Genomic DNA, 60948 nt, shown 5'->3' with positions numbered 1-60948 from the left:
GTGTGAGCTTTTAATTTCACTGGTTTTTGTTAGTTTGGGTAAAAAAAAGGTTTTAATGTCATTTTTGCATAGGTTTTTAAAAATAATACTGGTTTCCTTATTTTTAAAAGGAGGAAAAAAGGTCTCAGAAGTTGTGAAAGAGTTATTCATTATAATACTTAACACTTATTAGTGCTTTATGGGACATAATCTGGTCTCAGTTGCAGCAGTGTAAACGAATGTAAAAATAATTTGAAACAGGCAGAAATGTTGATATTGACTTTGTATTTGTACAGGGTCATAGTTTTATGAGATGATAACCCCCTTTCTGGTGAAATCTGTCCTTGCACAGAGGACCAGCAAAAAGGTTTAAATCACTTAAATTGCACTCCAGTATCTTAAGTGGGACTTAAATGATCCAGACACCTTTTTTTTTTCAAGTCTTCAGCACTAGTTTGCCACTCTGAGAGCAGAATTTGTTCCCCTCTACCAGACTGTCTGCAAAAATCATGAAAGTATTTTTAACTGATAGACTGGGGCTTCCTCTCTCATTAGATGATGCTAAAAGCTATTTTAGAAGGTTTCCCAAGAAACCATGCACTTCGAAGTCCAGAAAGACACAGGAGATGGGGAAAGTCATATCTGTCAGGTAAATGCACACCTAGACATTTTTTGAATCAGGCTATCTAATCTTAAATGAGATAACATTTAGTCTTGTATTTTCTGTAGTATGGGCTTTCACAAAGTATTATATTGACAATACTGTAAGTGTATTATTTAAAAAAATCAAAAAGTATATTTTGCATGAATGGCTAGTAGCGAATTTTCAGGCATTAATAAATTAGAACTTTTGAGATAAAGATGTTGAATAACTGCCTCTAGCTGGAGACTTTTTGACGTTCCAGTCCAGAGCAAGAAGGTGTCTGGATCTATTTTTATTATTATCACTTTTTTGTTGTTGTTGAGGCTTTCTCTGAGCTTACTTTCAGATTCTGTTGTTTTCCTGGCTGTCTGACAGTGCTCTTCAATGTGAGTTGGTGGATCTCAGTCCAGCGCCTCATGGGAAAATGTCAACATCACCAAAACCACCAATATTGCACAGAGGAGACCAGGTCCTCAGCTAAATTAAAATCAGTACAGAAAACTGTTGTAAATGTTTGAACAAAGCCACTTCACTTTGGCTTAAGATTTGGCCTGAGTACATTATTGTTACTGTTATTTTCTGGTGGGTTCAGCCAAGGACTGAATAGTCATGAAAATTTGGGCTTACCTCTTAAATTCCTAGAGCAAACGATCAGGAACCAGACAAACTGGAGGGCAGAGGAGGGGAAATTTCTGACGTTACAGTCCCTGTGTTTCTTTTTCAGTGGATAAAATGAACTCTTCAGTACCTTTCACCAGCACCGAACTTACTAAAAGAGATGGAATCTCTTGGCATATTTAATATACGATATATTATACAATCAACCCCTGTCTATTATGTTTTTTTTTTTTAATGGTGGTGTTGATGCACTTGCAAATGTGACTTTCCTGAGTCACTCGAACTTTCTCAGTGTTACTGGAAAGATCATACTTCAGGTTTATATAGTTATTTAAACCAGACTCTGATGTCATCGCACAAATTAGCTCTCAAGAAATCTTTATGTTGAATGTAAACTGAAGATGCTGGATGTGCGCGGCCACCACACACAGTGGTTGTCATTTCTATTTGTTTCAGGCTGGAAGAAACCGAGAGGTGGTTTGCTTCTAAGTGTGTGTAAATATCAATTGAGTGTAACAGTGCTTTGTTTGATTTTTCACTGTGAAATATATTTTGGACCTAGAAAAGCTATGTTATTAAAAACAATACATAATTAAAAGAAAAACAAGAGTGCAGTGCTCCTTGAGCCGTTTTTTCTACTGTGTCCATAATGTATTTCTTGTCTAATTTTCTTATTTTGCTTTTGTAAATGTACAGAATGTTTCTGTGCTGCAGCTTTTGTGACTATTTACTGTATCTAACCACTGTTTGATTATTGACTTTTTGACGTGGAGTGCTGGTACTACAGGACAATTAACATCCCAAAATGAAAACTACAACCTATATTTCAAAGGACAAGGCTTCTCTCATTGCTGCATGGTGACCTCACCTCCTTTTACCTTTACTTACATTTAGTATATCTGGAACTCAGAGCCCAGGTAATGAAACTTAAATGCTTAGTTGTTGGATTTTTTTATTTCGTAGAGGAAAAATATCCAAGTTCCTCTGCCTCATTTAAGCATTTGTAGTTGAAAACCAGGTGTTAAAATAGGGTGGAGAAGGAAGAGAGATGAAGGCAGGTGAGTCTAGAGTGAAATGCAAAAAACATGCATTTTGGAAGATAAATTCAGACAGTGTATTTGGTGTCTAACTCCTCCTTTTCAGCAGCTGTCCATCATTGCCATTAAAGAACTGTGTCTTGCAACTACAAGGCTAAATAACAACCAGAAGTGGACAGAAACTAACTGCGCTGATAATTTGAGATTGCATTTGCAAAGATGGCTTCCCCTAGACTGTCTCCATCATCAACAACAACTGTGAGATACCTTCCAGAAGGGAACGCAGAGCTGTTCATTGAAACACAGAATCGTAGAATCAACAGCCCATGATGGAAGGGACCTCAAACAACCATCTGGTCCAACGTTTCATGAGAAAGGGAGTCCAGATGAGAATATTTAGCAGCCTGTCCAATCACATCTTGAAAACCTCCAGTGACGAGGACTCTACCACGTCCCTGGTGACATTCCAGTGAATTGTGGCTTTACATTTTACAGTGTTCTCACTGTAATTTTTTTTTCTTATATTGAGGTGAAACTACTCCCAGTGCAACGTGTGCCTGTTCCCATTGTCTTCTCTATGTAGATCCTTGTGAAGAAACAGCCTCCATCCTCTTTGTAGCTACCCTTTTAGTACTAGAATACTGTGATGACGTCCTCCCTGAGCCTTCTCTTGTCTGGGGAGAAAAGACCTAATTCCTTCAGTCTTTCGCCATTTAGCAGGTTGTCCACCCCTTTGATCATCTTCATGGCCCTTCTTCTGACCTTGTCCATTTTGGCCACATCCTTCTTGAATTGTGAGCACCAGAACTGGACATAGTGTTTGTTAGACTCCCACTCAAAACCTGACCTGGGAGAATCTGATCCTCATCAGCAGTGATGAATGGATTAGTTGCCATAATTTGCCTTGCCTGTGTCATTTTGTAAAACTATGGTTTTCATAATATTGTCATATCAATTATAGATGAAATTCTGCTTCTGCATAGAATAATAGCTTCTGTACTTGCTTATAAAAGGCTACATGGGACCTCTGGTCAGTTCAAAGATTTTTTTTTCATAAATTCCATGGATATAAGAAACAAGTAACTAAAAGTATGTAAAGCCAAAATGATCAAGAATAAACCATATTTAGCAGAGTTAGAGCTGTTGGTCTCTGATTCTCAAGTGTTCCAGAGCATTACAGACCCATAAGGATGCTTAATCTGAAAGAAATTCTGTAATTGCCATTAATTTCACAGCATATTACTGCCACTCCTAAACTGATTAAATCCCCTTTTAAAATTCAGTAGGCTTCTATTTTTCTCACCTTCTCTTCCCACTGGAAAGTTATTGTAAAATTTCACTCTTCCAGCAGCTAGAAACTTTTTTCTGAGTTTCAAACTAAAGTAACTCTTGGCTCATTTGTGCTCCTTGTCACACTAATCTTGCCTCCAGTTCCTTTCTCCCTTCCTGAAATATGAACAGCTTTGATTCAGATAAAGTCTACAGCTTATCTATGATTATGCAGCTGAAAGATAAGGCTAAAAATAATCATACTATTAAGCTCCATTTGTTTCAGGTCTCATCTCAATTTGGTCAGCAAAAACAATGCCAAGAAGCAAATACAGACATATGCAAATCCATTGAGAACAGCAAGAAAATTAACTGGAAGTAGTATGTGAAGCACCAAAATAAAAAAAAATAATAAAAAATTCTAGTCTTAAAAGTGTATAAATGAGATTTGGGTTTTGAGTGGTTTTCATTCAGTCATATTTAAAGGCAGAAACTATTCTGATCTTCTCCTTTTCTGGTTTCAGTTATGATCTTGTAAGAAAATCTGTATTGCTGCTATTTTCAAATCAAAGGAATAGGACACTCATTCAGTAAACACACTGGAGGAAATCAACATTCAAATGGGCAAAAATATATGGATCGTGTCAGCTTGCGAGGTTTCAGTGCTCATGTATTTGACACTATTACTAAATCCCTACTAAATCTAGCCTGTGAACCATGCAGATACCTAACTTCACATTATTTTTTCATCCCAGCCCTGCCAGAAATCAGATATGAAACTTTCAGAGGGTATAGCAAAAAAAAAACGAAAAAATGCCTAGAGTGACTTTAGAAAACAGTGGCAGTAAGAGAGATGCAAAACACCATTTGCTTTATTTGCCTTGTTATTTAAATTGTTTTTCAATAGTATTTCAGGAAAAATTGCCTATGGCAGACATTTTCAGTCGGTGGTCTGTAAAGATTTCAGAGCCCATAGACTATTTCTGAAGTGTCCATGGAAGATGATTAAGGAAAATAAGTTCATTCTTTGTTTATAGCAATATATGTTTGTAAGGCTGCTGAAGGGCTTTCGTCTTACCTATAATGATGTGAAGGATCTCACAGATCAAAAAAAGGTTGAAAAGCTGCAAACAGCTGAGGATGAGTTACTACAGGCTATTTTCCGAGGACAATTAGTGAACTATCTGTTTTTTCAGCTTTCTGCACATAGCGTCATCCAGTCTTTGATGAACCTCTCAATGCCTCCCATCCAACATCCACTTCGACAAATAATGATAGAGAGGAGATGGTGAGGAAAGCATGACCACTGTTAGCAAGCTATAATCACAAGGAGTATCTTTATCCCAATGTCGCAGAAGGGCTAGGATGAAAGATCAGTGTAACCAGGTCTCTTTGCAGCCTTTCCACCGTGAGTGATTGGTTTGAGAAGATACAGGTAGAACAGATGCTACACCCTGGATGATGCTACTGTATGTACTCCTCTGTGCCCTCAACATCTACAGAAACAGGCAAACTGTGATTTCACAGCTGCCCTGAAGTCCTATGAAGCCTTCTTGCACCACAAAGGACTGGATCTCAATGCCGAAGGTAATCCTCATAGTTTCCACATTCGGTGGATGTATCCAGAAAGTCCAACAAATTAAGGTTTTCCTCTTTTTTTTCATTAAATGATTTCATGATAGTAACACTTTATTTTCTGTTCTGAGATTTTCTCTTGTGGGCAAGGCTTCCAGAGAAATGTAGGATGCTTAAAATCATCTGCTACGTGACACTGTAGAGCAATAAATATGACCTCAGAAGAGCTATTATAGAGTGAAAGGTCTAAAGGGACACAGGACAAGGTAATAAAAACAGATAGAGCAGGATATATGGGCTACTACATGAGATCCTGCTTGGCTCCCAGCTGCCGGAGAAGACAAGTTTCTCTTACAGTGCCTCTGTAAAATCTATGAGCTCTGTGTGGATGCCTAGGAAACCGAGATAAACTCACTGGGTGGAATTCAACTCCAAAGTCAGATAGCAAGACTTTAATATCTATGTGAAGGCAGTGTCTGTTGGACTCCTGAGTCTACAACTAGAAACATACATAATGCAAAGATGCAGCCAAATACCTGGTTTTACCTGGTTTTCTTTCTTAGAAAGTTAGAGATCAAGGGCTATATTAAATATGTATCCCTTTCAACATCTGACACTTTCAGCATTAAGCATTCTGGCTCATAGGCAAAGCCCTGGAAAAGATCCTGTGTCACTAAACAGGCAGCTAAGGACATATTCACATCACTTGACTTTAGACAACAATAGTGAAGATCTCTTTCATCCAGTTCCTCCTCTTTGCCTTTGTGGTGACAAGAGCAATGAGCAAATTTAGAGTACAGGCATCAAACATATTTTTGATGTCTACTCAAGGATAAGATAATTCACACTTTGCAAGTATCTGTTTCTTTCCACCAGGAAGTCTAGCTGACCAGATCAGAGACAGATGCTGACACTGTGGAAGTCTACATGTAGATGACTTTTCCCCTGACAACTTTGCCCAGTCACTATTGTTCTCTTTCATGCATGCTGAGAAATAATGGTCTTGAAAAGCTTGAGGGTGGCTTCTATTGGGTATTATAAACCAGATTTGGGGGAGGTACATGCCTGCTAAAGGCTTAGTAGTTTAGTAATTTTCAGGAAGTGTTGTTCTCTCTGTCAGATTGTGTCCATAGGACCAGAACTTCTGTGTCCAGAAACAAACCATGGTATATAGTACACATGCAGTGAAAAAAGGGATCTTACCCTCTGCTTTTAGCAGTCAGGAACATGCAACCAGTTCAGAATTGCGTTTAAGAGTAACATTAGGAAGATACGGAGATACTCTGATGTTAAGCTCCATGCATATCCATACTGAAGAACTAAGTTCAGCTAAATACACATTGTACTTTGTGTATGAAAACACACCAGCAGAGCTTGAAAAATGTCTTGAACCTCGTGGTCCTTCACCTTCTTATGATTAAAATTGCAATTTCCCATTGGCTTTCTTCTGGGGAATTCATCCATGTAAAGAATTACTGTGTGATATGAAACTGTGTGATATGACACTCTTCAGTGTCCGAAATGACTTAGGCTTCTGGATATGCCTTTTTCAATGGACTTTATGCTTGCAGAGCAGTCTCAAGAGGCCTTTGTGTACTGGTATAATCTGTAAAAACAAATACTTGATGTGTTCATTCTCCTTTCCTTCTTCTTGTCAATTTAGTGGCAATGTAACATGCTATAGCTCTGAGAAGTACCAAGTTATTGAATGGAAAGTTGTATTTTGGCTTTTGACTGTGTCAAGGTACAAATTTACCGGCCTGTTGAGTCTAATACTGACCTTTTTTGGTCAAAATTGGTTTAATAGGTAATGGGATCTGGGGTTATTCAGCTTTGTTATGAGGTGGAAACACAGATATCAATTGCTGCTTTCTAACCTTTTTTGTGTTTTGAGAAATTGTTTTTAACATGTATACCGCTGTAGATGACACAATAAATGTATTATCATTTTGTAAAAGTCTGTTCTGATATAAAATTTCACCAAAGAGAATTTTTTTGTCTATGAAGTTACAGGGTAGAGTATTTCTTCCTGAAGCAAAAGGATGGAGTTCTTTGGGCTGAAAGGATTAGCCTTCCTTCCTCATGGGAAGGAGTTCCTGGATTCTGCTGGGCAAAGTCAGTCCTGGACCAACCAGGTGTGAAGTCTTTGCCGTTAGCAGACCATGCACACTCTTCTTTCACTATCAATCAGTAGTGTCACATGAGGAAGGCGTTCAGCACACTGCATCCGTATCAAGCATGACTATGGTCTAATACTCTCAGTACAAATGCAACACACTCTCCATCGCTACTAATAACCCCTGTGGCTCTGAGCTTAGATCCACAGGGCCTTTGGGCCCTACATATTATTTCTAAGAGGTCTGCACAGGAAAAGAAAGTCTCGTCGACGGCAAGTTGAACATGATACTGCAGTGTGCCCTGGCAGCCAAGAGAGACAACCGTGTCCTGGTGCATCAAGCACAGCATCGCCAGCCGGGCAGGGAGGGGATTGTCCCGCTCTGCTCTGCACTGGTGCAGCCTCATCTGGAGCGTAGTGTACAGTTCTGGGTGCCACAGGATAAAAAAGGTATTAAGCTACTAGAGAGTGTCCAGAGAAGCGCTAGGAAGTTGGTGAAGGTTTTGGAGAGGAAACCGTATGAGGAGCAGCTGAAGTCACTTGGTTTGTACAGCCTGTAGAAGAGGAGACTGAGGTGAGACCTCATCACAGTTACAGCTTCCTCACAAGGGGAGCAGGAGGGGCAGGCGCCAAACTCTTCTCTTTAGTGACCAACGACAGAACTCAAGGGAATGGCAGGAAGATGTGCCAGGGGAGGGTCAGGTTGGACATGAGGAAAAGGTTCTTCACCCAGAGGGTGCTGGACACTGGAACAGGCTCCCCAGGGAGGTGTCACGGCCCCAGCCTGACAACGTTCAAGAAGAGCCTGGACAACGTCCTCAGACACACGGTGTGAACTGTGGGGTTGTCCTGTGCAGGGACGGGAGTTGGACTCGATGATCCTTGTGGGTCCCTTCCAGCTCAGGACTTTCCTCAAACAAAGCCACTGCCGGCTGGCAAAGGTGGAAAAAGATGGGTCTCCAAAACATCTGATATGCTTCAAGGATTTGTTTCTTTTCTAGTCAAAGCAAACCTCAAGAATTTTATCGTCAGGTTCATTTTTGAAAGATCAGGTACATCTACCCTACTGAAACAGAGGACTCCACAGTAGATGTAGTGTTTCTGACATTTCTCTCATCTTTTTCCTCAGCTTCAGCTAGTCTAAGTCTTTGTCTGGCCCTCATGGATCTGTGAATCATCCACAAGGCTATAACTTTCAGTTGCTATTCTCCTTCATTGTTTAGGCAAAGTACAGATACCTGGAGCCCTACAGCACTGCTGAGGCAGGGCCTGGGCTGAAATGGGGTCTTGGGCCCATGGGCAGGCTGGGAGTTGAGGGGGACATGGCAGATATATGGATTTTCTTTTTTGCTATATTTCAAATCATTGTAAATAGCCTACGGTAATCCATTTACAGGGATTTACCAGGTGATCTGAGGCAGCCTCAGCCCCTTGTAGCGCTGAATGACAGAGCATAGACATGTCTCCCCTTTACATCATTTGCAGAAGGGTTTCATCAGCTGTTATCTTACTAAACAGGGAGATTAGCAAATATGGAACACAGAACCTGGAAAAGGCCTTATTTCTAAAGGGTACATCTAGTCTAAGTGATTTTTTTAGGCTCATTTTAGTTAAGAGGGAGAAAAAGAAAAGGCACCTCCAAAAGTATTTCAGCCCACTCTCAAAGTCCTATGTTAAATATACACAATATTTAAAGAAACAATCCCCACTATAGCACATTTGCTCCAAGAATCAAACACCAGGAAACCTCATTTACTAGGTCTATCAACACACTGAAGAGAGTACTGCCTCAAATACAGATGTATTTTCTGAAACTGAAAAGTTATTGTTCAGAAACTAAAAAAAATCTTCATTTTTTTTTAATCTCTCTATGCCTTTTTAAAATTTATTTTAAAGCACTTTTTAATCCGACAACATCAAGACTTGTAGGTCAGATCTCTGACTTCACCAAAGGACTATTTTTGACAACTTCTGTCTAGTGGGGTACAGCCATCAAACTGTATCTGGCAGTTTCTCTAGTGTATTCCAGTAGCTGAGAAACCTGTGACCACTGGATTTCCAAAAAAGTTGGACCCATCTCTGCATTTCATTATTTAATCCCTCATCCTTTGTTGGTTTAGGCTCTTCTAGAGTCTATTTTTAACCTTGGGTGTGGACTCAATCAACTTTGCCCACTCAACACAACTTGATTTGAGTTTGCTGGAGAGGAGTCATTTTTGTACAGCAGTTTAGTAGATGACAAGAAAGTCATAATGTGCTTGTGATGCAACCACACAAGTAGCCTGAATACAAATAAATCAAACTATGACCGTCCTTTAATATGCTTTAGCTATGGTGGAATTTAATTCAGGGAGTAGAACTGAGGGAATAGGAAGGCACGTACACATGGACTAGGTGCCCATTATAGATAATAAGACACCAAAAGCAGGAATTGGGTGCTTAAATACAAGTAGCTAGTGTGATTTTGGGAGCTGTGTGGTGTCCTGCCTGGCCTCCAGCTGCTCTTCCAGAAAAGTATAAGTATTGAAAAATCAGAATTGTATCTCAAGGACAGCGCAGATTTCTTGGATGCCCCAGGACATCTCAAATGCCATTTGGTAGCTATGTTTATGCAACAGAATCCAACTCCAGAACAATAGCCAGTGATGTCTAGACAGCTATACATTTGGCCAAATCTAGGTGCTTACTTTAGGGAGTTCTTAATTGTTAATACTTCTACTGGCTTAGACATCCAAATCATATACAGTCTGCCACATACAGATGCATACAAATTTAGCTATCATAACCTGTGAGCTGAACACCACTTTTGCTTTAAAAAAAGAGTATTGCATTGGGTATTTCTTATCACAGCATTTATTTTTTTCCTGAAGATCATTCTCTGTCACACAATGCACTTTCAAATTGATCAATTACTTCTTCCCTTAGTTTGAGATGCGCTGAAATGTTTCATGTTTTTCAGGCCCGTGTTGTGTTTTTTTTTTTTTCCAACAGCTTCTATCCCTCTGCACTGCTCTGAAAATCCAGCTCTGGGTGGTTTAGGTAACCTTGGGGAAGCTCAGCATTGGAAAAGCAGGTAATGCCACCTGCTGGAAGGATTTATTTTAATCTGGAGTCCACACAATCAAGCTTTCTGAAAAAATGTACGCTGACACTTTAAGAGTTAAAAATCTACTCTTAATGAGAAATTGCAGTTACCTTAACAACTTGTCTTTCCTGCAACACCAATAAAAAAGAGGTGAAACCATTGTTTTTAATCTTTCCAGGTTGCCATATAGTTTTTAAAGGGATTTAAAAATAATACTTGAAGAGTTAAACTGTGCAAAAGATGCTAGGACATTAGAAGAAGAGCAAGCATCTTTTCCTAGCTGATATAACATAATTATATATTGCAGTTGTCCTTTTGTAATTACGTAAATCTCGCTTGGGAGAGGGTACATCTCAGGTTTGTACTGGCTGTGAGCAGGGGACAATGTTTTGATGCACTGCACGCGTCCGGACAGGCCAGCACCGCACACCACGAGATGGCAGTGCCTCCATGCAGGCCGCGCAGCATTTCTAGACACCATTTGTGACAGTCCCTTTGCTGCTTTTGCAGGCCAGCTGTGAAGCAATGTATCCCTGAAATGCTCCTTACACCTACACACACCATCATGTCCTCAAAAGTGCCACCAAGGACAGACCAGCAGTCTTTTCACAGCCCGGACAAAACCTTTATCCAAGAGACTTTTGCACCCTTCGGGGTTATTAATGTCATCACCAGGTTGCTCCATGTGTGCCCTTTGCAGAAATTATATAAATAATTGCTTTGTATATACGCAGAATAACTTCATATAACCCTCCATTCCGGCTTATGGCATACACATCCTGATCCAAAATGTTTGAAAAGTAAAAGGCTTGGAAATGTTAACAGCATTGGGAAGGATGCAGGGACATTTTGAACAAAGGACAGGCAGAGCAGATGGCTGGTGTTTTGCTGAGGTTGCTGGAGAAAGAACTTCAGAGGCACTGGGTTGGATCTCTGTGAGTTGTGAGGGTGACTGGAAAGAGCTTGAGGCAAAAGGGTGTATCTGGGGACTCAATGCAAGTTGAATGTGTATGGTGATGGTATATGGGTACAAACTAGATTGTGGGATCTGTTAGGAATGGTGGGGTTGCTAGAGGTGTTGAAATTTTATGAGGAGACTGAACACTGAATAAATAATGGAAAGACTTTTCATGGTGTACTGAGACCTATTACTTTTATTGTCATCATTTACTTTCTTCTTGGTCCAGTAAAGAAGCTTTCCAGTGATAAAGGAAGAGGACATATAGTGAGATGGGTGGTCCCTAAGTCCAATGCAGGCCATGCTGGGAGCTCAGCTGGGAAGGGGGCATTGCTGTGAAACACAAGACAGCCGATATATGCACCAAATAAACAATGAGGTTAGGTGGAAAAGAAAGTAAAGAGGAGGTTGTACTGGCAGAATAAGTCTCCAGAACATAAAGCCTTAGGCCATTTTTTTTTTCTGGAAGAAATGTTCCCAGGTCAGACAAAAGCAGAAGCATAATTCACTCCAACATTGTTCCTCACCAAAGGCAGATGAAGAGATATGGGTCAGTTCCTTCACATAGACAACTCAGTAATATTTACCACAAAAATTTCCTGAAGAAACTATTCAGTAGTCAGATGCCTGAAATAATGGTTTTCTCTCAGAGATGGCTAAAAGCAAAGTACCACAGATCTGTGTCTTAGTGATGGTGTCTTGGAAGGGGAGTGGGACATTAACTCAGGCTGCAGGATCATGTAGTGTAAATCTTTTCTCGTATGAGAAGATCAAAATTGTACATATTCATTGGCTTCAAAACTGTATCCATAGTAAACATAATTATAAGACTATCTCTTTTCTATAAAGTCTTAAATTAAATATCCGAATGGAGATAATTAAAATTTACAAAGTCACAACAACTTTAATTATCACTTGCATTTTATAGATGTGCATCATACAAATGTTTTAACATCACTATGCTGGACAACAAATTTAAACAACACAGGAGCAAAGGTTACTTTTATAAGGAAAACTGATAAGGAGGTTACAATATACAAAATTACACCTTGGAGAGGATAACTGGTTCATTTGGACAGGTGGGTTTAATGCCTAATTAATAAAGGGCTGATCTGAATCATATTTATAGAAATCTGGACAATTAATCTGGCCTATAATAATGGAACTAGAGATGAAGCACCTAAAATCAACCAAGACATTTCCATAAAGTCAAATGTCTCCTGTCCTAAGTAATTAACCAAGAGTAGAGCTAAATGTGGGACTGGAGCACTGCTATTTAAAGCTAAACTGATATTGCAGTTCACAGAAAGCCAACACATACTTGAATGGTCATGGTCTCTAGCAGTGCTTTCAAGTCTGTATGTAGTTTCTCCTGGAAATGGTTGTACCTCGAAAGGATCTATAGCTGTGTCTTGTGTACCTTGTGTGCCCTTTCTTTACTTTTGAAGAGTTTGAGGTAGAGTCCAGCTCAGTCCTGAAGAAAGAGGAAAGCCATCCAAAGAAGTGATGCAAACACAACATTGCTTTACTCTGTTTTACTAGACCATACTTTTCTTCACTAGACCACACTGATGTGTTGGTAATTCTGACTCCAGAAACAAGTGAGTGGAGTGATATGAGCTGACAAATGATGGGCAGGACTGAGATAATCACAGCAATCAGAGCAGATTAGTCCTCAAAAGGAGGTCCCAAAAAGAGCACAAAAGCACAGATGTATGTATTTCATAGATCTATGTATTTCATAGACGGATTCAGTCACCCTTCAAGGTTATGATGGCAGAAGGTCTGTTCCAGCTACACAAGGACCAGCATGTGGACACCCAGACTAGGTCTGAAAGTTATTCTGAGCTCAAGTTAACTCAGCTGGCATACTGCATTGGATTTGCTTTATGTTCTTCCTTCATACACATGTAATCTGCCTAATGTTCAGCTACTCCATGTTTTCCCATGGCCAAAAATGGGGTTAGAGTCCTCTGGCATAGTTTAATCTCTCTATTCAACAAGCATGGAAGAAAAAACCCCAAGCAGATAATGTTACTCATTCTTTTTTTGTGTCACTCTTGAGACACCTTGACATTCCTTTTAAAGGTGTTGCTGCACCATGGGTAGGCACTTAGCAAGTTTCTGTGTGTAATTCCCACTAAGTTGGCCCCCATTGACTCAAAACACCAGTAAAACATCAGAAAACATGGAAAACCTTTGCCAGCACATAACTCTTTCAAATGAAGATTAGCAATAGTGCTCTTGAAAACTGGAAATTTTGGGAAACATTAACAACGTTGTGACAAACATGCTGGGTCTGGGAGGAATTAATGTAGTTCTTTTTTTTTTTTCAGGATGCCAACTTGTTAAATCACACTAGCTCAAGGTCTGGCTTTTCACAATTAAAAAGTGGATTGTATATGCTTAAGGAGAGAGAGTTGTGATACTGATCTATACCAGGTGAGAAAAGCAGCTCACATTTAGGACAAGAAATTCACAGAAGGCTCTTGACACTTATGGAAAACCATAGAGGATCCAAGCTGGCCATCTCTTAGGTAGTATGTTACAACATTACGTCAACTCATCCTGATAGAAAAGCTCAGACAGAAGTTACACCATTCTGGTACACAGATGTTTTCCTTTTTGGACTGATTTTTTCAAGCAGTGATAATTGAGTGACATAGTTGACCGGGCTGTTTTCCCTGGACAAAGTCCCATGTTTGTGTGTGAAGTTCAGGTATTCTTGATACTTCCATTTGCACAGTTGCTTCTTCAGTTCACTTTGAACCTGTAGAAAAGGAATTTAAAAACAAAGAATCGGAAAATTAAGACCTAGTGGACATTGAAGGCAAAATATGCCAAAATGTATGCCCGACTACTTAGCCCAGATGCACAAAGGCAAGAAAATCAATCAGGGTTTATCTTTAACACATTTTTAGGACTTGAACTATGTCCCTACTTACTTTTGAGAATAAACAGTCTTGATTTCCAAAACTCAGAGGATGACAGGGATGTTTTGGACCGTAGTTCATTTGTTTATTGTTGTAGGTCTGCTTCATAAATATTTCTAACTTTTTGTATAATTTCTATTTTTCCTCATACTGAATCTTCTGTACCTCCTTGCTGTGACCTGTGATGTAAAATAAGGGTCCTTCTCCAGGCTTTCAGTTTATCTGGATTGAAATCCCTGTTAAATATCCCTTACTGACTCTGAAAGATACTGAATCAACTTGAATACATATTAAATTCGAGAGAGGTCTCAGGGATCCTCAAAATCATAGGAAAAAATGATTTTTTTTTTTACCATCTGATACATAACAGACTGATTGAACAAGTCTGGAGGTCCAGAGGTTGAGGGACAGTAGGAAATTAGTTAACTTCATCTACATTTAGCTCTGAGAAGTGTCCAGTCTAAGCTAGCGGGGAGACTGAGACACCATTAGTGGATCATTCTTCTCATCTAACCTACACACTTTTCTGGGGATGATATGTATTTTTACACTTTCTCATGTCTTTTGTTTCATTCTGTTCTGCTGGGCAAAGTGCAAGCCAATTTTGTTAGTTTTTTCAATGATAGGCTCTCTAAAATGTACCAGAGGTAATTTATGCAAATTCTAACAGTGTCACAAAAGCAGGAGAGAAATTGTTTGAACAAAACTACTGAAAATGCATGTTGTCCTGGAAAGGGAAAGGGAAAAGGAAAGGAAAGGGAAAAGGAAAGGAAAAGGAAGAGGAAAATGAAAAAGAAAAGAAAAAGGGAAGAGTGAGGGAGAGGGATAGAGAAAGGGAAAGAGGATGTGGGAGGGGAAGGGAAAGGGAGAGGGAAAGGGAAAAGGAAGAAACTCACCAGGAGAAAAAAAACCCAAAGAAAGTAAGGACTGTTGCAAGATTTCCATTGAGACATCTTCATGGTAACTATCAGACACAAAGCAGATAAAAAAGTGCCCTGACAGGAAAGTCACCAACCATTTTTAAAGGGTCAATGCTTCAAAGCTTTTTTCGTTCCCTTCTGTCTGAACAGTATGAATATGAACACAGTCTACAAAGGTACCAAGGGGAAAAAAAAAGCTATGGGTATTTCATGCTTTCGGGAGCAGATCAAAGCACAGATCTCTTCTGGAAATAGGGAAAAAATTAAAAACAAAAGAGGCCCATGGGTTTAAAAGATTTTGATAATCTTCTGTGCTTGCTACTCACCTCTGCATTTGAGAAGCAATATAGAAGAGCGACAACAAAACCCTAGGAGAGAGAGGGTAGGGAAAAAAAGTCAGACATCCAGATTTAAAGCATGGAGTCAGAGAAAGAGATCAAGTTTTATTCAAAATTTGAGTAAGATAGCAAAAATACGTATTTTCCATTGGAATGTAGGTGATGTGGCACTATTTATTGGGTTTTCATAATGGGATTAAATTCCTCAATGGACTGGTGACACTATGTATATTAGTGCCCTTGTATGGAGATACTAAGGGCTATATTCACTGAAAGGGTTATCAGGCATTGGAACAGGCTATCCCTGGAGACATTTAAAAGATGCGTAGATGAGGTTCTTCGGGACATGGTTTAGTGGTAGACTTAGAAGTGCCAGGTTAATGGTTAGACTCAATGATCTTAATGATCTTTTCCAACCAAAATGATTCTCTCATTCTATCTTACTGTTTACTGTACCCTGCAAAAAAAGTTCTTCCTCAGTTAAGGTAGTTGGGATCTCTGTCTTGTTCTAATCTGTATTTACAGTAGTGAATATATTAGGTGAGGACCTGTTTTTGTTTTACATCCTTACTGCTAAACTATCTTCTCTCACTCATAAAATGATGAGTACATCCTAACAACCTATTGGAAAAGGTCTTGGGTTCATATTCACCCAAAACTGCAGTCAGACATTGTTTGGGGGGGTGTCAGCCTAGATCCAAGCCTTTTCACAAACTGTGCCAACACAGGTGAACACTTGACAATGCTAGACTATATCTGTATCAGTCAACTGAACGAGATACAGCCCTTAATACTGGCCTTTTCTTCTCTAGGTTTTTAAAATGTCAACACAGTCCATGACACAGCTTTGCCTTGAGCCAGCAAGTGCTTTCCCATAGTCTGGCCATGGTTTAGAGGTAAGCATGGATGAGGGGTCATTTTCAACACATATCAATGTGGACAAGCTTTTGTGGGGTAAAGGGGAGAGTGGAAGGAAAAAGACCTCAGCTATTTGTTATGATGTGTACCATACCTGGGCCCTGGCCCTCTCAAATCCAAGATATTGTTCTGAACAGTGGTATAGCAAGACAAAAGAAACAAAAAAATCTTAACATGGTGGATTAGTCACTGCTAAAGGGTAAGGACAGAACAGATTGTTATATATTTTCTTTTCAATTCTCTTATCATCACCTTTTTTATATTTGGAATTAGTTTCAATCAGTTCACTGTAATCCATAGACTGGTCTTCATGGTACTTGGTCACTGTTATTCAATAAAGGTAGACTTTTTTTTTGTGATTATTAACATGAAGTCTGAGTCAGAACTCAAAACTGGGGTGAAATCTCAAATAATAAGATAAGGGAACAAACAACAGAAAGGGCTTGCAATGGAGTAAGATGGAATGTGTGTGTTGAATTTAGACACATTATTAACACCTGCTCTAGTAACCAATCTAAAATGTAAAACTCCTGAGAGTGTGGTGTTTCAGCCCAAACCTCTTAAGACTTATTTACATTTTGTCCAGCTTACCTGAAAAGAACCCAAGCCCAACTCAATGTAAAGGCGAGCTTCCAGACCAGTGCTTTCTGGGAAAAACGCAAATACAATATAGTGCACTCCAAAGAGCGGGATCAAAAGTAACGTGGATTTAGCAAGTCTCCTGGCAAAACAAGAATTAAAGAACAATACGCTGTTAGAAATATGGAATTAGTGATAGAAATTAGATGTTGGAATAAATTTTAATATGGAGGGCAGTTTCATAATGGTAGCAAATAAATTCAACAAATTTATGGAAAGGTTACATTCTGCTAGTCCCACCATCAACACCATCAACCACCATCAACAAAGATTAATAAATTAGCACTCAGGTTTTCTGGAATGACTTTAAAATGTTTTCCTCCCTGCTACACAAGCAAAAACAGGGGAACTAAACTAAATACTCTGATCTATTCTCCTGAGACTGATCTCATTCACATGTAGGTATCCCCCATGTATCTCAACTTCCAAAACTGTCAGTGGAGATCCAATCATCATTGTCCATTGGGCTTGATTTGGTTGCTTAAATAGTGGTGTGAGAGCCATTGATGATGTCCTAAGGTATTTTTCTTGGCCTTTACCTCACTCCAGAAGGGCACAGGTTTACGCTAGGTCCTGTGCCATAGGTTACAGTCACACCTACCTATTTTAGGATGAGAGTCAAACAGACCAGAGTCCTCTGACTGCATTGATGAGACCCCCGTTGACTGTGAATGGGATCGCAAGCTGGAAGGACTGGGTTCATTTACCAGAACCAGAGAATTTAAATAAAATTATCTGCATCTGTCTTGGTGTGGACATTCATGTGGAAGGACTGGGAAGCAAGATGGATGCACTACTCGATATTTACTGTTAACATTTCTAAGCTGGGTCCTGTTGGAGTTGTAACACTTTATACTTTCGTTGTCTCGTTGTGCCCCACATCCATCCCACCCTCCTCCCCCTAAAGAAAAATGGGGATGTGATATTTAGGATGAAAAGGAAAGTTTATTTGTTATTTCTTCTGAGGATTTCTCTTTCTATTGGTAAGGAGTAGAACATTTTTGCTCCTGTCCATAAAACGCCTTATAGCAGCTAGAATGAGTCAATATCAAGTGACCCAGAAATACTTACACAAAGTGACTTGAATGGCTCCCTCCTCGCTCTTGAGATTTCAATTTGTGGACTAGAATTCTGATCACATTAATAAATATAATAAAGTTAATCTGAAAAGACAAGAGTAATCTGTAAACTTAATACAAATCAGGACATATTTTCAGTTGATACAAATTAACTAAAAGTCCTAATTCATAGGAATTGCACTACTATAAACCAGTGCAGGTCTGCTCTCGGATCAAATCAATAACGTTAGAAATTGTATTACTTTTTCCCGCCAATATATAGTTATCCATAAAGATATGTTGAAAATTACATTGACTTAATATAGACCTACATATTTCAATATAGTTTATGTCTGATAAATTTGTGCTTGCTGTCAGCACATAGCAGATATTACATGGTCCAAATAGTCCCCTTATGACAGGGATTATAACAGATACAGTCCTAAATGATGTATTCTTTCATCCCTAAATTTAGATGGAATAAATGTGTGCACAAGGGAGATTTTTTAATCTTAACTTTACATGTTAAGAACTCGTTTTAAAAAATATACTAGGCAAAACGATTGACATATATTTCTTGTACTAAACCAGCATTGTATTCTGAGAATCTTGCCAGTATGGATTGTTTTTCTTCAGAAATGACTTACGGAGACACAGATATGACTTTGGTATGTGGAATGGAGGTATAAAGGTGGTTCCATTATGCCCTAGCATGCCTCTGGGAAATATAGGATTTACCTTATTGGTTGTGATTTAGGGTGTTTTGGGAGGAAAAAACCCAAACAAACAATCAAACAAACACAACAACAACAAAAAAACAACACACAAAAACACCCCAAAACAAACCAAACCAACCAGCAAAAACTATAACAAAACCACATGCTATACTATAATTTCCAGCTATTTCAAAAGATACTCAAGACAAAATGAAAAAAAACATACTAATACAGTTAGCAGAATGGGGCCTTTGATGATCCACAACACCACTCCATTTTCTTCATCATCCCAACATCTGAAACAGCCAAAAAAACAGTCATGTTATCTATCCTATGTAAGCTTTGAAAAACATATGGAAGTATTTCTGTCACAAAATAGGAAAATGATGGATTCTAAGTTTCAAATCTCTGCTTAAAGGCCTCTGCCAGTACTGATACCTCCCTAAAATTTTCTATGCAACTCAATCTAAAGGAAGTTTATTCAGGATGAGGCACATGTTGAAAAGCCACAGTGAAGTCAAGAAGTATAAATTTATATTTGTAGGCTTCTTTCCTGCTCTTCTGTTGGGAATGTGACTGGTTTGCAGGGCACAGATCAGAGACTAAACTACAAACATCCACATATGGACTTTGGGACCATGAGGAAAGTAGGCAAGAAAAATCCAGACCCCTGGTAAAGGTACCTTAAGGGAGAGAGCAGAGTGGGCTTTTGGTCTTTGTTTTAAGGCTGAAGATGTATTTAACATCAAAACCAGCTCAGTTTTAGCTCCCTCCAGTCATGTACCATACATGCTAGGTTATATTTTATATTTTATTCCCTCTTTCTGAAAAAAGAAAGGAAAATAGGATGTGCCAAATGTGGTAGACCATAGAACTTACTGTTTCTACACTGTTAATCTGAGGCCTGAGCAGGTGTAAATTAATATCTATCATCCACGTGAAATGACCCGAAGGTCTTCAGGGCAGCTCTTAGCAAAGAATCATCTGGTTTATACCTGGCTCCCACATTAAAAGATTAAACAAAAAAAAAAAAAAAAATTCAAAGGACTGAATGGAAATGAAAGAAGATCCTACTTTCAGGACACAATGTGTTTGTTTGGGAAGTACTTATTTGAAGAAATTAGAGTTAGTAATTTATGGCTGATTTTAAACAGAAACAGTGATTTTCTTAAAATATAAATATGTCAAGGACTGGCCATTAAGAATCACAATGATTTTTCACTACTTATTTCCAGTTGATATCCAGATGATATTTCCAGTTTTTAATACTCCATCAAAATAAGAAGACTAAAAATTGTTTTCTCTCTTACTTTCATATGAAGTTTAAAAGTTAGAGGCACAACTTTGGAACAAATTTTCTTCTGATGTGTTTTCAATCTCTATTTTTTCTCTGTCAGCAAATGAAAATACAATACAAAAGAGGACATCCTTGATTTCCTTACACAAGCTCTGACTTACCCGGTATTTTGTTGATGGATTCTTGTGAGGACCCAAGCAACCATCACAGCAGTGGGAGCTCCTGGAAAAATCAACATGGAACAAAATATAATTGTTTTGAATACCACGTCCCATGGAAACTTTATTACAAGGAGGTTCACAGTGCAGCGGATTTGATGTACATTAAAGTTCAGAAAATGGGCCAGACAATTTTAAATAACTTGAGGAAGGAATTTAACTTACAGTTCAGTAAAAGAAAAAAGAAAAAGGAATAAAAGGTAGGAGAATGAAATAAAATAAAGGAGAAGATGGGATCCTGTGAAACGATGTTTTCAAAAATAAGAGCTAAGAATTACTGGAAGGCTTGGATATGAATTACAAGCACTTGTGATGCTGGAGGAATCACTTTTTTATTAATATCTAGAGCTCTTTTATGAGTTGTTTACAACTCTCCGTACACTAGCTGGAAGAGTTCACATTTTTGGTCTGAGGAGCCATTAATTGGTGATCATTCCATGAAAATTTAGGTGAATCCAGGAGGTGGTGATTTCTAGCCTCTCTTTGTCACTGCTTTTCCTTCTACATTTATGACAGAATAGTTGCCTCCTACATTTATGACTGAATAGTTATGACTGAATAGTTATGACCCCCTTTTTTTTTTTTTTAGCAGGCCTATAATCTAGCAATTGCTTTTGCTCTCTTTCTGTGGAATTGAATTTCCAAGGACTAAGTGACTTTCCAAGCTGCCATAAAAGGGACTCTAATCTGAAGCAGATGACATTTTCACTGATATATCTATAGAAATATAGGTAATACTTTTCTAAGTATCATTTAAGATCTGTAGGAAAGGCCCAGAAGTTGTCCTTCCTAATTTTAGACCTTTGCTCAAGGCCTTTACCTGGGACCATATTATCTTCAAGCTGCCTTTTTAATTAATGAAGAGAAATATTTACATCCATATTACCTAAGATCTGAGTTTCCCCTGAGGTGTCTCTCACTTTCCGCTGATTACAGAAGGAGATGAGGACTACTGTATTATTAATTGAGGTGTTCCCTTTGTTATCTCAAGTTAGCTGTGATTAATCAAGGTCCAAGTATCTAGTTTCAGGCAAACATAATTGGAATAGCTCCAAATAAACATCCCCTTTATAAAATTCAGACTTTTAAAATTTACTTACATTAAAAAAAAGCCTGAGAATCTGAAGATGAAGGAAAAATTACTATTTACTTCAGGAGAATTTGGATTTCACCTTTATGCCAAAAATGTCAATGTAACCACTCAGTTTGGATGCCTCTATTTCAGAATAGCCAAGGTGAAGTACAAGAATATGAGTCAAAATAAATCCTCTGCAGTGAAAGAAATTTTATGTATTATGTGTACATGTTCTGATAATATGAGACAATTTTAATTGCTATACAATCTCAAAAGATACCTTAAAGCTGGAAAGTCTCTGAAAAAAACAAGAATTATTTGATTCCTAGGCCTAACTCATATGGTTTAAGATTAATTTATCTAATTCTGCTTACTAAAAGAGAACCATCAATTTAAAGTTAGTTACCCAAAGTTCTCTAGTCAGTGGAGGAAGGCAACATGTTTCCAGGATCTTCTTGAGGACTTGATTAATCACCATCACCACATGCATACCTCACTCTACTGACTGCAAGAGAAACCTGGAGAGATAGTTAAGACTAAATGGCTGACTTGTAAATTACTGTAGTTGCATGAAAATAATTCCAATCATAAACAGGAGTGCTGCAGTCTTTTGAGCAGGTGTATCATAGTGCTTCTAGTAATTCATCCTATCCTCTCCTTCAAAGTTTTGAACCATGTAAATATGCAACAAGATAAGAAGACAGACAGTATAATGATATGGTTTTGATGTAGTACTGAATGAGTGGGCAACTTTCATCAGAAAGGTGGTGCCTTTGTTAGGCACGTTTAATCTCAGAACAAATCTTATATTTTATCTAGTTCTGAAAGTAAGTGGAAATACTAAATAACATAAAGAGGAAAAGAGTACTAACCCCAGCCAGTAAATATGAACCACCATACATACTGCTTGTCCGAAACAAAAGTCAGCAAAAGCAGTGTTTGCAGGTATATCCCTTCTATAAGAAGCCAGAAGAAATTGGCTAAAATACTGAACTGGAAGAATGCCACAGCAGCCTTACAAGCAACCTGGAAATGCAGAGGAAGAAAGGCCATTAAGTCTACTCTTCATTGCGTTTTGTTTCTCTACAAGTATAAGCAAAGTTCAATATTACCACACAAGAAAGCAGACATTATTACAAGACTTCAGTAGCTTTGGGATTCCATAATTTCATTTGACTTTACTTCAGTTTTTTGAAAGGGAAACGTTGGCTGTCTGTTATAGATGAAATTATTTCCTGATAGAAATTGTTACAGCTTCATTAGAGCTGACAGACCTATACCTTATATATGAAAGCTGAATGTAGCCATAGTACTTGGTCTTTGAGTTTGTGTAGTATTGTTTGTTTTAAGATTTCAGTTCTAGAAAACTAAAGCAAAATGGGACTAAGAAATCTGCATGTTCTCTTCAGGTCAAGAATTAAATGTTAAATCAAGGAAAAGAGAATGGGGAAGTACAGTACCGTTGACATAAGGCAGTGGTCCATATTTTCATCTGCAAACAAAACAGCATCTTTCGTGAAAACAGCAATTGCTCTCAGGATAAAGGAGACAAACAAGTGCATATGGATGTAGTTCCGTGTGCAGTGGAATTTTCTGATGTGGAAAGAGAAAATAGAAATTGTTCTTCAAGAGAAACTTCTCATAGTCTGCAAGCTCAGACAGGAATACAGGGTGACTTCAGACACCTTCCAAAGCAAATAAATGATCTGTCACTGTTTGAGAGGGAGTAAGACACAAGGCAGCAGAGCAGTCATTACCTGTTTAAGCTAATAAAAGTGCTAGTATAATTGTCCTTGAATCACCACACATTTAAAGGAGATGCCAGAAGCAGAGAGTAACTCTGGGCCCCTTGGGCTGTATTGCAGTAATACCTTTTAATTATTCTAAATGGCATTTTTTGTTGAACAAGCTTGCAACAAACTCTTCATTCTTTTTCTGGCCAGAGGAGAACAGAATATTTAGGGGGTCTCAGTCACATGTTATGAGATGGCTACCAGAGAAGTAGCTGCCTTACCCTAGATTGCATTTCCTTAGATCGCCCTGTCCACAGTTTTACCTTGAGCTGAAGGAATCTCCAAGGTTTGGAAATATCAGCTTTTTGCTTCTGGGTCCCTCTGTAAGTAATATGGCTTCTGAGACTGCAAATCTGCTCCAGCTGGGAAGGTGCTTCGGTGCCCTCCACTCTTGTCTGTAGAGTAACCTTAAGGCTTCTATCCAAGTGTGTGGGAACCGATAAAACCCAGGATCTATTTCCTAACATCCAACATCATCAAACATGATATTTAATTTCCTTTAAATCTCTTTCTATAGCTCCCAATTATGGAAGAAATGGTCTTTCACAGAGGGAATGAATATCTTAGAATGAGCAAATGTTCAGGATTTGAGACAGTTTCTACAGAGCATGTCCTGCTATGCAATGGAGAAATAGTTATTTTCTATTAATAGTGAAAACGGGTTGGAGCATTTCCACTGTATTGTAAGATTAAAGTGACTAAGACAGGGGTGTCAAACTCATTTTCACGGGGGGCCACATCAGCCTCGCGGTTGCCTTCAAAGGGCCAAATGTAATTTTAGGACTGTATGAATGTAGGAGTAGTGAAAATGAGTTTGACACTTCTGGACTTAGACAAACTGCCCAGACAGCTTTATTTTTTAACATCTACAGGAAAATTCCACAACATGATTAGAGAAGGACCCATTGCCATCAATGTTGTAATATCTGAGTTTAAAAATAATAATAATAATAAATAAAAAATAAAAATAATAATAAAAAACCACCACCAACAACAAAAACACAAAACAAACCCACAGAATGTTTGAGCGGAATTAGGATGCACCTAACTTGACACATCCTGAAAAGAGACCAACTGGTTCTTTACCTGAAGGCAGCAAAGACAATTAGAGCTGTAATGAGTGAAGTCACTGATGCTGCATAGCCAGCAGTGTAGACACGCCAAAATGCAGAATAATATGATTTCTATGAGAAAAAAAGAACACAAACCAATGCTGGTGGTTATGCAGCATGCACGCTGGTATGCTTATTTCATGAAGATACATTTGCCCTTACTAGTCCCATCACCTCTGTGCTGCTTTGAATGCTTATGATCCGATTCAGGTTTTTCTCTCCATGACTAAAACACCTTTTTTCTTTTTGAGGCAGGTTCCACAACCCACAGGCTCATCTAAAATAGTGATCCCTTTGAGCATGTTCAACAGGAAATTGTTACTTTTGTTAAGTAATTACATTTTCCCCTATAGATACATAAAGACTCTAAGGGCATTGAAGCTTGCTGATGGGTGATTTGTCAATTCTTTACTTTAGTCTTGGGCCAGGTTTTACTCTGTTTAGCTCAAAGGATGTTTCCCACTGAATTGATAAGTGTTACTTTTCATAAACAACTATAGCTAAAAGAGAAATAAAACTTGCATTTTGTAGGTAAGGAAACTGAAACACTGGGAAACAATCACATCACACTGTGGATGTAGGAATGTTAAAACCAAGAAAACAATGTGATGTCTTCAGTTCTTTTGACAAACATTTCATTCAGTAGGCACGTAACATAACACTTTAAATTCTTTATAGTACATTTGTTTGTTTGTTTTGCATTCAAATATCCTATGTCTGAAGAAAAATGAAACTTGTTTATGTTGCTTTAGCTATTCAAATTTTATTTTAATTCACTACGAGATAACCTAATTATTCAAATCCCAAGAAACTAAATTCTCTGAATCCAGGCAAACTTCCTCCTTGCAAATGCAATGGACACTTTGTTCTCTAGCTGATCTAAACTCTGTTTATTCAAAAAGTAGAAATTCTAGGTTGAGACAACAAAAATTTTAAGTAGATCCATACATAAATCATGCAACCCTAACAACCTAGGAACCATCCTGGTGTTTCTGAAATAGTCCTAATCTTTTATACAGTATTTTCAAAACACAGGTGAAAATTATAAAATAGGTTCTTCAACTGAATAATGAAGTATTTTGATGCATTTTATTTGCTTTTGTAGGACAGCTAAAAAAACCAACACTATATGAAGAAGACATCATAAGTTCTCACTGCAGATACCAAATATAAAACAAGTGGTTCTCATAGAATATAAGCGGGATTATTCTTACCTGCTTCCCTGTGTTTACAATGCAATAGAGCTTACTGATCTTATTGTCCTTTTATAGACCTTGTGGGTTTGATTGGAATAACAAACTAAATACAGCCACAGCATAGATGTGAGCTCTGCCTTTGAATCTTCCATAACGTTAAAATGCAAATAAACAGGGTGTTTCAAAAAGACGGACCCAATTTGAAATAACACTGCTTTGAAATTGGGCCCATCTTTTTGAAACAGTTTGTAGTCTCTTGCTTGTTTGCAGGCTAGGCCAGCCACAAACTATGCCTGGCTTAACACAAGCCAGTGGTTGCTTAGAGAAAGCCGTACTGGAGAGGAAGAGAGTAGGTCTGTAGGAAGAGAGTAGGTCTGTAGGAAGAGAGTTTAGGTCTCCCAGTGCTGGAGAGCCGCACACCAGAACACATGGCATCTTACCAGTCTTACATCCCTTCTGAATTGTTTGCAGGCTTTCCAGTAACTTTCCAGAAGTTTTGTTTAAGCATTTGTGTTTCTAACTTCCCCATGAGGTAAGAAAGTACAAATATTCTTAGTTCACAGGTGGAAAAATGAGTTCTAGTTATCTGTACTGCCTATTACAGCTGTGCTTGAGTTTCTAAGTTCATGAAGCCAAACAGCTGAAGCCAGTTGCATGTACACTTCCTAAAGATTCAGTTACCTGAACTAGTACTTCTGTGTTTGAGCTTTCATGCCTGTAGAACCTAATGGTTTACTCCAGATACCACCTAAAGTATTAGTGATGGCAACCCTTTTCACCTCTCTGTGTCTTGCGCTGGTCTGTGACAAATGAGCATTTTCCACTGTTGAGTCATGACTCTGAACACTCACAAGGAGTTACATGACTTAGCCTTTTCTTTCATAGATTGGAGGGATCCCATTGCTTCTATCAAAATACCACAATAGGAGTAGGAGGCAGTGATGTACACCATCTTGCGTTTGTGCAACATGCATGAGCCTTGTCCAACACAGACTGGAGATAAGGGGATGGAGACATCTCTGTTCTCTCGTGCTGGAACTGTCCCATTTAGCAAAGGTCAGAAATCAAAGGCAGCGAGAACATCTCTGTTAATCAACAACCTTCAGCCATGAGACGAAGCTCATCACTGAAGCACTACCACCACCAATGAAATGTGAGACATTCCTGTCCTGGGGCCAAGTACGATGATGAGGACCATGGACATTTAAATCATATGAAGATGTGGTTGAAAAATAAATGCTGTTGAAGCCTGACTGAGTACCACTGAACACCTAAGATAAAGTGTGAACATGTTCAATGGCATCCAAGAGTTTCCTCCTAAAGATTTGTATTGACCACCATACTATAAAGTTATAGAATCTTTTTCTCTGACTCAAAGAAAATCTGGAAGAAAATCAACGGGAAGGATCTGAAGGAATTTTCCCTGAAAAAATTCCCCCTAGACAGGCTGGTAGAGCTTCCCTGGGAGATGGGTGCATGATGAGGATTCAAATCACCACTGTCAGAGAATCAAAGTGTTTGTTAGGCAGGACAAGTGAACTAATCATGACTTTACTCATTAACACCAAGAGGAGACAACTGGATGGAGAGGAAAGTGCTACCCGCAACCTCCTTGCTTTATATTAAATCAAATTTGTTAAACAGCCTCTAAATATACCTAAAAGGCTTGATCTTAGAACTGAAGGCAGGTAATTACTGGATTCTGACAGGGCTCAGATGTTTGGGAGTATCCAGCTGCTCAGCACACTCAGAACAGGATGCTCTGGAGATGTCCACAATCAGGAAACCAAAAACTCACCTGATCCTCAGGGTCTTTACTGGAACCTTCATCAAATCCACAGGCAATGGTGTATGGTGGGAATGGTTCTGACCAATATGCATCTTGTGTACAATTTCTCTGAAGGAAGCCTTTAATGATAAAATATATCACAGAATGAATCACAGGGTTGATTTTCTTTAAGTTTTGACAAGAAACAACAAATTTATATTCTTACTTTGATTCTTAAGTTGGGCACTTACAGGTCTAGTTATGTTCAGCAAGATTGGTTATAGAGTTAGAATATTCTATATAGCTGCCATTTGAAAAGCTGAGATATTCCCATTCATTTCAAGATGCAGTGAAACTTCTACATTTCATGTAGTAAATTCATTCTGCAAATTCAATCCTTACACAGAGGAAATCCAATTATGCAGTCTATCCTGCATTTACAACATAATTAATGATTGTGGACAAAACCCTGAACCACCTGATCTGTCTTTTAATTTAGATACAATTTTTGAACTTGACCCTGCTCTGACTGGAGGATTGGACCAGATGGATTGGACTGAGGTCCTTTCTAATATCAATTATTCTGTGACTTTATAAATCAGTCATTCTATGACATACTTATATTGCTTTATAACCTTAACATTGTAGTGCAAATATCCGTATTTTAAATGACCAAAAAGACTATATGATTCAGTACAGAATAACACAAAACAAAAGAGTGGCAAATACTGACGATAAGCCAAGGTGTGTATCTGGATAATTACTGACATAAGCTAGCATTGTGAATCAGGAAAATAGGTAAGTTACAGGATATTTAACTATTTGAATTTCTTTTAAAATATGTAGGCATAAAAAGAATAGGAAAAAATTCTTGCCATGAATATGGGTGATTTCTTCAAAAAATCTGGGACAGGGAACTTTAACTACCTCCCCAAAAGTGGCTCTGGGCCAGCAGGTCAGACCATCCCAATCTCTGGCGCATCCTGAAAAAAAAAAAGGCCTCTAAATAAAGAAACACACACAGAACATCATACGATTGATCTTCCATAACAATATCGTCTGTGGCTTTCCCACTAATTCACATGAAGGAAGAGCCACAACAGGTCATACAGCTCTGCAAATAAAGGATTGTATTGTTTTCCTCTTCTCCTTGAATGCATGGCTGCTCACATATGCACTTGGCATTCCAACTGGACCTTCTGCCACCTTATCTCACGAGAGAAAGTACCTGAAATTCAAGCAGACACAATCTGAAAGTCAGATTAACTGAAGCTCTCTGTATCACCAAAACAAAAGTCAACAAAATCAAAATATTGAATAGTTATTAGCACTTTCTCATTACTAGTTTCAAAGTCTAACTGAAAAACATCAGACTTAAAAATTCAGCTTTAGTCTCTTGATTCCATACTTCAAGTCCACTGATTTTGTCTGTTCTGAATGAAATAAGGGCTGAAGTCCTGGTCTTAGGCAATTGATGACATTCTTACAATGGACTTCAACAGGGATTAGATTCATCCCAAACTAGAACAACTCCCAGCATCGTATAAAATAACCATCATCAGGAGTAGGTCTGACTGGTTGGCATTCATGAGGTTCCCTAAACCAGAGATTGACAGCTGATGACGCAGGGCATGCTACCGGCTATGAGCCCAATGAAAAGGGTTTTCAGAAGTTATAGTTAATCACAGCTTAGTCACAGATGCATCACACTGAGACTCAAGCTGTGATCACGCAGTGTCTGTTGGCAAGTAGGTGAGGGTGCAGCACAGAAAAATTATCAGCATGTAAAGATGACTGAAATAATAAAAAAACCCACTGCGCTGTGACTGAAACTAATCTCTAGACAATCGTAAGGTGGATACAAAGAAGTGTATGAATTTCGTTTGGGAGGTGTCATTTTCTTTCACTGATTCTTTTCTGTTTCCTCCGTGACTGATGGCAAGGAAAATCTAGAATAGTCAAGAGATGAAATGTGAAAGCAATATTACTTGCCTGTAGCTGAGCAAAGTTACTCTCTGGCTTCCAAAAGGATAATCCTGAGAATCTCCCACGGCATTACCCTTGGGAGGATGAAATTCCTGGTATCCCCAATTTGCCAGATGGGAAAATAGAAGCCCTGATTCATTATCCCTAATTTTAATTGTCTAAAATATTTTAGCTAATCTTAGTTATGTTCTCTCTGTAATCTGTAGAAAGAAACAGGGACTTCCAGCATGTGATTCATCCCATATATTGCTGGCTCCTTTCTGAGGACAAGATGAATCACTTGCTGCAAATACTTCAGTGTCTCTGGTGATTATAGCCTAAACTAGGCTGCTAATTTTCAACTTAATAAACTCAGGGAATATGAGTCCCACTTAGACATGCAGTGGCCCACACAAACTTAGGGACATAAAGGGTCTCTCTTAGAGGGCCTATAGTACCTTTGAGGAGCTGGATCTAAAAATCTATCATATTTGGGAACGTGCGGTTAAAAACAAGAATCAGGTGACCTTATGTAGGAGGGGAATCTGTATGGTTTTAGTCTTAGATCTGGCTTCACTTACAGTGACTTCTATAGTTTGTATCTGAGAGACTGCTGAGTGCAGAGGCAGCAAGAGCATTTTACATGTCAATGTTTTCAAGAGACTAATGATTATCCAAGTCACTTGAGACTCAATCGAGACAACTGCAGTCGGAATTGTATCAAATAACGTTGGCATCATAGATATTTAAGTCTTCTTCAGTAACTCAAGGCTCGGTCTTTTTCAGATAGTTGAGAAAAATAAGCATTTTTAAAGCTCAATTCAATTGACCTATTTTACACAACCACTTCACGATTAGAGGAATTGCACCCTGGACTCTATTGATGACACTCATTAAACACTGCTTTGTAGAACAAGAATAAAGTGGAACTACATTAGACTAAAAATGTCTGCAACATAGACTAATTCCAGCTCAAATTCTCCATGAGTGCTGAGAAGTAACTCTGTACAATTGTGATCCTTCAGCTTGTCTCATGTGCAATTCCTGAAAACTGAAATGAAAACCTGGGACTTAGTCTAATCTTAGTCTAATTTTGAAACACCCTTGATAAAATGTTGGAGATTAATTTTTTTCCCAGATTTAAAGTTTCATTTAAACTATATTGAGAACGGCTGTAAATACCAGAACAGAGTTTCAGTAACATTTTTCTATATCTAGGAAGTAAAAGGTGGAAAGAGAAGCTTTGAGAAGATCAGAGTTGACAAGGTTCAAGATTTTTAGATAGTTTAACAGAAGTTTGAGTAGTTTTTATTTTTTGAGTAGCCTTTGTTATCAAAAGGATTCCCAAATCACATAATTATGTTTCCGGTAAAGAGAAAAATACTTGGAATGTCATACTGTTCAAATAGAAAATGCATGTAATAAATCATTATGGAAAACGCCTGATTTTTGCCAGAATATTTTTGGTGGAATTACTGGGTATTCCAAGTGCAAAACGTGTCCAGGAGGTATTTTGGACTTGATTAAATATCAGGAAAAACACAACTAAATAGGGTAGGCAAGTACAAGAAGGATACAAGACATTAGAGTGACTGGAAAGGATGAAGAAAAGTAAACAAGAAGATAAAGGAAATATCCTGGGGCTAAGTCTCTAAATTTCAGTAGGCTGCTAAAAGCAGTCTTCCAGGTGGTTGCAATACTTCTATTCATACCAAGTGCATGAGGTATCTTTGTCTCATAACTCCCCTGTAGAAAATGAACATCTGGTAACTCATGCCAACTGAAAAATCTCACTGAAGTGGATTAATACTTTTCTAAGCAAAGTTGGCCCAAAAAAGTGTGATTGAACTTTTGAAAGAGTTTGAATATTTTGAAATTTCACTTTGAATCAATTCAAAACAGTTGTCCACAATGTCAAAACCCCAGCAAAGAGAACCTCCCACATAGCATCTAAAAAATATTTCACATGGTCTCTGAAATGTTCATTTTAATTTTCAAAATTTATATCTGAGCATACAAAGATTTCAAAACACCACCACAATAAATGTTTTCAAATGAAGAGCCTCCAAAAATGTAGAAATATAGTATTTTGAAGAAGTTGGATTATTTTTTTTATTTTGTTTTTGTGTGTTTTGTGGGGGTTTTTCTGTTGTTGTTGTTGTGGGGTTTTTTTGCATAAATCATTTTCACCAGATTGGAGTGATTCTTGACACAACACAATTTGGGCATGCTTTTCAGTGCCTTCTGTGGAAGCTTCTTTGGAGTTTTGGATATAAGTTCAGAACACACCAAATATTTCAGCAATGTAAGATATTCCAAACAGGGTTTTCCTGCCCTAACTAAGTATGTAAATTTGTCAGGGTCTGAACTAATCATCTTAGCCTCATTCTGTAGTTAGTAAAAAGAAATATGACTCCAGAGAAAGATTAATCTCCTCCTGAAGTAAGTGTCTAAACCAGAGGCTTTGAAACACGTTCTAGGGACACTCATCTTTCTCCATTTACATTAAGACAATCTAAGAGGACAAGACCTGATTTAGATATTGAGCTTTTAAAGATGTCTAATATCAGATGATGTATAGCCCCAGCCTATAGAAAGAGAAGCACTTCAAGCTATTAAGAAAATGAATGAAAATAGAAATCAAATCTTGATTCAGGAGAACAAATGGTATCTTCACGTTGTGCCCCTGAAGTAATATTATACAAGACATCTTCATATCAAAGCTTGACAGCAAGGACCGTTACCTTCAAGATCAGGTGAAATAGATTCATTCTTTTCTAAGCAGAGAGCCTCCTCTTTCACCACCTGCTGGAATATCTTGCATTCTGGATGGATTCCCTCAGCCTTAGTGAGAAAAAGACAAAACAAACCAAGATTTTCTGTGATTATTGGAATGAGAAGAGCCAGTTTTCTTTCCAGTTTGTACCTCATGGCTGATACATTTTGATTCCGAGAATGTGAATTCTCCAGCTGAAGATTTTTCTGCAAATAAGACGTATAAATTCAGCCAACTGAATACTGCACCAAAACCTCCTTTGGGATATTTGGATCTTCAAAACACAGGGAGTCTTACATGGAACAGAGCAGAGGGTTCGCTCCTTTGCCAGCTGTGCTATTCATGGCAAAACCAGAGGCTCAGGGGGCAGTGATTTTAATGGAAATGATAGATTGAAGGCTTTCTGAGACATTTCTGAGGAAGACTGTAGGCCATTCTAAACCTCTAATGACTTTAAAAAGAGAGTACAGATGAAAATATCACTGCTATATTGCCTTTCAGTCTCAGGCAGTTGATTTATTGGCCTTCAGAATGTGTTCAGTGAGCAGTGCAACTAGGACTTCTTTTAGCCTCCGCAGAAATTTTACTGGAAGTCATGTAGACTATTACATCTTAGCAATACTATTTGCCTGGGGGAAAAAAAATAGAACACAATTTTGTCTTTAAAAACCTTTACAAATTCTGCCTACATTTGGGTTTTAAAGTAGCACAAACAGACTGCTCTTAATTATGAGGCCTTAGAGATGGTTCATACATCCTAATATCAGAACAGAAAAAGGATTAAGGACACTGTTTGAAAAGAAAATTAAGACATGGCCTTTTTCATGCATTATATTCCTCCAGTGGATAATATGAAACACATTTCATAAATCAGCATGAGTGACTCTTAAAATAGTACTTCTTGCTGTTCAACTATAGTAATGTAATTCTGAAATGCAATTTTTCAGTTATTAATAGGTTCTCTGCTCATCACTTTATCTTTTAACATGCATTTAACTTTGCATTCAGCCTACATAACAGATTATTCGAGTAGTAGTAACAAAATTATTGTTAAATATAAACATAATTCTCTCACTATTTAATTTTATGAAGATGGATTCAGCTGGACAGGAAATAATTCATTTCCTCACTTTCTGGAATTTCTGGACTCTGTTACTGTTGAGAAACTGGTTTTGGAATATTCTTAGTGTTTATATTTAAAAGTCATGACAACTTTGACATGATGCTATACAACTTACCATCTATACTGAGTCCTCTGGCACAAGGTTTGAAAGCAGTGGCCAGTCATAACCCAAAATGAAATAAAAACATGAAAGGAGATTGGAAATGCCTTCGAGAAATAAGCACTAGGGGGAGATGGTAGAATAGAATCATAAAATCATTTCAGTGGGAAGAGACCCTCAGGATCATTGAGTCCAACCATAACCCAACTCTAGCACTAAACCATGTCCCTAAGAACCTCGTCTAAACACCTTTTAAACCCCTCCAGGGATGGTGACTCCACCACTGCCCTGGGCAGCCTGTTCCAATGCCTGACAAACCTTTCCAGGAAGATTTTTTTCCTAATATCCAATTTAAACCTCCCCTGGGGCAACTTGAGGCCATTTCCTCTTGTCCTATCATTTACTACCTGGGAGAAGAGACCAACCCCCTCCATGCTCCAACCTCCTTTCAGGTAGTTGTAGACAGCGAGAAGGTCTCCCCTCGGCTCCTTTTCTCCAGGCTAAACGGCTCCAGTTCTGTCAACCACTCTTCATCACACTTGTGCTCCAGCCCCTCACCGGCTTCATCACCTCCTCTGCACTCTCTCTAGTACGTCGATGTCGTCTTATGATGAGGGGCCCAAAACTGAACTGAAGCAATTTATTTCATGTACAGTGACTGGAGAAGCCCATACCCTACCTGCAGGGAAGATGTGCTGCCTTGGTTTTACACATGACAGAGGAATTGCCACAGCAGATCAGATCCCTAGTTCATGTACTCCGGACTCATACCTCTGAAAGCAGCGATGAATCACCAGAAAACATGAGTTTACAATTTCTTCTAGAAATCCTGACCTACTGCTGGTAATCCTCACCAATGGTGCAATGGTAGTCGACCCCACTACCACTGCTAGCTAAGCAATTAATCAGCATGCTCACAATTTATTTTCTTCTGGGTTACTGGATTTGGAGTAAGGCTGGCTATTGCCACCAGAGCCCAGAGTTTTTTGGTATAGGCCAGTGCACAGGTTAAATATTACTGGCATTTCAGTGTTTGAAAATCAACATCAAATGCAATTGCAGATCATCATGTAAGAAGCAAAAAATGAAGGTGGTGTTAACTAATAATCTTGTAGCCTTCCTGGAAGTAATCCGTTACCAAAAAAAAAAAAAAGACATATATACAAGAAATTCAGAACGGTGACGATGCTTCAATTTGTTGGCTTTCCCCAGGCATTAAGGAAAAGAAAGACATCAAACCATTTTACAGTTAAAGAAAAGCCTTCTGGGCAGAACATTACTTGTAATTTGTTGGATATGGCTTACTTACTTCTTATTAATCTCACAGTGCCTTGAGAGAAAAGTGCATATTCTTGCTCTCATCTCCCTACAATGGTGGGGCTTTCTAGAAAGCAGGGGCTCTGTATTCGTTGCAGGGACATAGTGCAATTTGAGAGGCATCTGCTGTAATGACAGAGCTCTTGTAGGACAAAAGTAGTTCCTGTTCACCTTAGAAAAGGATTATTTAGGGACCAAAAAAAAGCAGAGATTTCTGAGGCAGGGATGTCCAATGTGACACAGTCTTTCCAACCACAGTAATAAGCATAAGAGGCTGATTTAAAATGCTACTTCTTGAATCAACATTACCCAGTAGCCAGGTAGTAACCTGGCATGAACCTTACTGAAACTCCCAGTGGGGTGTCTTCACCCCAAGGTTTATAAGAAAATGTAGAGGTTTCATGTCGTGTTGTAGACAGCACTCAACGAATGGGGTTTTGCATTGCTGAGCATCACAACACAAAGACCTCTTGGCTGGCTTGAACATTAATGACCAGTCAAAATTCACAAGGGCATATTAAATCCAGGTCCTAAGCAATAAATCAGTCTTGCCTGGAACAAAGCAATCACACAGTGAACATTAAAAATTTACCTGTGACAGACATGGGCATGCTGAAAACCTGAGACAGTTTAGACAGCCACATTTGGGGTTTGTGGTTACTTTTAGACTTCCTTTTCTTAAGATCCGTAAGGCTGTTGCACTGAAATCTTTAGGGTATACTCACTGATAGTAAGTATGACATTGTTTCGTATTTCCTTTGTTGCATGATAGTTTATTTATTTGCCCAAATCTGAACAGAACAAACAATCTAATGGCACTTTGGGCTTTGATTTGTTCATGTTGGACAACATCAGACTTAGTAAGCTCTGGGGAGAGAGTTTTTCTAGCAACATCCTCATCCCATATTTAGTGCAACTTAGTTAAAAGAAATCTTTCCTGAGAGCCCATCCCAAGATGGTGCCCCTAGGCTATTGTGGTGGTAGAGAAACTGTAATTTAGATGTCACATAAAAGACAGATCTTCACTCATTAAGAAGTCCATTAACACACTTTAGGAAAAGTAGGGACATTTTCTATGCTCTCTGAAAACCAGGGAAATACTTGAAAGCTGGGCACCAAATATATTAGTCACTTTTTAAAAAGCAATTCGATGGCATCAAAGACCCAGAAATAAATTGGTAACACTTAGCCTTTGTGAAAATTAATCAAAAATCAAAGTGGCTGAATTGTGTGGCAAGACGGGAAGGTTTCAAGAACTTGAGGGGTCTTCCCAGTGATCCAGTTTAGTTTCCAATGCAGTGCAATCCTAAAACCTCGTGAATAGATTTTGCATCGAATGCATAAATCATTTACTAAGAATATTCATCACTGTTCTTTTTGCCTCTGTCTCCACAGCTTGCATTCATGTCCCAGATCTCATCTCAGATCTCCTCTGAAATCATCTCTGTACTCCCTGTTCTGCCTGCCTGTGCTTCCCCTGTTTGCTTTTTCTGATATGACTCTGATGCCTGAATATTTTAGCTTTACCTTATGCAAAACCAGAGTTATCTGCCATTCACGTCACACACTGACTCCCAGCTTGGAAGATTAAAACTGACCTGGTTGTTTGGGGCACAGAAAGGCACAGCGAAGACATTCAAAACTCCTGCATCCCCTGCCCACTTTTAGCTGTGGAATGAAGTGTTCAGTTGGTCCTGAAAGTTGGCCAGAGATGCCAAAGACAGAGTCCAGAGAACCAGGATATGCTCTGAAATGCATACTTTTTTTTTCAACCGAAATTTTGATGAACAGGGAAGGCTTACAGGGTGGAAGGTTGAATAACTGGACACAGGTCGAATAACTGAAGAAGACAAATCCTCAGCCTTTTTCATAAACTTCTCAAACTGTTGAATATGTCTCATCAAAATCTTCCATAAGCTCTATTTCCATCTGCTTAACTCCTTTCTCAAAAAGACAAGTGCTAATTAGACAGTTTTGAGACTGGAAGCAGAGGTCACTGAAGTCAGGGCCAATTTTCACATGTGCTTTGAAGGGAGCTGGGATCAACCTTGAGCTCCATAAGCTCTTGCCCACTCCAGTACAATTACATTCACAATCACCCCAGTAAAGATCTTCCTATCCATCGTGGCCTATAAGGAGTTCCGTTATATTTGTGATGTAATATGTATCATACTATGTTGTGTCAGAAAATTACAAGAAACTATAAAAAATAAGGGAACATTTCCTATGCAGTAAAAAAGTCAACAGCTCAAACACGCTTGTACATATAGATGAGCATCTGCTTTGTTTCTGCCATATCGAAACCATGTTCACCACTCTTGATGTTGACTGACTGTAAAGCATGAGGTCACCACAGTAGTGACATGACTCCAGTCATCAGCAACGTGTTTAGCCATCACAGAAAGTCCTGCCCTCAACTTGCAAGCTCTGACACAGTCTTGATCCCAGAAGCTTTCAACCCCAAAGGTAAAGACCTATTTCCAATCTTTCTCTTCAGCCAGCTAAATAGATTATTTCAGGAGTCTTTTTCACTGAAAATGACTACCTAGAGGATATTTTCAGTGTTTGTTTTCTCTTTCTAACTCGATTACCTATGGAACGAGAGAAGCTGAGACACTGATTGCCTTACAGTCATTTAGAGGAATATCTTTTCAAGATTGTTTTTAAGACATTGGAGTAATGCTTCAATGCTCCTCTGTGTATTGGATTGTTTTTATCTGACTGTATTTAACTGCATAGCCTTATACAGAACAGTACTTGATATACATACATATCCATGTATATCAACATATTTATTTACTCATAGGTATTCTGTATGTTACAATACAGTCCTACTAATTTATTTCATTTATAAACCCTGTGAAATTATTATTACATTGAGAAAAATAAAAATGAATTTATTAACCCTATGCTTATCTTATAAGAGCATTTAATTACTACTAACACTTAAAGAATAACAGAACACTAATAATAGAGATCTAAATTTTCTGCTATTGTGAGTATTCCTCCAAATTAAAGACAAATATCTCCCTTTCTGCCTGTGTAGTATGTTTGTGTAAAGGTGGGGTTCATGTCACCGAATCCCAAAGAACTGAAGCCTGGATGCTGAAGTCCATCAGCAAGTTCATTCAACTGAACTCATGGCCATTGTTCTTGGAGTGTTTCCACTTCTTCCCAGTAGTATTGAAGGAGGCTAAATGAGTAGCTTTCAACAAGATTCCTAATTTTAGATAGATAGTTTTTAGATGATTAATCTAAACTCCCCCATCAAGCCTCCCTTAACGATCAATGAAGGCAAACAAGCGGTTCCAGGGAAGGATTCCTCCTACCTCTCTGAGACACCTATTTGAGGACAGAGTGACTCACTGTACAGGAGCCTGTCTCCCTCCATTAACTCCCTCCAGGCTAAAGAAACACTTAAACAGCCCGATCCTTCCACACCTCCAGCTCCCTACGGAGGGGACTTTGAGGTCTGCAGGGACCAGATCCCTAGGAGAAGAATGTATGTCCCTCCAACACAAATTAGCTGATAGTAGCTATATCAGAAATTTAGGCACCCAGCTCTGTTTTATTAGGAGCTCAGCATCTTGCCATGGATTTGGATCCATATAGCTGTTACCACAAGAAAAGCTTTATTAAAGCAAATGTGTATCTCAACAATAACCCATCTGTGTTTCCATTCCCACCTCCATTCATTAGATCAGACTGAACTCCTTCCCAAGAAGTGTGAAAAGCTGTTACGTGTTTGAAGAATGAAGCAGTTCAGCTCAGCAGGTAGGACAGTGAATGCAGAGTCTTTTTTGTTCCCCATCCCCTGTTTCCTGAGACTCTGAAATCTAAGACAGGAAAAGTCATTTTCATTCATTTCAGCACCCACTGCTCTCTGTTCCTTGTCACTTACAAGCAAAGGGTAATTTTTAAAGTCAAGGACCCTATTCTGCAAGGCACAAAGTATATCCTGCAACATACAGCTCCCTGTGGAGCTGATAGGAGGTAAAAGTACCCAGTTTCATAGACGAAGTTTCCAGGATTACTATTCTGGTTTATTTTCATTTATGAATAACGAATTATTTGCAGAATCCACACTAGAATTATTTCTCTGCTCTGACATGATCCTTTGAAACATGAAAGGACTGTTTATTCAATATATCCTATGGGTCTCAGGCCTTCCCTGACTGTCTAACTTAGGTTGCGAAGCTTGCCAGGAGACCTAGTTTGAGACACAAAATCTATTGATATTTAGAGCACTGACTCTTACCAGACATATAGCTGGAGTTCATATATGAGCAACAGTTTGAGGCCAAAAACTACGTAGAACGTGCAGTTCATGGGATGTCTTTTACTATGGGCACAGTCTCCTGCAATATGCTAAAAACATCAAAATGATGTGTGGCAGCCCACAGATGTGCATGATACATCCCTTCAGGTAAGCTCCACTCTGCTGACAGCTGCAAGAATAAGTTGTGATTCTATTATGTGTAAAAAGGTCAGTCCAGATGCCAAAGTCACCCTGCCTGCAGCAGTGTTAACATTTTAGGCTAACTAGTTTTCCCTGAAATAAGGGTATAACGTGTTAATAACTATTTGTGGCAAGGTTTACATAGCAAGGACCTATATCCTACCACTTGTACTTTAGGTTGTGTAAATACAGAGGAAAACAACAAGTTCCAGAGGATGTGAGGTGCAGGTGTGAAGATGTACATCCCATCTTTCACCTTTTAAAACTGAAGGGTCAAGACCAGTCTGTAGCCGCATAGGCTCTCATTATTGTCAGTGGAAGAAGACAAGTCACCCCATCTGTCTTTCTCAGGACAAGATAAGGTGACCGTCTCCCCCTTGACTACAGCGGGAGTCTGAATCACAGCCCACACTGAACATTTAAGTGTGAAATGACTAAAGTTAGAGTTAATGAGTCCCTGGGAATCACACACATAAAAAGGTTTCCAAACACTTCTCTGAGGCTGAAGATCGAAAGGAAAGAGGGTATATGACTGCACTGATACTTACAGTAGCTTTTGCTGCCCAGCCCAGGCAAAGCCAGCAGTAGCGCATGGGACTTAGGGACGGATATACCTGCTCCGGTTGTGTCCCTGTGCTCATACATCTCCCCTGATGTTTAATGATACGATCTCACCTGCTGCCTCTAGTGCACAGCAGACATAAGTCTGTTCATGCTCCTGCTTGTTGATATTATAAGCAGATGCCTTCAGCTGTAAAAACATCAGTGCCCTCTCAAAGGGGTAAATGTCCCAAATCCATCGGAGGAACTATTCCTTTTTAGTTATCCTCCTAGTTCAGCAAAGTTGCCTTTCTCAGGGCAACTGAGACAGCAACCTCTCCCCTTCTGTCCCTCTAAAGCCACGCTACAGCTATTCCGATTTAGGGATGCTTTTCTGTCCTTTGGAAACTGCAATTCTAATGAATGGAAATGAAAACACATTTATTAATAGCATCTTAGGGCTGGAAAATTTTAAAGAAAAGAGCTGGGTCAACCCTCTAACTCAGGAATATTTTTTTTCCTCCCCTCCTACATCCCCATCCCCCCCTTTTATTTATTTAATTTTTTTTTAGTCCTTTCCTTATTTTTCTTTCTTCCTACATACTCCCCGTCATGAGAAAAGTTACCCTGTCTCTGTGGACATCGCCCCTCCCCTCCAAGTCCTTCTGGGCAGCTACAGAGCCAGCCAGCTGTGGACTACAGTGTCAGGAGCCAGATGTGCGGTACTCCCCCTTCTTCCCCCCCCAAACCCATAGGGAGCCCGCCGGGCACTCACCAGCGGCAGCAGCAGCCAGCACAAACTTAACATCCTCGGCAGCAGCCGCCGGGTCCTCCCCGCTCCCTCTGCCTGCGGTGAAGCTGCCAAAAGCCGAGGCTCAGCCCGCCCCCACCTGCCCAAGACCCGCCCCGGAGATCCTTGCACCTCCCTTCCCGGCCACCCGGGTCACAGAATCACAGCATCACAGACTGGTTGGGGTGGGAAAGGACCTCTGGAGATCATCCAGTCCAACCCACCTGCTAACACAGGGTCACCAGAGCAGATCACACAGGGTCGTGTCCAGGTGGGTTTGAATGTCTCCAGAGAAGGAGACTCCACAACCTCTCTGGGCAGCCTGGTCCAGGCTCTGGCACCTCACAGGAAAGAAGTTTCTCCTCATATTCAGCTGGAACCTCCTGTGGTTCAGTCTGTGCCCATTGCCCCTCATCCTGTTGTTGGGCACCACTGAACAGAGTCTGATTCATCCTGTTGACACCCACCCTGAGATATTTATGAACATTGATGAGATCCCCTCTCAGCTTCTCTTCTCCAGTTGAACAGCCCCAGCTCTCTCAGTGTCTCCTCATCAGAAAGATGCTCCAGACCCCTCAGCATCTTCGTAGCCTCCGCTGGACTCTCTCCAGTAATTCCTTGTCCTTCTTAAACTGGGGACCCCATAACTGGACACAGAGCTCCAGATGTGGCCTCACTAGGGCAAATTAGAGGGGGAGGAACAACCTCCCTCTACCTGCTGCTCACACTTTTCCTAATGTCCCTCCTGAGGAATCTGGTACCTTCATTCCCCCACAGGACCAGGCTTGTAGTGGAGGGCAAGAGATTCTCCAACATCCTCCTGGGATTTTGGACCTACCTCTATGAACATGGAGAATTTTGGACCCATCTCTATGAATCTGGTGGATTTTGGACCCAACTCTATGAACCTGTCCTCTGGTCACCCACCTGCAAATCTGCAGGGATCTGACTGGTCTTTTAGGATGTATTTGGAAGCAGATGTTCTGGGTGCAAGAAGAAATGCTGGATTCTCCCCTCCTTTTACTTATGGGCCCATGTTTGTGTCCAGTGGCAGCAGGTTTTCAAAGGATCTAGGTTTTGAGCATGGTATTCCCTGGGAACTCTTAGAGATGGAGTTTCTGAGTTTTAGCATCCCCATCCTCTTGGATGGAAAATGTTGAGCAGTGACAGGGATTTCCTCCACAAGCTGCATAAGGTCTTTCAGGCCATTGTGTTACAAAGGTGACTCAAATGTAGCTTTATTTCTTGGTGCAATAGGTGAAAGCTAAAGCCCTTCTTGCCTACTGCTTGGGTTTTTTTGCGGGGAAAAAGAGGGCAAAAAAAATGATAGCAACTTTTTAAATGTCAGGTTTAATAGGACCTAGGCACAAATTCTGGGTTTTCCCACAGTAAATATTGCAGCAAGCTATTTTCAGGGACTGGGAGAGCAGGAATTGTGGACACAACAAAAGTGGTTTTTTGTTGATAAGATTCAAGTGCTGTTTTATAACCCATTTATCGTTATTTCCCAATGGTGTCCAACACATGAATTCTGTATAGTCAGAGGAGATCCAGGACTCACCTAAGTTACCCCAAAATAGGCATCTAACGCTGTTTCAGGAAATACATATTTTTCCAGCTTACCTCGTAAGTCTATAGCTCTCTTGTAAGTCCTATATCATGTTTGCCAGCTCCACCTAGATATTACAGATATACAAGAGCACCTCGAGTGGCATTACTTATTTATGTTTAAGAAACTGAGTCATGTTAGTGCTATCTATTAATTTCTCTCTTTGTGCCCTGATAGTCCTGATCAAATCACTCTGTTGTAACGGGAATCTAGACAACTTGTACATCTGCGGACAACTGTATTAAAATACTGAAATGTGGGTGCTTTGTATTAATATGTATGCCACCTTAGTCTTGTAAATCAAAGGAATTTGGGTCCAAAATCAAATATTACCCCCAAGCTCAAGCTAAAGAGACAGTCAGTTCCACAACCCATGCAGAATGAAGAGGGGCACTAAGGCATGAATTTGTGAAATGGTATTTGTAACCCAGTCTTCATTTACTTCCCCTCTTCTATATCTTTGTCTTTCATTAGTGCATAATAGCATGTGATCACTCACCTGCACAGAGAAGCCTCAAATGCTACTCCAAAAATCAAGTCTCTTGTAAAATAAAGAGATTAAAACCTAAAAATACAATTTGAAGGCTGATTTTGACTGTTTTTTCCCCATCTATACTGGATGAGTTAAAGCTGTGGCCAACTCTCACTAGTCAGTAAGGTGATTCTCATCCCAATACAAGGCAAGCACCACATGGTATCAGGCAGTTCCTAATTCAAATGCAAATGAAAATGCAAAGTATAGGCCTGTCTAATATCCCCAAGACAGGAACAGATTATAATTCCTGCTGAACAGTATTCAACCGAAATGAGGATATGAGATCACAGAATAACAGAATAATTTAGGTTCAGAAGGGACCTATGGAGATCTGGGCCCAACTATTTTATCTCCTCAAGATAGGTCAAATTTCAAAGTCAGGTCATGTTGCTCAGATATTTGGTTGCTGTGTTTCAAAAAAAGGTTGTTCTCATGCTCAGGAGTCACACTGTAAACACAAAGGTGCAATTAAATTAATATCACTGTGACATTCAAGTCGATGATATTTCAACTAGATTCCATTATTTAAGGCCTCACAGGTCACTTTGATGAAGTCTTTTAGGTCACCACAACCAATCTAATCTCCCAGTTTGGAGTAAAACTAAGTGGGAACCATATGTTTTTTCGTTTTGGTTTTTTTTGTTGGGATTTTTTTGTAGTTTTTTGTGTAATTTCTTGACATGGGTATTCATAAGCAGTCCTTAGGAGAAGACATTGCTTCTTTGATCAGATGTGGTCTCTCAGCGCTTCCTTCCTTTTATATACTCTCTCCTCCATCTGCTTTTCCTATCTGACCTCCAGTTGATCTAAAAATCAGGCCACATTCCAGTCCTTGAGCTTTAAATAGCTGGAAACTCCTTATGAGAGTTTTTGTCCATGCTAATAAAGAAAACAAAGCCTGCTCTTGTTGAGATTTTTATAACATCTCACTATAGCTAATATTATAAACCTCGCCTATATTGAAGTCTATGAGTTCCTTACTTTACTTATATCCCTCCATTGCTTTAAACAGATCCTTTCGTAGGCTAAAACCTTCTTTAGGCTAAAATCTAATTTCTGTTTATCATATTCCTTTACTTTATTCATTCTACTCTGTTATTTCTCTGTATATATCTAAAGAAAATCTAATAATGAAATAATACAGGAAAGTAACCATGCTTCTCAGAATCCCTTGTGTGCTCTGATGCATTTTGTTACTTTTCCTCACAGAATTGTTCCTTGCCTGATAAGATGGCTATAACTAAGCAATTTGATTTTTCTTCAGCAATTACAGGATAACTAATCTAAGATAAGGGCCAGCTCTGTTTTCCCGCTGTTCTACACCAGCCCGGGCTCAGAATATAACTCTGATGTGATTAAAAATGTCCTCTTGTTAGCATCAACAAGCAATCTAGCCACCATGATGGCGTGAAACTTAATCAATGAAGCAATAGACCTGAGATCCTTCCTAATCCCCATCATGGATGCTCTGAATCAATTGATGTCTTTTAATGAAAATGACTTGACATTTACTGAGCTGTTTAGAACCTTTGTAGAAGCTGGAGAATGTTTTTTCAATACTCTATGCTACCTGAATAAGGTTTTTCCATAACAAAAATCTTTCCAAAATACAACTACGTTTCCTCTGTGCATATACAATCATCCCCTTAGACAACAAAAATATAGTGCACCAGCACATCAGCCAGAGAACAAAGGTGAATCTATCGACATTCTTAAACAATCTTTTGATAAATCTGACTAAAGATACAAAACAAAAAGCCCTGGAAGTATGGGGAAAACTCTCCAGATACTGAAAGCACAGAATCCAGTTGTTAGACCAAGCATGACATTACTGAGAAACATATTGCAACTATAATTAAAAGCAAAACTCCACTGTATTTAAAAATATGGAGGGTATATAAAAAGGGTGGAAGCTTTACTCCTGAGGGTAATCTCTGTGTGGTGGTAGAGAGAGTGGGCTGAAAACAGGAAGATTAAAAAACTGATGAAGTAGATCGTTTTTGAGATACTAAAGAGGTCAGGCACTAAATATCACGAAATAGGTAATTAATGCCTGTGTGAGGATAATTTGTCCAATTCATTTTCTTTCTATACACTAGTTGTGTATCTACTTACTATTTTTTTTTTTCAGGTAAAATTGACTCCTGCTGTGCCCTGGGGCTCTGACTCCATATGTACTCGTATTATGTTACTGCTACCTGGCCTGATTTCAGGGCCACCACAGAAATACAGGCAGAGATGCAGCCCAGTTTTGTTATGCAATCATGGACACTTGGCTCATGTGGATTCTTGTCTCATATGTTTTAATCTGTAACATTAATTTCACCCAAGCATTTAAGATGCTTTCCAAATTTGGAAAATTCACCCTATCTGTACTTATCTACCACAAACATACTGTTTAGATTCTCTTAAAAATAAATTCCTTTAATCTTTTTTAGCATTTCTACTTAAAATATATTAAAGTTTGTCAGTGAACCCCTCTCTGTTTCTCTTGTATCTTATTTCTTGAATAAGAAAGTCATTTTTTCAAACCTAAGGGAAGTTGCTTTTCCCAGTGACACAAAAAGCAATCTTCATTCCTATTAATAGTCTCTAAAGATTTGACAAACCAGCTGTTCCTGTCCTCAGAAATAGTTTTATGCATTATATTATTCATTTGTTTTCTTGCTTTCCTCTGGCTGTTTCAACTCAAATTCATTTCTGTTTGTTTTTCAAGACGAGTAGCACAACCCTGATTTTTGTTCACTAAAATGTGGTTTTAAGACGAGGCTTGTTCCCTTCATGAGGACCAAGAAAAGAACCATGTTTCTCCTAGGCATAGGTGGAATCTACAAAATAGAAGAGTAACCTATTTTTAACAGCTGAGAAGTTCAATTACTAGTGCATGCTGGTCTCTGCTTCTTTTTATATTTTATAAAGTGAAGAACATATTTTGTCCAGACTTTTGTCTAAGATTATGGCAACTTATCCATGGACTGCAGAGGGGCTCAGACAGCTATCTCATCTCCCACCCCTGCAGTAGTACTTGTCTCGTCTAATTTCAGACATTAAAAGCATAAATATGAACTGAATATTCCAGGTTATTTTCACAGACACAGACACATACACCGTTGAATGCAATTTGCCTGCCATAATTTAGATGTCTACAGAGGACAAGATAATCAGTTCCTTGGGGTGTACTCCTCTCCACCATCTCTAAAAGGAGGATAGGATGATTGCTCCGATGTAGATGTTTACTTTAGGGGTGAAATTTCACGCACTGGTATGGACACCTAATGTAGGCATCTATCTGGATGTGTAAGCTCAAAAAGTGGTCTCTTGCTGTGGTTAATAGCCAGTCAAAAGTAATTAGCTAGGCTTCCTTCACGGTTAGGGGTACGATATAGAAAGTTTCTGTTAGAAACTCATTTGTACTATATTGTGGTGGGAGGTAGAGTCCTAAGCCATTGTCTCTCTTTTAAGTGACTTCAAAGAGAGATGAAAGGTGGACTTTCTTAAAGACATTGAGAAATTTAGGTATCAACATGTAGGTGTCTAGATACAGATTGGATGTTTAAGCTTCGACTGAGGTTCATAATAATCTAAAATGGCACCTTCATTTGGTTTGTTGAATGACTCTTTAGTTGACTTTAATTCTTTAATTGACTGTATTAACTGAGATCCTGTATAACTTTATACACTTCGAGGCTCAGTTAAGTTGCCCAGTAATAGGTGACCAGTGACAACTGAGATACCTTAGTATATTTAACATTTACAGGAGGTTGGCAGATACAAAACATGGGCACTGAAAGCATGACAGGTCAAGACTACTTGGGTAAATGGAAATAAGAGTCTTTCATGTGGGCAAGTGAATCAAGTCCTGAAGTCAAATAAGATAAATCCAAGCCAGATTAGACATCTGATTTAGGTTGACTTTTAATATTAATTTTTGGTAAGGTGAATCCCATGTTATGTATTTCTCAAAGGTTATTTGAATTACAACAAATCCAGGCTGCACTCCTCTACCTAAACACATCACACCATCACAATGCTAATCTTCTTGCATGATTACATCATCCGGTTATACTACGCTTCATTTTCACTATATATATATATATATATAGTCTTTTGCTGTGGGGATATTACCATTAGATTTCTGTTTCTAGCTTGTTGTATTTCTACATATTCCAAGGAACCGCATAACTAAATATTGTACCATTCACAGTTGGACTCCCAATAATAAAGGGATAATGTCCGTGACTTTACAAACACACTGCTATTAATAGTTCCTTCACATACACTAAAGAGCTTAAAACAGGTAAAGGGTCCCAAAGATAATTTTCTTCTTCAACTTCCTAGGTGTGGTAAAACAACTACTCATAACAGAATGTAGTTTCTGTGGTGATTTTAAAAATGTGTCAGGATTAAGGATGTTAATAGAAACACTAGCAGTTGAATAAGTATTGTCGATGTCATTAATTTCTGTTCTTTCAATGGAAGATATTACTGCATACTTCTAACAATCCCAGTTCTAGCACAATGCATTAAGACTGTTTGAAACAAGCTTTGGAAGGGTAGATGTTAAGGAGAGCAGATCTGTCACAAGAGCTTTATCAGGAGATCTCTGGGATATACAGAACTCTTCCAGTAGTGGCAAGCCAGAGGGCTCTGCTGTCAAGAATTATGGTAGAGCAGTTGTTGCTGTGCTTTCCTCTGTTACTCTTCATAATAAACATAGGGAAATGTGGTCAGTTCTGTTATGGACGTAAATCAAGAGTCAAGACTTACTCTGAACAATGAATAGAAGACTGTCTTTCCACCACTAATTTTTCTAAACTATAACAAAAAATTTCCCGATGTGTTCTGGTTCTACCTGATGGGAAGGGCTTTCTGAGCATTTGATCAGGTCCAAAGCTTACATCTGCCCTAGCAAATGAAAATGGGCAAGGGTTCATTCTGTGGCTGCAAGAGCAAGTGGTAGAAATGGTCCCTATCCAAACGGCTAGCTCCTCTTTCCCCCAGAAAGAGCCCAACCTCATCCTTACCATCCATTGGAAACAGTCGCTGGATTGTGCTTTCACCTGAGTTGTCCCTAGACATGATCTAAAAAGAGTGTAGGTCAAACCATGATAGGCAGCATGATAGCAATGACCCAACATAGGTGCCACAGAAACACCAGTGCTTCTGTCTGTCTCTGGCCCTCCTGATTTTCTTGTTTTCATGCCATGTAGATAGCCAAGCTCTGGAAGAAACACGTCCCTCTTCTCACGTTGGCAGAAGTGAGGGCAAAGAGTCAATAAAGTGAAACTGAACCAGATGCAGACTTACTGCATCCTTCAAAGCCCATGGATGAAGACAGAGGAACACAGTGAGCATCACAGTGAATGCATGTGCTTACTACCCAGCCAATTAACTCAGACAAACACACCCATGCATTCATTTTCAGGAGAGGATAAGGATGTAAATATATTCACATAAGTTTTTAAAGTCTAGAAGAAGCATCATTTCTGGGAGGAACAGTGTAAAGAAGGTGACACATGGGTGTGACACAAACACCTAATGTAACAGTTTGATGAGTTGGATAATTCCTTGATAGTCACAGGACAGGGTAAAGAAGAGCCACCTAGGAGGATGATTAACTAGGAATTTATTACCTTTTGATTAGCTAAGAATTATACATAGAACAAGACTGTACTATGTGAACACATTGGTATTTTTTAATGACCATTTATTAGAAAATTAATGCAAAATATCTAAATATCAATAGATACAAAGACAGAACTCTGATATATATTCAGCCAACATTCCTAGGTCATAAATTCATCCCTGATCCTAGGAACTATGATGTTCTTCTCACCTTAAGTTTTTATTTTGTGAATACGTACAGCTGAGCTTCTCATGCCATAACTCTATTTGTAATGAAAGAAGAAAAGCAGATATACTTGTGTCATTTTTTCTGATGTTGTCTCACATTTTTTTTAACATTAGATCAATTTGATCCTGTATGTCATTGGCTATACAGATTAAATGAATCCAACACATACATCCTTTATGTGATCTACCCCCTGAACACTCATAATTCTGAGTTCTGTCATTTTGGAAAAGGAGAATTAAAGCAAATGCAATCATAGCAGGAACCAAAAGCTTTCCTGTGAGCGAAATTCTGTGTGTTCAAGGATAAGCACTGCAAACTATGTGTAGGGGGAAATTAGTTGACTCAATTTCTGGAAGTGCAAAATACCATGGAGAAAGATTTCTGAGTCACAACCCCCAAATGGGGCAGAATCAATTATTAGAGGGATGAAACTCTCTTGTAGGTCTTCCAGCTGAAGTTGCAGCCATCAGAGCACTAGTATTTGCCCTAAAAAGTAACTACCTCAGGAAAACAGGAGAACTATCAACCTCTAGAATTAAATAAATAATTATTTTGGTATCTCTGCAAAACATTTACCCTGGGGGTGTTCAAAAGACATGTAGATGTGGCACTTAGGGAGAGGCTTTAGTGGTGGACTTGGCAGTGTTGGGTTAATGGTTGGACTTGGTGATCTTAAAGATCTTTTCCAGCCTAAACTATTCTATGGTTCTATGAACACCATCCTACTCCCTTCAACATACATACTTGGCCTGTGGAAGGACAACTGTGGAATACTTCTGTTTACATCAATCCTGAGCAAAAGCCTTGTATTAGTTTCCTCTGAAGAGTCTCATTCCCCAGGAATTCCAAAGTTAAACTTCTGCTCTGAACTGCTTTGTGGAAGGCCATCTCTCTCCTTTTCTACTGACTACGGGGTACCCAGGGAGACCCTCCCCTTAGGTAACACACCTAAAGTTTGGCCAAGTGAATGCAGCCAAGTGTATGCCCTAAACGATACCCTGAGGAGCACATGTAAGTAATTGCACAATCCAAGCTACCATACATCTCAGGAACAGCAATCTCTTCAGACTCTTAGGAGCTGAAGTGTTTCCTGTTTCACAAATAGCATCCGACAGGCTAATAATGGGAAAGGATCAAATATAAAATACATCAAAAAAACCTGCCATCAACTTCAGCTACGAGAACCACTACAAGGAGACTCTTTTATTGTTTCTTCTCTTCTTTATTCCCACTTCCTACCTTTTTTCTCCTTCCTTTTCTAGTATAAAAGATTTCCAGTCACAGAAGAGATTAAATATATATAAAGAAATCTTACGGTTTTCAAAGGGTTTTCAAATAACTGGTTTTAGATTTGATGAAAATCATATTTCAAATAGCATATCTAGCTAAAGTCACAATCCAAACTAATAATCAGTCCGTTTGTCAGTGGCAGAACAACTTTTCATGAAAAATCTATGACAAAAATAATATGGAACCCTATATTTTTTTAGAACTAGGCTTTTATTTAATGTTAACACAAGTAGTGGTGACACCAGGTAATTATTAACTTACTCTCTGATGCATAAGTGCAAGAGGAAAAATTAACAAACTTTTCCCCAGGAACAGACCAATGAAATAAAGAGTTTTCTTCTTCAAAATTTGTGAACTTCCAACAGCTTAAATGATCTGCAGCAGTTTAAATTATCCACAGGAAAACCATAAAAAATTATATTTGTCACTACCGTGGCTTTCACAAAAAAATTAAAAATACATCTTGATTTGACTCAAACTAAGAATGTTGTTTAAACTTTTGGCAAATCATTAAGTCAAAATACCAGTTGGGGTCAAAATTAATGCTGTAGTCATTGTTTAAGTGAGATTCCAATTTAGAAAACTTAACATTGCAGAAAGAATAGGTTGCATATTTTATTGCTGTTTCTGCTACATTTTTTGTCATTAAACATTTTGTAGTAACTCAACAATGTGACTTGTTAAGGGTAAGTAAATACAATTTTGAGTCCTACTTGAAAATCCATATTTAAAAAAAAAGAATAGAAGTAGAAGCAGAATGCCACATGAGATAATTCTGCAAGTCAAGTGACATTATTTGAATCCTCTCTAACTAATCAAACATTGCTTGATTTAATACTTCTAGATGATCAAAAGCTAACTACATTGTTTTTGTCATAAGTATGAGGGGAAGATGCTGTTTTCTAGTTATATTTTTCTGTAGAGCTTGCCCATTGTTACTTTTCTTTTTCTAGAAGTCATTATAAATAGCAAAAACTGTGTGATAAAAGGCATCAAAACCATTTTCTTTCATTAAAAAATTCATGTAATTCAGTCATAAGCTGGTTGTGTTTTGTGGGTTTTTTGAGATAATTGTGCAATGATGAGTGTATTGCAGCATTATATTCAAAGAATTAAGCTATTTCCTACAGCTTTAGTTGAATAATGTGAGAAAAAACTTATTGTAAATACCCATGAAAAATAGCTGCATGAAAACCAAGTCAACATTAGGATTGATCTATACCCCGGAACTCATGAATAGAAACTACATAAAAACTAACTCAGCATTACAATTGACTTACACTCAGGAGAGCAGGAATAAGGAGGAGTATAAGGGTGCCATGGAGCACAGAAAAGGGAAAAACTTGCAGTTTGGGATTTTAAGATTTTATCTTTTGAAAGATCCTATTCTATGAACTTGCTAACTAGTCCAAATTTTCCTTTATTTTAAATACAATTGTGATTGCCTTCCTCTGCCTTCTACAACAATATTTCAAAACTAGTAAAAAACTCTGGACTTATGGTAGTCAGGCCAGAAAACATAAATCCATAAAGTTCCTCTTAAAGAGGGATAATTCCATTTGTATTTATAACAGCTAGTTTTCTATGTGGAACGTGGCAAACAGTTCATCATTTATACATTTTCAGTCAACTCCTTTTCCTGTTACTTAATTTTTTATAGACAGGTTTTAATTCTCCCAGATTCATTATTTGAAACACTGCTGAATAATTCTTGCACACTGACAAAATAATTTTGCCTTGAAGCTTCAGGCACATGGAATCTTTACATTCTCTGCTCACATTGATTTAGCTTCTGGTCTTAGTTTCCCAAAGCAAAAATTACAGTGATTATTCCAATATTTGGACTTTTATTTTATGTGTGTATAATATGCAATACTCACCTGAAGACATCATGAAAGTGGTTGTTTCCCTACTTTGTCTTTCTCTCCCAGGGAAAATAATTGTGAAAAAGGAAAACGGAAGAGTCCATCACAAAACCCTTATAATAGTGTTGGTGAAAAAATTCTCTAATGGTGCTCTAATCCAGAAGAAGAGTCAGAATTTATACACAGGCCATCTAAAATACCAGAGGAGATGATGAAGATGCAAACAGATTAAAAAAAAGAAAAAAAAACACCACAAGACAATGAAACCTAAAATCACACATCATCCTTAGTAAATACCTACTTTTAATAGCAGTCAGCTGTCAATTTATAGGGCCAAATGGGCCAACAGGCATTCAAACATGACCAGCTGGGTCTAACACATTGTGTTCGAAGTGATTGACTTGTATAACAAATAATTAAGCCATTGCCCAATTTGGCCCAGAGTATTTTTCAGAAGGTGCTGAGCTGCAGGTTGCTGAATGGCAGCCAGGTGCCCTTGGAAGTATCACTGCATAGTTATTGTGCTCTTACACCTTTACAGAGCTTTTTGCTACAGCCACTGTCAGAGGAAAGAATCAGCTATTAATGCCTTTGCACTGAACTGTACCACTGGTTTTCATGCTCTTAAGCTGTAAAAACAAATAAACAAACAAAACCCTCCAAGCCGTCAATGTATTTTCTTGTTTTAAATATTTCAGAACTCTAAGGTTGATTCTGCTACTTAAATAAAAGGTTTTTGAGCTTTCTTCCCTAGCTGGACGGGGCTCTGAGCAACCTGAGCTGGTGCAGATGTCCCTGCTCATGACAGGGGGGGCACTGGGGGAGCTGGGAAGGTCCCTTCCAAACCAAACTATTCTATGATTCTATGATAATGTTTTATTATAATATGTGCCATTAAGAGATCCTGAATTTTTCTCTGAGATGTTTTTAAGGAAATAATAAAACAACAACAATCCCATTCACACTCGCTGCTGAATCTGATGCTCTTGATGCAAATATTAATGAGCAATTCAGATGAAATAGAAGCGAAAGGTAGGTGAAGGTGAACACACTAAGTAACGGAGGCTTTCCCACATTGTTAGTTTATTCTTAGAATTGCTTTTCAGGCGGGCATATGAATTCTGAAAATGTACATTATTACATCCTTGAGTACAGGTCTGGCCTGGGTACACATCCTCAGATCTTTTCTTGGAAACATCACCACTATGAATTCAGGTTGAAATGATCAGGTGATTAGTAGGTTATTTCTGCAGCCTCCTATTACAAGGGCTATAACTATCAGTTGCAAATGCAATTTTCTTCTGAGAATGACAAAAACAGCTCCTGTGGCCTTGGTTAATTAATAGATGGCAGTGAGCTTTGTATCAAGGACTTAAATGTTTCCTGCTAATGCTGGGTTTGTTGTTATTATTGTTTCTCCTCCTGACAGTGGAAGGCTTATTATAGTGGAAAAGCTACCAAGGTAGAATCACCATAATTAAAAAGACTTTTCATGAAACACGAAGTGGCAACAGGAAGACTGTCCTCTTTGGAGCTGGTTAAATATGAAACTACTTAGTGGCCTGAAGAGTCTGAGGAGCTGGTGGCATGTGCCCAAGTGTTGTTTGGGGTCGTGTATTAAACAAGAAGAAATTTATACAGCATAAAATTCAATAATCTAGTGAGAAAAAGAAGGCAAAAGTAGCTGGTGGCCTTTAAACCCATGCAGGTTCCCTCCATACTCAAGGTGCTTTCTCCTCCATACATTGTCTCCTGCAGTGAGACCTGAGAGGCAGGTTGGTTGGCATCACAAAATCACAGCATCACAGACTGGTTGGGGTTGAAGGGACCTCTGGAGATCATCCAGTCCAACCCACCTGCTCACGCAGGGTCACCAGAGCAGATCACACAGGAATGTGTCCAGGTGGGTTTGAATGTGTCCAGAGAAGGAGACTCCACAACCTCTCTGGGCAGCCTGGTCCAGGGTTCTGGCACCTCAAAGGAAAGAAGTTTCTCCTCATGTTTAGATGGAACCTCCTGTGTTTCACCTCTCATGAATTTGCATTCATCTGCCTGTGCAGAGACAAAGGTCTTACCTCTGACGGGGCGCTGACACCCGAATTTCACACTGGGAGTGAGCAAGTGCTGTTGGTTAGGAAGGAAAAGAAGAAGAATGTGCAAGTCAGGGCACTACTGAAAGGAGATTTTCAAAGTGCAAGAGCAGGAATAATTGAATTTTCAGCCTGCTATTAATTCTTATAAATGGAAAAGTTGTTCAGGCTGATCTGGTTGTTTTTTCCTCTTCACATATACTACTGAACAAAAAAAAACCCAAACCACAAATAACAACAACAACAACAGCAAACCGCAAACCAAACCAAACCAAAACGAAAGAAACCAAACCAACCAAACAAAAAACCAAAAAACCAAACCAAAACAAAAAACAAAGACAAAAACCTCCACAGGTCAGAAAAAGTAGGAATTGTATGCTTAGGCTTTATTAATTCCCTATTTTTTACATAAAGTTCCTGGAAAATCACAACATGCCAAATGTTTACATAGTGTAAATGAAGACCATACAAAAATCCTCTTTGGTGCATTCATCACCTTAGTTTATCTCCTCATATCTCTGCAAAACTAGAACAAGAAAGTAGGGGGCAAATACTGCAAAGTATTAAAAGGTAAATGCTACATGCATGTGCAAAACTGAGACAAGTCAAGAACTGGAAAGTTTTTCTGAGCTCAGAAAGGTGCAAGAAAATAGAGGATCTATTAGCATGCACTTGCTAACATAAATCACATGTACTAATTCTAAAATTAATAAGCAATCATCTTTATTATGGGACCCATTACAGAAATGTAGACATACTAAGAAATGTCTGTGTAATGCACATTCATAAACTCAGTAAATGTTAATATAAAGCCAAATCTTCAAAGATCTGCTGTTGCATAAATACTAATGACAATCCCATGACAAAGGGAAAAGAACAGAAAGAATTGTATGATAGATAAAAGAACCCTAGACTTTTTTTTTTATTATTATTTTTTTAGCAGAACCCACTAGCCTGATTGATAGCAAAAAAATAATTTTCAGATGTTATTTTTGTCTGGGCTTTTGAGGAAGGGTGTAGGCATCCCATCCATGGGAAATGTTCCCTCACACTTTGAATCCTACATTTGCAACCAGACCAACAAGGTGATATTTAGGGAGACTAGATCTAGGGACTATGTCTTGTTCCAAATCCTACCTTGAATTGCAAACTTTGTCCTAATGCAGTATCCAAAGGTAGATATGAAGGCAGTGGAAATTGGTTATTTTTTCACTGAATCCAGCAGAATGCCACCAAAGGAAGGCAGTCTACAACATACTTCAAGTGTCCTTTCATCCTCACCCTACTTCCAAAAAAAACCTAATCCAAGAACTGTGCTTTCAAATTAGATTATAAATTTTCAATGTAGATATAACTCTTTTCTCTTTTCTTTTCTTTTCTTTTCTTTTCTTTTCTTTTCTTTTCTTTTCTTTTCTTTTCTTTTCTTTTCTTTTATTGTCTTGTCTTGTCTTGTCTTGTCTTGTCTTTCCTTTCCTTTCCTTTCCTTTCCTTTCCTTTCCTTTCCTTTCCTTTCCTTTCCTTTCCTTTCCTTTCCTTTCCTTTCCTTTCCTTCTCTCTTCTCTTCTCTTCTTTCTCCTCTTCTCTTCTCTTCTCTTCTCTTCTCTTCTCTTCTCTTCTCTTCTTTTCCTCTTCCTTTTTTCCTTTTTTCCTTTTTTCCTTTTTTCCTTTTTTTCTTTTCTTTTCTCTCCTCTCCTCTCCTCTCCTCTTCTCCTTTCCATCCCCAAAATACTATAACTTTTTGGTTTTGTCTGTGGTTTTTGTGATATTTTTCCTTAGGAAAAAGTTTAAATATTTCACTGAAACCTTCCAAGTCGAAACAAAAAAAGGAAGCATTCCCACAACATGTCTGACCTTTTTTTTCCCCAGGTAACTGCTTAAAGAACAATACAAGTGCCTAAGGATGGACATCTGGCCCCGTTTGAGATACCCGAGGACATTATGCTGCTCCAGAAGACACATAATCTCCTTTGAGCTTTAACCCCAGTAGAGAGCTGAGCCCCACACAACTGCTCACCAGCCTCCCTTCCCACACTCCCCAGTGGGATGGGGAAGGTAACTGGCAGGGTAAAAGTGCAAGAACTCATGGGTTGAGATAAAGACAGTTTTATAAGTCAAGCAAATGCGCACAAGCAAAGCAAAATAAGGTATTTGTTCACCACTTCCCATGGGGAGGCAGATATTCAGCCATCTCCAGGAAAACTAGGCTCCATCACACTTAACAGTGATTTAGGATGACAAATGCCATCATTCTGAATGTCCTCCCTTCCTCCTTCTTCTCCCAGTACAATCTCTCAACTTTGGTGCTGGATCCACCTGCCTTGTGGAGACCTCAGAGATATCCCGGGTGCTGGCAATGTAGTTAGACATCCACTTTTTCACACCTGAACTGCTGCCTTACTGTGAAAAGAAATGTCAAGAAAAATGGTTTTGATTAACAACAACTGAGAAAAAAAGAAAACTGTTTTTGGGGAAGTGGGAAATCAGGCCTTCTAATAACTTCCAAGCACCGGAATAAGAACCGTGAGGTGACAGCAAAATGCTGCAATTAGTGGTATGGAGCATCTTGAAATCACTCTGCAGCTACTTCAATGGTTTCATGGAAGATGACTTGCATGATCCCTGCCTGTCTGCTCCTACCCATTTTCACAAAGAAATTTTTAAATCCAATGTCCCATTCCAGCCACTTTTGACAAAGGAACAGAGGCTGAATAGCATTACTTTTTTACTATTTTAATGAAAATAAGAAGTCATATGCTACAGCGTGACCTCTGTAGTGCTCTAAATTGAGGGAAAGAACAGTGAACGAGACCAAAACTTACTAGAAATCACAGAACCACATGACAGTTCAAACTTTCAAGCTTATTTTCATTAAAAAATATATAATTCCTTCACTGTTTCCAGTAGTCACAGAACTTCATGCATTATTTAGGATCTAAAAGATCTAAACACTGAGGAAAGGGCGAATTTATTTTGTCCAGAAAACACTGCTGGCATAGGAAAAGATCCCATAGCAGCACTATATGTACCAGCAAATAAAGCTTTGCTTGTACAGAAAAACCTCATTATTCATTAAATAGTCGATTGCTCAAAAATGATTGAAATGATTTTATTTTTGTTTGCATTGAGGCACTGTTGTTTCCTCTACCCAGTTTGTTGGGAACATTTAGGGGGAGAATAGAGGAATAGACCCTGTAAGTTATTTTTAAGCCATTAATTGGAGGAAAAGTGGTACTTCTGTCTTTATACTAATATGTGGTACTCTTTAAGACGAATGGGCATTCTTTGAAAAATGAAGATTTGGACTGAATGAACAATTTGGTGAAATAATGTCAATTTCATACTTTTCTTTCAGCTGAATAAACATACAAATTAAAATTATAGAAGGCTTCCACATTATAAAATCTAAAAGATTTTTATTAATTCAGAGTAAATAATTGCTAAAAAATATTTCTGTTTGCTTTTTCTTTTTTTAATATTTAAGGAATTTCAAACCTTTAGATTTCAAATCTTTAGGTTTAGAGGCCAAGAATAGCTTCAAATCTAAATGAAACATCATACAACCTTTCAAATGTGGAAAAAACCAGATACAGTCACATTTGATTTTGATTTTAAATACAACTTCTCCTAATTTCTCAGTAATGAAAAACTAAACACGAAGTCAGTTATTTACATGGCTGTATTTGCACACACTGAACAAACACCACTGGGCATAAAATTGATTTTGCTTCTCAAGTCCTAAGTACAGTGAATCTGACCTCTGCCTGCCTATATGGATCTTACACAGAAAAGCATGAATATCTTCACAGTCATTGGAATAAACTACAGATTTGGGAATGATTCAGCTCATATTGAGCTCAGTGGCTCGTTATCTGCATAATGACACTGCTTCAGAGGAGAATAGAGGGAAAGTGTCCCCAAAACATGGCAGCATGCAGTTAGAGGCAAAACTTCTTCACTGGGAAAGGTCAAATTGAGTCCAACCGGGCTGAGGAGATGGCTACAATGGGTTATTTCCCAAAGTGTGTGAATGCTCTAAATATATATCTACTTATTTAAAGGGATAACTGCACCTCCACAAGCCCTATGCATCCTGCATCATTAGGTGACCTCAGAAAACATCTCCAAGTCCATTGGAAGATTCTGAGAAGAATGTCAAAGAAATTCCAATGTCAAATTCCAGTGTTGAAGAGGTGTTTAGAGGTGAATTGGACATCACCGTGAAGACGTTTAAAACTCCCACAACACATGAAGACAAAGAGTTTCTAGGGAAAACAAGAATAATTAAAAGCAGGACAAAAATAATGTGTTTACGGAGCTCTGGTCCAATCGGTGCAGAGATTTTAAGAGCTGTGATTTGGACTTTGATACTTATATTTTTGTAGCTTTGTTTTTGGTTTTGTGTTTGTTTGGGGTTTTTTTTGGTTTTAAATGTAACTTTATGGAACATATTTGACGTACTCAACTCAGGAGAGGGAAACCCAAGTACTCAACCTCACTCCCATTGACTTCTCCTGTCATGCACTCCACTAAAGGACTGAAGCTCTTCCTGAAGCTCAGAAAGCTCAGCCCCAGCGATACAGTAAATACATAAATTTAAAAAAAAAAACCCAAAACACACTATAGCTGCAGTATTTTAACCAGACAGCCCTTTCCAAAAGCGCAAATCCCCTTTCTATTCTTGCTAAGACGTGTTTCACACCCCAAAGAGTTTCCTTGTGGTATTTCCCTTGTTTTCTGGATGTTGGGTCGCTGTTTGGCCGTATGTCACTAGATGGAGCTGCGGATCTGCTGAAGGCACCGGGCTCCGTTTCTCCTTCTGCCCGCAGAGGGCACCCGAGCTCTTCGCAGGTCCCGTCATCCAAGCCGTTGAAGAAAAGCTGAATTCAGTCCGGTGACACATCGGTCAAGGTTTCGGAGACGTCAGGCAGCCAGTTTGATTCAGTCCCTGTGAATGACGCTGACCTGGGGGGAAATTTTTAAACTCGGTATTGAGCAATCCTGATTTTTGCAATAGAATCATAGAATCATTTCAGTTGGAAGACACGCTCAGGATCATCGAGTCCAACCACAACCTGACTCTAGCACTAAACCATGTCCCTAAGAACCTCGTCTAAACACCTCTTAAACACCTCCAGGGATGGCGACTCCACCACTGCCCTGGGCAGCCTGTTCCAATGCCCGACAGCCCTTTCCGTGAAGAATTTTTTCCTAATATCTGATCTAAACCTCCCCCGGCGCAACTTGAAGCAGGCAGAGATAGGCATGCTCAAAAAGTTGCACAGCAAAGAGTTTGTGAATGGAATGTATCCTGTGACAAGCACGGCTTTGGGATACTTTCCCAAGCTCAAGAATGCAAGATGGGAAAGCAAAAGATAGAGTTGCTAAAAGCAGCATTTTCGAGAAGCTGCATATTTGCAGAAGCACAGGAGGCAGATGGATCTCTCCTTGCTTCCCATCACCGGCAAGCCTGGTGGGACAGCCCTGAATTGCTATCCCAAAACCTCTGATGTTCCCATTCTCCCTCTTTGTCACTTTCCACCAAATTACAGAGCCAAATCCTGCAATTCTGTGGTCTAATGCTTCTCAAAATTCCAGGTGCTCTCCCAGCCAAATACTGAGCAATCCCAGAGCTGCTCCATTTCCAAAACCAGGTATGTTTACCTGAAAGTTTCTGCTTATCGCTCAGCTCCATTTCTAGTCTTCCTGACATGTAGTTAAGACAACTTGATAAAAGATGAAGCAGCTTCAACAGAGAGACCACAAGCTGGTCAAATCTTCCAGGTACTGTCCTAATAGTGTCCTGCATTGTGATAATAATTTACAAGATGACAATTCTACAGCAATGTTTATTTCCCATCTCCAAAGTAAATTAGATAGATGTACTTTATCCTGATGAGATGACAAAAAACACTGTGAAAAGATTTAATGAAGATGAGCCAATAAGCCATGCACTTTGTGTAAATAATTATCTAGTATATAAGCTGTATAAAATACATGTCTCTGTGTGGTTTTGTACAAGTGTATACACATTTGTATATATCTGCCTTCCAGTGAAGACAAACTTTGCCATGTTTACAGCCTATTCAGTCTAGAAACAGCAATCACTAATTAGAGGGTATATTTGCAGAAGGGAATTAATTGACTCTTTAGTGCTCTGACTATCATAACAATAAATCTAAGCAAATATGACAGCTGTTGGTAAAGACTTTTTTTCCTTTTGCTCTTGTTTGTATTATGATTACTATTTAATTTTTGGAATAATGTGTAGGAATCCTCTTTGTATAATGTTCAGCACATTTTCTTCCACTGACTTCATATGCAACAGGTCTCTGTAACGAGAACCAAAAGGCCTCAGTTTGAAAAGGGCACATTTGTGTGTAACTTTGACCCACGTGTCCATTATGTGCTTTGTAATGACAGCAACATGAAAAATCTGACCTTGTTCAACATCAAGACTGCTTCCAGCTTTAATGAAGAAAAGTCTGAAAACAGAGGTGATACATTTCATCGGAATGGCAAACACAATTGGAGAAAGCAAAACATTTGAGCACACTCTTTTCTTCAAGAGTCAAACAGCAGTAGCAATGATGTTCAGCCTAAACAGAGCTTGGGAACAATTTTTCCATGTTTAATTAGTTGTGCTAATCAGTCCTAACATAAGCAGAAGTAAGCCCTGGAAAAATGGAAAAAACACGGTTCTCTGTGCAAATTTGTAGGCATTTCTTTGTTCACTTGCTGGTAAATTAGATAACTGGAGAGTTTCTTTCCTAAAGTGTGTTCATTTTTGTTTCTTATTTGGAAAAGATGACACCATTAATCTTTTTAAATCAACCCAACTTTGGTCTCCAGGTCAGGCCAGTAGGGCTAGTTTGTACCAACCCAAGTTGTGTTTACCTTTCTGTTACGTAAAGTCCTTTGGACAAGGAAATAATGAGTCATAGAAACAAAGTTCCTGTAGAAAAAGGTAAAGGAAAAGGAAAAAAAAAAAAAACAAGAGAGGCAGATGCCTTGTAGCAGTGACTCCAACAAGCTACCAGGCTGGTTTACTGTCTTTTACTTCTCTACTGCTCCAGTGCACCATTAAAAAGCCACATGCATTGCTGAAGGCACCTCAACGGTACAACCAAAATTGAGCATTTTTTCCTACTCCCAAAGTACCAAAGCCTGGTAACTCCTTCAAAGGGAACGTGGCATGAGTGCCCTGAGAAACAGGGTGAGTGAAATTCAGAAAATCAGGTTTTTGTATTCCTGTTGCTCCTGGAGAATAGGAAAGGTGTCTCTGGGGTGATGTAGCAAGGGCTACTGAAATGTGTTGCATCCCTGCACCTCCAGCTTCTGCCCTTCTGGGGCTAAGCAGATAAAAGAGCCTTAGGT

At 38.8% G+C, this 60948-nt stretch overlaps 1 protein-coding gene across 1 annotated transcript; it reads right to left on the bottom strand.

Moving 5' to 3' along the window:
* Nucleotides 1-13861: 13861 nt before the first annotated feature.
* On the bottom strand, nt 13862-40349 carry LOC135986064 (vasoactive intestinal polypeptide receptor 1-like). Its single transcript, XM_065629821.1, has 13 exons — nt 40317-40349; nt 31971-32070; nt 28137-28244; nt 27292-27401; nt 24272-24369; nt 22853-22985; nt 22265-22418; nt 20261-20321; nt 19029-19098; nt 18100-18191; nt 16981-17110; nt 15460-15501; nt 13862-14050 (listed from the first exon to the last, which is right to left on the bottom strand). Exons 1-13 carry the CDS (start codon nt 40347-40349, stop codon nt 13862-13864), a joined length of 1320 nt encoding a protein of 439 aa, XP_065485893.1.
* Nucleotides 40350-60948: the final 20599 nt, after the last annotated feature.

Source organism: Caloenas nicobarica, chromosome 2 (assembly GCF_036013445.1).
Source record: "Caloenas nicobarica isolate bCalNic1 chromosome 2, bCalNic1.hap1, whole genome shotgun sequence".
Taxonomy (NCBI): domain Eukaryota; kingdom Metazoa; phylum Chordata; class Aves; order Columbiformes; family Columbidae; genus Caloenas; species Caloenas nicobarica.
Note: the sequence above shows the minus strand (reverse complement) of the source record. Positions and strands in the feature narration are given on the sequence as shown.

What these genes read in the sequence shown, in the direction of transcription:
- LOC135986064 (XM_065629821.1), bottom strand. Translation starts at nt 40,349, where the DNA reads ATGTTAAGTTTGTGCTGGCTGCTGCTGCCGCTG. An exon ending in ATCCATCAACAAAATACCGG is followed by an intron (nt 19,099 to 20,260) that starts GTAAGTCAGAGC and finishes TGGCTGTTTCAG; the next exon opens with ATGTTGGGATGATGAAGAAA. An exon ending in ATTGCTTCTCAAATGCAGAG is followed by an intron (nt 14,051 to 15,459) that starts GTGAGTAGCAAG and finishes CCTTTTCTACAG; the next exon opens with GTTCAAAGTGAACTGAAGAA.